Raw genomic sequence first — 69,961 nt, 5'->3', positions numbered from 1 at the left:
AGAAAGCTAAAAACTTAGGAGAGGTGCGGCGTTTTGGAGCGTCTCTATATGCAGAGATGGAGTGATGTTTCTCAGCTGTCATGGGGTGGAGATGCTAAGACCTACTAGAACAGACAAGTCTCGCAACAAGATTCGCACACGGCAATGATGCTAGGTGAAGCAAGAACCGGACAAACTCACGCATCAAGCAAACAAACCAAGCAAGTGTAGCCACTCATGCATCAGATCAACACAATACAGCAGGCACTCATGCTCCGTTTGACCGTCTCAACCTGCCAAGGAACTTCAAAAACCCCAGAAAAAGACGACGACAATGACGTCGGGCGTCCACTGTCAACCCGCGAACAGATAGCGTTCATACTGTCAGAACCACGTCTGCACGATAGCATCCACGCCTCGCTCCATAAAGAGAAGACAACAAGATGGATTTGTCTGAGGGTCGTTTTCCTGAATGGGGTTGCCTTCTCGGACAGATTCAACCCCCAGTCTTTATCACTGTCGATCGACTTTATTGAGACGATCAAGTCCATGGCACCTCCACGTCACAGATTCAACCCCTAGTCTTTAACCCCCATTAAGTGATTTTCCACCAACGTGGGATGAACTTAATTAGCAAGACGTTAAAAATATTTATGACTCAATTGACACAATTAAAAGAATTATAGTTGAATTTGCAAAAGTGCTATAGATCTAGGACTTTTTAATAATTTTCTTGAATTCAATTTAGTATGTCTACAATAATTGTTCCATTTTATCTCTCTTTCTCTAAACTCAAGTTAAAATCTTAAGGCTGCACGGGTAGCCTTCGAGTGAACGAGGAGTGATCAAGAGTGAATCGATCGTCCCATGACACATGCACATCCCAAACCCGAATTTATTATCTAAGTAACACGAACACGCGACACGACACGACACGACACGTCGACACATCATTTCTCAAAAATAAAAATTCTAACACGTTGTATATTAAATGAATATTTTTATTTTTAATTAATTTGATAAAAAAAAAAGAGCCTACAATAAATTTACACTAATAATATTAATCAATTGACAAAAGTTATTGATGAAATTAATGACTAATAAAAATTAGAATCAATTTATTTAAATAAATCTGTGATCTTCAACCATAATTTATCATCATTTAACATTTAGTACTTTTTTAAAATTACTTTTTAATCTTATTTATTTATTTTTCTAATTAAAAAAATCCCGTCCACCACCCAACCCACCCCACCCCACCCAATTTATTTCTCTTTTCTTTCCCTCCCCCACCACCTAACACCTGACAGACTGTCACAATAGTAATGATTTTTCCATTTTGTCTCTCTTTCTCTGAACTCAGGTTAATTACTCGAAAACTTCAACGTAGCCTAGCCTAGCACGAAACCACCTTATTTTATGCACGCACCAAACCTATTATGGATGATGTTTTCTCCTTGAGCTTTTGGGCCGGAACAATTATTCTTCACGAGTGTGAATCTATAACCAAGAAAAGATAAACCTTTAAAAAGGAGATGATAGCAGCTGCATGGATATGTTACTGTGGACAAATTTTATCAATTTTTTAATATGTTTTGCAATTTTTTTCTTTCTTTTTCTTTTTATTTATTTAAAAAAATTCTTTCTTTGCTGGTTGCCCAAACTCGGTGATGGCCGAACACCAACCACAAGCTACCATTAACCAAGGTTGTCCTCATCAACCTCAAGCGAGATCACCCTCCCTAGGATCTAGTGAGGGGCGACCTCATGACCTCAAGTAAGGCCAGACCTCGTTGGCCTTCAAAGAGGGTCAGTGTCAACCTTTCTATTCAAAGCAAAGAGACAAAAAGACTCTGCATTACCCACCACGGTGGTGGCGTAGTGGTTTGAGCAAGGGACCTCTCACGAAAGGGCTTGAGTTCAAACTCTGCGTCGTCGGTGTTTAAGTACCAGACCGGTCTTACCTGGAGCACGTGGGTGGTGGGGTCCTCACGTGTCTCCCTGGGTTTACGCCGACCGCGAACGGCGGGTGGCGGCTCCCGTGGTCACCAAAAAAAAAAAAAAAAAAAAGACTCTGCATTTCTCCAAAAAGGCTTGATCTCAACCTTGATTCTCCGTGGAAGAAGTCTTCTCACCTCATACCTGACCTCACTAAAGGCTAGTGATGGTTTGGCCTTGCTAGTTTCGAGTGGGGTATCAACCTCAAAAACTCTAAATTGGTATTGTTGTAATAAATTTACCACAAATTAATTATTTTGTCGCAAAAAACTTTAAATTGGTTTACCAATGATAAATTTATCCTCTATTAATTTTCGTTGAATTTTACTGTTAAATTATTAAGTTGGATGACATATAACAGTTGATGATGAGCATGTCAATTTTGGGTTTTACCCTCTATTTGTCACAAGTATACCAATTTGTGACTTTTTTTTATAGTATTAATCCAATTTAATGGAAATTAGCATAAGGTAAAAATGTCATAAATGTACTGATTTAAAGTTTTTTGTGGCAAGAACATTGGTTTGAGGTAACTTTGTTACATATGTATGAGTTTTGATTTTTTCGTGTATTAACCCAAAATAAAATATCAATTAATTTTATCATGAAAATTTGACAAATGGAGTACAAAAGATAACAATTTTAAATAAGTAGTGATCCATTTTACATGAATGACTACTTTCAACACAAATTAACATGTTTAAACACAATTATATACCAAACTCGAAAAATGACACCGATTAAATGCACATAAATTTTATTATGAAATATGTCAAAATAAAGTGTTTTTCACTAATACGACTTGATATGAATACTAAAAGGTATCATACGTAGACGTGAAATAATATATATATATATATATATATATATATATATATATATATATATATATTGCAGATGGAGTATTTTGTATAAAATAAATAACAGATATGACATAATGTTTCTGGTAATCTTCTTCATCTCCCCAAGGATTTAGTCGATGCAATAAAACCAAAGACGACTCGTCTATCGATTAGATTCCTCAAAAATAGGGACCGCAAATGAAAATACTCTTAACGATAATGAATAGACCATAATCAGATTTTGCGTGTATATGAAAAAAATGAAATTCAGATCCAACTACATAAGTCAAAATGATGAATTGTATTTCTTATTTATTTGCGAAATATAAGTAGTTGAACTTATTCTAAAAAATATTACAGTTGAACTTAGTTACTCCAGAGCTCTATCACAAGAAACTGCCAATGGAAAAGAAGAAGATCCTATCGGAAACACAAGCAAAAGAGACTATGCCAGTGGAAAAGGTACAACAAGTGACTTATTCGCGAGAAACTAGGACCACCTGTTTCCCGACATCGCGACCGGAAAACAGCCCAACTGGGGCTGCCGGACCGTTCTCGAGCCCTTGGAAGGTGTCTTCCACATATACTATCCTTACCTCTTTTATCTGAGGCAAAACCATATTCAGGAACTTTGGATAGAGATGATAATAATCGAGCACACTGAAACCTTCCATTCGAACCCGCTTCATGCTTATTTGAATCAGGTTAGGCACGCCTTCGGGCTGCTCAAGGTTGTACTGCGAGATCATTCCACATACCGCAATTCAACCTTGAAGCTTCATATTGAATAGCACTGCATCCAACGTCTTTCCCCCCGACATTTTCAAAGTAGATGTCGATGCCCTCAGGGAAGTACCTGAAAGATTTTAAGATGGAAACCGTCAACTCAATTCGGCTTCACGATCGTGTGCATATGTGTAACAGCAGTTGATTCGCTCAATCATCATTGGCGTGTTCCAGACGAACCTTTTCAATGCTGCATCCAGATTTGATTCTTCCTTGTAGTTGAAAGCTTCATCGAATCCGAGCTTGTTTTTCAGCAAGTCAACCTATATTGCAGAAGTAAAAGGGGAAATGAAGAGACTAGCTAACGAAGGAGTACTTCTGCATTTATTTTAGCAGATTGATGAGGATATACATCCGACACGGCGATCATTGCGGATGCTAAACGTGTTTAGGAAACAAAATTAGTGCCATGTTAGACCGTTCCCTAAACAGTTGCCATTTGAGGAAATACGAGATGTTGGACGAATGTAAGAAGATTACCTTTTCTTTGCTGCCGGCGCTTCCAACAACTTAGCAACCAAACAACTTCGCAAACTGGCCAGCAAGCTGACCGACTGCCCCTGATGCCGCGGATATAAAAACGGTCTCTCCTTTCTTAGGAGAGCATAACTCGAAAAACCCAGCATAGGCTCTCAGGCCCGGCATGCCTGCATAGTTCAGGTTTGCAGTAACTAGACTGAGTACAGGTTTGAAGTTTTGCTAAAGCTAAAGAGTAAGAGCAATATGGCTAGGGCTAACTATCACGAAACAACGCTACTTACCCAGAAGAGAAGCTATCAAGAAATTCTTGACTTACATACTTGTTGCATAATTCAATCGACTAACGGTGCTGCAGAACTTGCAAAAGAAACTGTTGAAAGTGTGCATCGACAGGAAGACTTTGAGGGGGAAAAAACATAGTTCATTAACATTGAAAGAGCAAATACGTTAGACGATCGAAGAGTGTACCCAAAAGACCGGTGTAGTAAGAGAGGGGAACATCGGTGTGTTCGATCTTAAAGCAAGTCTCTGGCGCGGGAAGTAGACTGTACTCCTCCCATCCGGTGAGGCCCCAAACCAAATCGCCTTTCTCGAACTTCCGATGCCCAGATTCCAGCACTCTCGCCACTCCAAATCCGGTAACAGGCTGCATAGATGTGTTGACACGTTAACACACTTTAGCGAACACAAATTTCGAAGCGATTCATCAGAATCACAAGCGCAATGCTTTATGATCCTACGTAAACTCCGCTTATTACAGAAGCGTGCTCATTACAAAAATGCAACATATAACCAGCCCTGAAATTCTATATAGCCAGCCTGAGAATCAACAATTTAAGAACAGCAGCAAGCAAAAGCATGCAAAGTCAAATCCCTCGGAAACTAATGTAAAAACGACACAAATCTTCACTAGGGACAAAGCATTAATCAATCCCAAATCAAGTTCATCAGCCAAGGAATTTCATCTTCTCGTCATTACTGTTTTCATCTTGAAACAACAAAAAAGGAAAAAAGAGTCGAGCTGGGCTCACCGAACCAGGTTGGAAGGAGGCGACATAGCTCTCAGCCGGGTCGGTGAGCTTCCGCATGCCACCCCTCATGTAAGGATCGCAGGAGAGGTAGAGATTCTTCACCAGCACTCCCTCGGAGCCTTCGGCTACAGTTCTCGTCACATCAACGGTCGACTCAGTCACCTCCATGTCCGACTCCTTAGGGAAGGCTCCCTTCGCGAGGAAGTCCCTGAATATCACCTGCTTGTTCCTCATCCTTTCCTTCTTCTCTTTACTTCTCTTTTCTTATCTCCCGATGGAATGAGCGAATGATCCAAGAAGCTAAAAACTTCAGGAGTTGGGGAAGTTCGCAGCGTCTCTATACGTAGGGATGGATTGATGTTTCTCAGGTGTGGTCGGGTGGAAATAGCAAGACTAGGACAAGGCGCCTCGTGCATGCTAGAACAGGCCGAAGTCTCGCAACAAGACTCGTGCACGACATCAATACTAGGTGAAGCAAGACGCTGACGACTCACGCATTAAGCAAATGACCAAGCGCAGCACGTCAACCCGCGAACATAAAACAAGATGTCATCAGTGACCTCTAGGCGCCTCCGTTGGGTCCCCCTCTCTATCGTCTCGACGAGTCATAGCTCGTGGAGATTGATTGGCTCCGGCCCTATAGCTCAAGGAGAGAATACAAAACAAGATGTTTTCGTGCTAGTCTAGAGTGCCATGATTTTTTTCTGAGTAATTAGCCTAGGTCTAGAGATAGAGAGATATTATGACATAAGTGTAGTATGCGACTAAATTGAATTTAGATTATTGAAAATAGAGTTTAATTCCCTAAAAAAAAAAACCAACTTTAAATTCAATCTCAATTTCGTCGTAAACTTTTTGTCTTGAGTAAAAAAAATCACAAACTTTTAGGGAAAATTACCAAAAAGTCACAAACCTATTATATTAGTATCTTTTTAGTTATAAACCTTTCGATTAAACCAATTTAATCATTAACTTTTTCACTTTACCACTTCAGTCCATTTGGGCAATTTGGGCTAGAAACTACTAGGTAAATGTCAACCATCTTACATGGTACGACTAGTGCTAATGTAAACTTTTTTAAAAAATTTAAATATTTTTATTAATTTGTCTTTTCTTTTCCTTTTTTTTTTTTTCCTTCTCTTTTCCTTATTTTATTTTTTTTTCCTTTCCTTTCTTTTTTTTCCTTCCTTTTTCATTATCTTCTTTCGCTAGTCACTAGCCTCTATGCTGGTCAGCCAAGGTCACCAGCTGCGAGTGAAGGTGAGGGCTGGACAAGGCCATGCATCGCCAAATCCGATGAGGGGACCATTCTTTTAGAATTTTAATTTATTATTATTGTCGTTGTTGTTGCTGCTGTTGTTATAATTATTTCTATTGTTTCTTCTTCCTCTTTTTACCTTCCCTTCTTTCTCTAGATCGTCGTCGAGCCTTGATGATGGTCACAACCGGATGAGGGCCGATGAGGTTGACCTTGGGAGAGGCTTGCCATCGCCAATGACCACTAGAGAAAGAAGGTCAACCTTTCCGATCCTCGCCTCTCATCAATCGCCTACTAGAGAAAGAAGGGAAGAAAAAAGAAAAGGAAAAATAATAAATAAAAAAGATAAAAATTCAAAAAGATTAAATATTATTAAAAACTATCAACGTCAATGTTAGCTACGCCCCATAAGATGCCAGGTATTTACGTTAGCGATTTTCAGCTTAAATTAGCCGGATGAATTCAATTAGCAAAATATGAAAAGGTTTAGGATTGAAATTATAAAAGTGCAAAAAATTTCTGACTTTTTTTTTATAAATTTCTCTTCCATGAGTAACATTTAAGGTATGTAATGAAATTGATGATTGATACTTTCTTCTTTAACTAATAGCTAGTAAAAGATCATAAAAGTCAGTTAAATCAAATTTAAAGAGGTTAGTAAACGTTAACTTTGTCGGCAAAATCAGTAGGAACATCTAAATGCATTCCAGACGCTAAAATGGCCAAGGGCTGGCACGCCGCCACTCATTCTGCGCTACTGAGAACCAACTAGGAATGGCCGCAGTTCAATTACTTGGATAAGCAAAGCTTGAAAAAGGTGACGAATTCAGTTCGATAGGAGTTGAACGCGAAGTCGCTGTAGAGAGAGAGAGAGAGGGTGACGGACTCGGGGGCTGGGGACGGTGGAGCCGGCCTCGGCGATTGGTGGCAGTCACTGCTACACGGCGCGAAGTGCAGCTGCGGTTGCCACAGAGTCACCGGTCTACGGCGGCACCGATGGGGCTTCCGAGGCGGCGGTCGATGGTCGGTGGCGGAGGAGCGAAGGGCTTTGGCAGGAGCGTTTGGCGATTCCAATTTCCCTCTATGCTTTCTGGGGGGAAATGTGGATTTTGAGAAAATGGAGGGGTGGAAAATCGGAAATATAAAGGGCGGTTAAATACAATGCATGAAAATTTGAGGAATTCTAAAATTTTACAGTAGAGAAATTAAAGGATAAAATACCAATTAATTTTATCATGAAAAATTGAACACAAAAATAATAATTACGAATAAGTAGTCATCCTTTTTTTATAGAATGGCAACTTTTAAGAGGAATTAACATGTTTTAACACAATTATGTAGCAAAGTTGAAAATCACACTAGTTAGACGTATATATATTTCATAATTTAATTTAACCAACATATGATGTTTTTCAATGACACGACTTGATAGAGATATTAAAACCAAACTATGATCGTATTTCTTATTTTATTTTTTTCATGAAATTTTTAACTAATAGTTGAAATTATTCTTAAAAAATATAATGGTAGAACTCAAAGAAATAATTATGGGATAGTTTTTACTATACTGTAAGAATAACAAAAAATCAAATAACAAGCAATTGTAAATTATTACGAGGCCCCACTTCTTGGAAAATTTGTACCTCTATTATTCTCACAATAGTTCAAAGACAATTATGCTAATAAAAATCTTAAACTTATAACTCCAGGGTTCTATCATAAGAGACTATGCTAGTGGAAAAGGTACAACAAGTGACTCATTCGCAAGCAACTAGGACCACCTGTTTCCCGACATTGTGGCCGGAAAACAGCCCTACCAGGGCCGCCGGACCGCTCTCGAGCCCTTCGACGGTGTCTTCAATATATACTATCCTTCCCTCTTTAGTGGGAGGCAAAACCATCTCCAGGAACTTCGGGTAGAGATGATAATAATCAATCACATTGAAACCTTCCATTCGAACTCGCTTCTTGATGAGCTGCATCAGGTTGTGCACGCTTTCGGGCTGCTCGAGGTTGTACTGCGAGATCATTCCACATACCGCGATTCGACCATGAAGCTTCATGTTGAGTAGCACCGCATCCAGCGTCTTTCCCCCGACATTTTCGAAGTAGATGTCGATCCCCTCAGGGAAGTACCTGAAAGATTTCAAGATGGAAAACCATCAGCTCGAGTCGGCTTCGCGCTCGTGCGCATACATGTAAGGTGGTTGATTCGCTCAATTGTCATTAGTGTGTTCCGAACTAACCTTTTCAGTGCTGCATCCAGATTTGATTCTTCCTTGTAGTTGAAAGCTTCGTCAAATCCGAGCTTGTTCTTCAGCAAGTCGACCTATTTTGCGGAAATGAATGAGGAAACGAAGAGATTAGTTAACAAAGAGAGTACTTCTGCATTTATTTTAGCGGATTGATGAGGATATACATCCGACATGGCGATCCTTGCAGATGCTAAATGTGATCGGAAAACCAAATTAGTGCCATGTCGGAGGGGGATGTTCCCTAAACAACTGTGATTCGAGGAAATTCAATATGTCGCACAAATGTGAGAAGATTACCTTTTCTTTGCTGCCGGCACTGCCAACAACATAGCAACCGAACAACTTCGCAAGCTGGCCAACAAGCTGACCAACCGCCCCTGATGCGGCCGATATAAAAACAGTTTCTCCTTTATTAGGAGAGCATAACTCAATAAACCCGGCATAAGCAGTCAGGCCTGGCATGCCTGCAGAGTTCAGGTTTGTAGAAACTAGACTGAGTGCCAAAATTTTGCCAAAGCTAAAAAGCAGGCGCGCTACGGCTATGTCTAACTATCACGAGACAACGTTACTTATCCAAAAGAGAAGCTATCAAGAAGTTCCTGAATTACACACTCGTTGCATAATTCAATCAACTGACAGTGCTGCAGAACTTGCGAAAGAACTGTGGAAAGTGTGCATCAACAGGAAGACTTGGAGCGAAAAATATAGTTCATTAACATTGAAGGAGCAGATACGTTAGATGATTGAAGAGTGTACCCAAAAGACCGGTGTAGTAAGAGAGAGGAACATCGGTGTGTTCGATCTTAAAGCAAGTCTCTGGCGCGGGAAGTAGACTGTACTCCTCCCATCCAGTGGGGCCCCAAACCAAATCGCCTTTCTTGAAATTCGGATGCCCAGATTCAGGACTCTCGCCACTCCAAATCCAGTAACAGGCTGCACAGATGTGTTGACACATGGTAATGCATTTGGCGAACATGAACTTCATATCAATTCATCAGAATCACAAGAACAATGCTTACAGAGGCGTGTTCAATGTTGTTTTGTTTCAATCAATTATGTACTTCTTTGTTCTATACCCTGTGCAAGCTACTTTCATCAGTCATCATCCTAACACAGTGAATGGAAGTGATGAAAGCAAGCCGTGTTGGTTTGTTAAATGTGATTTTATCGGACCACCCAATTGCAAAACGTGAAAGCTTCTCTACCTACGAGCACAAACTCGGTTCTTTGAATTCACCAAATCCTCCAACACATTTTTCAGGAACTATTGGGACACAATTAGAGCAATGGGTATGCTTTCAAAGACGCCTCGAATCGGGTCGTACCACAGAGATTACAAGAACTCAACCCATAAACAAGAATAGGATATAAAGAAAGAAACAATCCTGAATCACAGTTGTGACAAAAATGCAACGTATAACCAGTCCTGAAATACTATTTAGCCAGCCTGAGAATCAACAATCCAAGAACAGTAGCAAGCAAAAGCATGCAAAGTCAAATTCTCAGAAACCAATGTAAAACGACACAAAGTTTCACAAGGGACAAAAGAAAAAAAGAAGAGTTGAGCCGGGCTCACCGAACCAGGTTGGAAGGAGGGGATATAGCTCTCAGCCGGGTCGGTGAGCTTCCGCATACGGCCCCTCATGTAAGGATCACAGGAGAGGTAGAGATTCTTCACCAGCACTCCCTTGGAGCCCAACCGCGTATCTCGCCAGAAGCCGCGCTCGCACCCGAGCACCGACGCCACCTCCGTTCGATCTCGTCACCACCGTGCCTCCGCGAGCTTTCCCCTGCCGATCCGCTGCAGCCCAACGTCGCTGCTCCTGCCTGAACCGTGACCAGCCGCGACTGCTGCGTCTGCCAGCCCCGAGTCCTCCACCTGAGCGAGCTGCTGCACGCCCGAGCGACCTCCTTGCTGCTGGGTTTTCTCCTCTGCCCGAGACCGAGCGAAGCACCAGCTGCCCCCCCTGTTTCGCTGCTGATCCAGCTACTGCCGAGCCACCTCGCCGGACCTCCGAACACCGACGGCTGGGCATCACACGAGCCGCCAAATTTGGAAACAAAAGAAAAGGAAGAAAAGGAAAAAAAAAATCAAATTAGGTAGATTTGCTTTATTTTATTAGGCAAGCTTATTTGATCTTATTTTATTTTTTATCTTGGTTTCTTTATTTGAAATATATCTCTATGCATAATGGGAAATTCCAACATATCACCTGATTTTTTAAAGCTTTAGATGAAATAATTAATCAAATGAGAATAAAATTGATATTTTAATCTTTAAGACTATTAATTTATCGATTTTACTAGCGAAATATTATCCCTTAAAATATTATCCCTTGATTTGAACAATGTGTGATTTTATTTTATTTTTTTGGTAATTTTGAATGGACTTGATTGCTTTATTTATCTTGAAATATGTTTGAGTTAGAATATTGCATGTTTTAGGGTTATTGGCATATTTAGGTTAAGCATTCTATTTATCATGAATTTTCAAAAAAAAAAAATTCAATTAATTTAGGTTGCTAGTTTTTTTTTTTTTTTTTTTTTTTTAATTGGATTGTATGTTTAATTATTTGGCAATTGTTAATTTCGAAATTAAAAAAAAAAACAAAAAGAAAGTACATTAATTTAGGATGCTAGTTTTATTGTTATTTGAATTGCATGTTAAATTTTAATTTTGGAAAAAAGGAAAAGCCACAAAAAAAAAAATCATCAAGCATAATTCATGTAGAATTAGGGGGCATATTTTGTATGTCATGGCATATTAGGGTAAAATTACACTTAGTTTAATTTTAGATAATATTTCTCTTAATTTATTATAAGTTTAGGTATTTTCTTAAATAGATTGCATTTTAGGATTATTTGGGTTAAGATAATATTCTAGTTTAAATTAGGATTTGGTTCAACCTAATTCCTAATACAAATTGAATAGAACCTTAATCTAATTAAATAATTTTCACATTTTATTTAATTCCGAATTACATGAAAAAATACAAAAAATGTCATAGGATAAAATGCATTCTTTTTAGAAAAAGAAAAAATGTCATAGGATAAAATGCATTCTTTTAGAAAAAAAAAAAATGTCATATGCACGTCATTAGAGTTAGATTCATTGAAATGCATGTCATTTAGTATTTTTGCTAGGCTCGTTTAATTAGAAATTACATGTCATTAGAATTAGATCATTTAGTTAATATTGCATTGCATATTGCATGATTTTCATTAATTAAGTGAAAACAAAAAAAGAAATTGCGTGTTAATTAGAAACCATATCGAGGGTTGTTGATGTGAATTTTAATTTAATATTGCAGATGCTTTCGTTACTTTGAAGTAAGTTTTTTGTAATTTATTTATTATCTAGGTATTAAATTGGTGGATTGTGCACCTGCATAATCACCGGAAATAGATTTAAAATCAATTTAAGCTACCTGCAAAAACATTTTGGAAAATAAAAGAATGGTACCAAAAAGGCATTAGAGAAATCTAGTGTAACCAAGTCCCCGTACCCATAGTCTCTAGTTTGTTTACTTTAGTTGGGTTTCTCATTTACCCATTAAAAATAGATTAGTGGCTACTCCTAGATAAAATCCATTTGCATGTTGAAAACTTAAACCTAAGTCGCAAATTGGTATGGGCTTGGGAGAGCCCGAGTTAAGCCTAGGCTTAGCAATCCATTAGTCAAATTTTAGGTGGTTCTCATCCAAAAATTTGGTCGCGACAGTATGTATACAAGCCCAAACTTATTATGAATGAGGTTTTCTCCTTGAGCTATTGGGCCGGAACCAATTATTCTTCAGGAGCGTGAATCTATAACCAAGAAAAGATAAACCTTTAAAAAGGAGATGATAGCAGGTTGGAAGGAGGCGACATAGCTCTCAGCCGGGTCGGTGAGCTTCCGCATGCGACCCCTCTTGTAAGGATCGCAGGAGAGGTAGAGCTTCTTCACCAGCACTCCCTCGGAGCCTTCCGCAACAGCTCTCGTCACATCAACGGTCGACTCGGTCACCTCCATGTCCGACTCCTTAGGGAAGGCTCCCTTCGCGAGGAAGTCCCTGAATATCACCTGCTTGTTCCTCATCCTTTCCTTCTTCTCTTTACTTCTCTTTTCTTTTCTCCCGATGGAATGAGCGAATGATCCAAGAAGCTATAAACTTCAGGAGTTGCGGAAGTTCGCAGCGTCTCTATACGTAGGGATGGATTGATGTTTCTCAGGTGCGGTCGGGTGGAAATAGCAAGACTAGGACAAGGCGCCTCGTGCATGATAGAACAGGCTAAAGTCCCGCAGCATGACTCGTTTTCTCCAACGACGATACTAGGTAAAGCAAGACGCTGACGACTCAAGCATTAAGCAAACGACCAAGCGCAGCATGTCAACCCACGAACATAAAACAAGATTGATTAGCTCGTGAAGATTGATTAGCTCCATCGCGCTAGTGTAGACTGCCATGAATATTTTTTGAGTAATTAGCCTAGGTTCAGAGATAGAGAGACGAAATGGAATTATTATGACACAAGTGTAGTATGCGACTAAATTGAATTTAGATTATTGAAACTAGAGTTTAATTCCCTTAGAAAAAACCAACTTTAAATTCAATCTCATTTGGTCCTAAACTTTTTGTTTTGAGTAAAAAAAGAAAAACTACAAACTTTTAGGGAAAAGTACCAAAAAAAGTCATAAACCCATTATATTAGTATTTTCTTAGTTATAAACTTTTTAATTATACCAATTTAATCATTAACTTTTTCACTTTACCAATACAGTCCATTTGGGTTAAAAACTGCTGATGTAGATGTTAACCGTCCTCTATGGTACGCTTAATGCCTATATGGTACAGTTAATGCCGATGTGAACTTTTTAAAAAAAATTAAATATTTTATTAATTTGGCTTTTCTTTTTCCTTTTTTTTTTCTTTATTTTCTTCTCTTTTCCTTCTTTAATTTTTTTCTTTCCTTTCTCTTTTTCTTTTTTTTTTTCCTTTTTCATTATTTTCCTTCGCAAGTCACTAGCCTCTATGCTGGTAAGCCAAGGTCACCGGCTGTGGGTAAAGGTGAAGGCTGGACAAGGCCATGCATCGCCAAATCCGATGAAGGGACCCTTCTTTTAGAATTTTAATTAATTATTGTTGCAGTTGTTGTTCTTATTGTTATTGTTATTTCTATTCTTTCTTCTTCTTCTTCTTTTTTTTTACCTTCCCTTCTTTATCTAGTTGGTTGTCGAGCCTTGACAATGGTCGACAACTAGGGCTGATGAGGTTGACCTTGGGAGAGGCTCACCATTGCCAATGACCATTGGAGGCAAGCTTCACCAAAGGTTGACAAGGTCAACCTTTTCAATCCTCGCCTCTCATCAATTGCCTACTAGAGAAAGAAAGAAAGAAAAAAGAAAAGGATAAATAATAAATAAAAAAGATAAAAATTCAAAAAAAATATTAAATATTATTAAAAATTATCAATGTCAACGTTGACTACGCCACATAAGATGCCAGATATTCTTGTTAGCAATTTTCGACCTAAATTAGCCAAATGAATTCAATTAGCAAAATATGAAAGGATTTAGGATTGAAATTATAAAAGTGCAAAAAAATTCTGACTTTTTTTTGATAAATTTCTCTTTCATGAGTAACATTTTTGGTATGTAATGAAATTGATGAGTAATACTTTCTTCTTTAACTAATAGCTAGTAAAAGATCATAAAAGTCAGTTAAATCAAATTTAAAGAGGTTAGTAAACGTTAACTTATTGTTTAGACGACATGGTCCCCTCAATTAAATTGGCCACGCACGCATAAGTGAGTTCACATTACATAAAGATGAATCCGAACTAGGCCCACCTACCCATTTCTTAACCCATATTGATGTTTAATTAAATGGGTTAGTTATATAACGTACATGGATCATTAATAAGTTTAAACATAATAAAAGTGTTAAATTGGTCATAAATGGATTCATAACTTATTTAGACCCAACCCACATTTACAACTCTTTCTTCATTTTTTCTCGTCATCACTCAATCTCACGCTTGCTCACTCCACACTCTCACCCTGGTTTGGATATGAGCATAGATTGGATTAAATATAGATGTGTTTTAACAAAACGGGTATAAGTCGGGTATGGTTCAGGTCGAGTAAAGTCACTAGATCTGTATTGCCTAAAAATGCATCAAAATGGGTTAAATGTGTTTATTTATGTCGGACCATTTTTTGCCCGATCCACACCATTTGACGGGTCTACCTAACATCAATCCAGTCAAGTGGGTGAGCATAGTCTTAACTTTAATTGAATTATATAACCAAATGAATTAAAAAAAAAAATGTTTTCATTATCGAATCAAAATGTTTAACATAAATTGTTATTAGTTATGTAGAGATATTTCAATAATTCGTTTTTCTAAGCATTAAAACTGCATTAAAACTAACTAAAATTAAAAAAATGATTATCGAATAATAATATGCGTTTATCATATTTACAACAAATTAGGTATTACACCATTGACTTCAGTTGCCTAGTGATATAGATTAATAGTCAACGTACTTGAGATCCAAGAGCTTTGAATAACACTTGCAGAAGTAGTGCATGTGCTAATTTTGACGAAATGGGTTCTGGATCTCTGGCAGCATGTAGGGCTATGGTTAAAGTATTCACGGCTTAGGCTAAACATTTTGTAGTGGAAGTGAGACCTTTATGATAATGCTCATAAAACATGGCTACTTCAACTATCAATCCTTTAACTAAAAATAAAAAATAAAAACCATCGATCCACTCTCTTTCATTCTACTAGAAAGGAAGATCACATCCCGCTAAGTTACCTTTTTCTCTTTATCTTTTGTGTTGGGAAGGATTAACTTTGACAATTTATATCATGTGACAGTAATAACGTACTATCCCAAATACATATATGATTCCGGAGACAGCACATGTGCCTTCATTCTAATAAACACTTGAACCTAACAACTCAATTAGTCAGTGACGCCATGCTAGCAACACGTGAAATAATACGAGCTTTTTATGTTTAAAATGATGTTAGAATATCAGACTAAAAGCCTAAACCATTAGATAGAGGGAGACTACATTATAAAAGACAAATTGTAACCATGTATTTAGCCTACTTAAGCGTTGCGAAATTACAATTATCCCTCTCCCGGACATGTGAGACGCCCGTTCAGGTGGTGGTAGACTAAGGGTATGTTTGTAACCATTCTATTTCTAAAAATAATTTTTACTTAGAAATGGTTTTTCTTAATTTTGTTCTCGAGAACAATTTCTGAGCATTTAAAGCACTTGGTAAACTGCCCAAAATTTTTATTCCCAAAATAGAAATGCGTTTGAAAAAACCTTTAAAATTTCTAATAAAAGCCATTTTCTTCTAATCTTTTAATAATTTTATTAAATTTTTCTCTCTTTTTTTCTTTTCTTTTTCCCTTGTCATCTTGTCCTTTCTCCCGTCGTCGGCCATGGCCGGCAATAGGCCAAACGAGGGCTAGTGAGCTCCCCAAAGCATCATCGGCCCCCAGCAAAGTCGAGCAATGGCCAAGTCCAAATCTGGCGAGTCGAGCTCGCTCAGCCACCGACAAGGTTCGCCAGGCCACTGCCAAGTCAACAACGTCCAGCCAAGGTGAGGTCGACCTAGGGGTGGCCGGGCAAAGCTTGCCTCGCCACCGACAAGGCTTGAGCCAACGACAGAAAAGGAAAAAAAATTAGGCTTGATTATAGGAATGGTCATTGGGAACAAAAAGTAACTTTTTGGTATTTCTTGATTCTCGTTCCAAATTTATTTTCAAAAATTAAAAAAAAATGAATTTTTTCTTTTGAGAACAAAAAATTTCCTAAATAGATTTCTATTTTTTTTTTCTAAAGAATGAAAGAATAAAATCAATTGTTCTAAGGAGTGTTACCAAACATGGCCTAAATATTTTTATAAGCCATATCATAACCGTGTATGTAAGTGATGCAAGATTACACTTACCGAGAAAAAGACCCAAATCGGCGGTGCAATACCTTCTATCAAACACTCGGTCGGTCGTTGAAAAAGTGGAGATAAACGCGTCCTATTTGCGACTTAATTCATTATCCAAGTCAATGGCTGTCAATAAATAATCACGTAATTAAAAAATTAAACGGGGAGGAGATCGAACTCGAACTGGAACTCGAAGTTGGCCACTCGCTTTCCGACGACGGGCAAGTAGGTCGGTCCAAATTAGATTAGAATTAATTAAGGGGAAAAAAGGGTATTTAAATTAAGGGCATGAACAAGCACGACTCTCAATCCTCCCCACATTTCTTAGCTGTCCCTCCTTTTCATATGCCCTTTTGACCCGTAGAGATGCGTGTCTAAATCGAATTCAAGATTTGACTAACTTCAATTTAATACCATTATTCTCAAGTCCATGCTATAGATGTGGACAATTATTTAAATAAAAACAAAAAAATAAAATAATTCGGCCAACTAAGGTGAAAGAGACGTCCCACGTTCCTCGATCCGCCGTTGCCGTTACCAGTATAAATGCTATTATTTCCCCAGTGTAATTAAAAACATTAATTAAGAGATTCTTAAATGGTTCTTTCTGCTAAGAAAAATAGATTGGTCCTATTCGCTTTATGCAACAAAAGATCGAAAGCATTGAATGTGGGGATCCCGAATTGAAATTGCATTATACTTGAAACAATGTCGAGGAGGTTATATATCACCACTAACTCTATAGGATAATTCACATGCCTCAAAGTGGTCGAGGATTGTAATAGGAAAAAATTACATGTGACAGATCTGAAAGCATTAAATGTGATGAAACCCTTATTGGAATCGCATCATACTTGAAGTAATGTCGAGGAGATTAAACTTGGAGGAGGCTATACCCCTCAATTCTATAGGGTGATTCGTGTTATTTTTTATAGATCCTATATTGAAATTGTATTAAGCTCGAAGTAAATATCGAGGAGGCTGTATCCCCTAACTTTATCGAGCGATTCCAATCACATCGAGTGTGAATCAATCGAATCGGAAAATTCGAATGCCGTTCCCACATGGGTAGAGGGAAAAAAATGGTTGCGTACAAAAGGAGCGGCTTTGATATGTCAAATGGCGTGTTTGACACCATAGAAAGATAGAGGGGGCCAGTTCAACATTCCCTGTATATACCGGACTTTCTTTTCTTTTTTTTTTTTTAAGAAAAAGAATAAAGCCAAAAGAAGAATAATAATAACGGGAAAAAAAAAGGAAAAAGAAAAAGACAACCAAGAACCGGGGATTCGAAGTCAACGCTCCCTTCTGTCTCTCTCTGTTCACTGCACAGAACGCATAAACTGACCCGGAGAAAAAAATCAAGAAAATCAAGAAAAGACAATCAAGAAAATCAAGAAAATCGGAGAGACCGGGGGAGTTGCCAAATCTCACTCGCTCCCACCGACCGGCCTCCCCTCCATATCATCACCCCCTGCGCAGGCATCGAATCCTCGCAGTCGCACCACGAACCCGCCGGAGAAGACGACGAGGCAGTGGCGACGGCGGCGGCTCTCCGGTGACGCGTTGACCGCCGACTGAAGGAGGACTCCGGATCGTCCGTCGAGATGCACGCCAGGAACCACTGGGGCGGGTCCTTCGAGATCAACGGCGGCGACTCCTCCGCCGCCGAGGACGACCAGCGGAGCCGGGAGTGGGACCGGGCGGCGCTGCAGCCGCCGCAACAACACCACGAGCTCGACGAGACGCAGCAGAGCTGGCTCCTCGGCAACCACAACCAGCGGCCCCAGAAGAACAAGTACGTCGACCTGGGCTGCGTCGTCTGCAGCCGCAAGGCGCTCAAGTGGACCGGCTGGGCCTTCGTCGCCGCCTTCTTCCTCATCGCCCTCCCCGTCATCATCGTCAAGACCGTGCCCCGGCACAAGCCCCGCCCGCCCCCGCCCGACAACTACACCGTCGCCCTCCACAAGGCCCTCCTCTTCTTCAATGCCCAAAAGTGTATGTGTCCGTGTTTACCTCGTCAAGTCGAATCGACTACGTTACAAGGGTTTGACCGATCGATAATGTCGCGAAGTGTTTTTGAATTCCTTTCTTTCTTTCTTTTTTTCCGGTGCAGCCGGGAAATTGCCGAAGAACAACCCCATCCCTTGGAGGGGCAACTCGGGGCTGCAGGACGGGAACGCCACGACCGACGTGAAGGGAGGGCTGGTCGGAGGGTACTACGACGCCGGCGACAACACCAAGTTCCATTTCCCGATGGCCTTCGCCATGTCGATGCTGAGCTGGAGCGTGATCGAGTACAGCCACAAGTACGAGGCCGTCGGCGAGTACAACCACGCCCGCGACCTCATCAAGTGGGGCACCGACTACCTCCTCCTCACCTTCAACTCCTCCGCCACCAAGATCGACAAGATCTACAGTCAGGTAATGTCCGATATGTGCCGCCGGAAAAAAACTCCGATCGTCTTGTTCGCTCCTGCTGATCTCTGATGCTCGAGATGATAGACGGCGCGGTCAGATGGTCTGATCTTGATTGGATTTGATTAGATTCACGGACCTTGGAGTGCTGCGATTCAGCTTTAGGAATGCTCGTTCTTATGGAACTCCATTTGATGCTGTTGTTCTTCTTCCAGGTGGGCGGATCTCAGAACGGTTCGAAGACCCCGGACGACCACTACTGCTGGACTAGGCCGGAAGACATGGACTATCCGCGGCCGGTGCAGACCGCTAACTCTGGGCCGGACCTCGCTGGGGAAATGGCCGCAGCCCTAGCCTCCGCCTCGATCGTGTTCCGGGACGACGCCGCCTACTCCAAGAAGCTGGTCAAGGGCGCCGCAACAGTCTTCGCCTTCGCCCGGGACTCCGGGAGGCGCACTCCTTATTCCCGCGGCAACCCTTACATCGACCCCTACTACAACTCGACCGGCTACTTCGACGAGTACATGTGGGGCGCGGCGTGGCTGTACTACGCGACCGGGAACAAGTCCTACATCTCCCTGGCGACGAACCCGGGCATCCCCAAGAACTCCAAGGCGTTCTACATGGTCCCGGACCTGAGCGTGCTCAGCTGGGACAACAAGCTGCCGGCGGCGATGCTGCTGCTGACGCGGCTGCGCGTGTTCCTGAACCCGGGCTACCCGTACGAGGACATGCTGAGCATGTACCAGAACGTCACCGGCCTCACCATGTGCTCGTACCTTCACCAGTTCAATGTGTTCAATTGGACTAAAGGTAAGCGTGACTAATTCGCTTCTGATCCGATCTGATCGTCGACTTTTCCGACCGAGAACCGAGTCCGATTTTAGTCGGGTCATCATCGCCTTTCGATTTGCAGGAGGAATGATAGAGCTGAACCACGGCAATCCGCAGCCGCTGCAGTACATGGCCAACGCCGCGTTCCTGGCGTCCCTCTACGTCGACTACATGAACGCCACCGGCGTCCCGGGATGGAACTGCGGCCCGAACTTCATTACGTCCGACACTCTCCGGAGTTTCGCTACCTCTCAGGTGACTGCTCATTCTTATTGAAATCGACTCCGAATCGAGTTCTGATCATACTTCTGATCACTAATGTGTATGCTCTGGTTGGGACAATTGAACTCAGATCGACTACATCCTAGGCAAGAACCCGATGAAGATGAGCTATGTGGTCGGGTTCGGCGCCAAGTACCCGAAGCACGTGCACCACCGCGGCGCGTCGATCCCGAACGACCACAAGAAGTATTCGTGCACCGGGGGGTGGAAGTGGCGCGACACCCGCAACAACAACCCCAACACGATCAATGGGGCGATGGTCGCGGGGCCGGACCGGTTCGACCAGTTCAAGGACGTGCGCGCGAACTACAGCTACAACGAGCCCACCTTGGCCGGGAACGCGGGGCTTGTGGCGGCCCTCGTGTCGCTGACAGAGAGCGGCGGCCGCACCATCGACAAGAACAGCATCTTCTCTGCCGTCCCGCCGCTGTACCCCGTCACTCCCCCGCCGCCGCCACCATGGAAGCCCTGAAGGCAGCGCCGTGGCGAGAACAACCTCTAATTGCTGGAGTGGATGTGTCCGATACAACTTGTCATAGCCCTTGTTTATAAGTCGTAACATTTTAATATTTCAACGGGCGAAATCAGTGGAGCTTCGGAGTTATATATGAAATATTTAATTATTTTTCTTGCGAGTTCGATTGAGAAATATGACTTTCTCCACATGTTTGCTGATTTTCTTTTATAGAAAAAAAGAAAAGATGAACTGATAATATTTTAGTTCTTTTTTATATATATGAAATATTTAATTCGTTCTATGTGGCACAATCGATAGACATTTTTATATAAAATTTTTATGTTTTTCATTTTTCATTTTCTTTGTTTTTTTTTTCAATTTTTGAAATTAGGGCTGGGACTCTCACTAGTCACATTGTATTTTTTTTTTAAAGAAAATCTTTTAACTTAATAAAAAGTTGTGGTAATTCTATTTATTGACGGATTGAACATTTATTACAAAACATGAAAGGAGTACAGTATAAAATAAAAGTTCATGACTAATAGCAATATAATCCTAAAATGGTAATACCATCCAAAACTTAAAAAAGATAAATAGAAAAGTCACCCATCATTTAAATCTATAAGTTTATGTGAGAATCCGCCCCACTCTTATGAGAGTATGAACTAAAATGTATCACAGTAAACATAGTTGAACCTGTCGAACGCGTGCACGAATGAAGTTAGAGATTGGTGATTAATCAAGCTTTTCACACATATAAATGTGAAGATTTTATAAAGAAAAAGAGGAATTCAAGAGTTTATTTAAGAAATGTCATACAGAACCCTGTACCTAAGGTACAGGACATAGGCTAGTATAACCATAAACCTTGAAATCCACTCCACGCTATTGATTCCACAACTTCCACATATTTTAGAAATTTTCCGGTACACTCCTAATTATAATATAAGTGTTGTGGTGTACCTAATTATAATATAAGTGTCGTATCATGTCAGACCATTGATACTCACGGAATTTAGCAACAGCCAATATTTTCTCACGATTTGCATCAATTTTCCAGTAATAAAAGAAAAATACATTCCATCATCGTGCTCTCAAACACGACATCGAATTTTTACGAAATGATCAAAATCGAAGTCGAAATTAACAAATTAGTAACACAAATTATTTTCTTAGGGAATTAAACTAAAAAAGAATAAATATAATGAAAATCTTAAAACCCGTTACTAAAGTGCATTCAAATTTTAAAATTTTAAAAATAGCAATCGCATCCTAAAATTTATCATAAAAGTACGATTGAATACTAAAAATTTCATACTACCGCCTTGGTGGTCGCAATAGTTTGGGCTTTCTTCCCTACATTAAGGGGAGGAATTCGAATCCCCTCACGGTCACTTGAGGTCTTAAAAGGGTCCTCCCACTTACGTGTTCCCCTAAGTTTCTTGGGTCACAAAAAAAAATACTAAAAATTTCACAAAATCTAATTAAGCGTTAAAACTTATTATGAAAGTGTAATCAAATCATAGAATTTTCATAAAACCCAATGAAATGAATTGATTGGATGAATTTAATAAGTTTTAAGATTTAATTGCATTTATTTTAAAAAAATTTAGGACTCAATTGCACTTTTATATAAGTTTTAGGATTTTCAATTCATGTACCCCAGCTAAAAAAATATAAACAATTTATCATCTTATGTTATAGACTTAAAATTTACTTTTATGAAATGAGCCGAACGCAGATGATGTGCGCACTTGGAATCCTCGGATAACGAGATAACGGCGTCTCCCCTCACCGATCGGAATGGCGCCGATGGCCGCCGTCAGCAACGTCGCCAGGTGCGGCGGCCTCCTCCTCCTCTCCACCTGCCGCCGCCGCCAGCTTCGGCCGCCGCCGCTGGCCCTCCCCACGGCGGCGCCGGCGGCCGTCAAGGGCGGCGCTCTCTTCGCGTCGAGAGGCGGCGGGGGAGCCGCGCTGCGGTTCTGCCGGGCTTCTTCGAGCGCGAGCGCGAATGACGTGGAGGCCGCCGCCGCCGCGAGCTCCTCGGATCCAGCGGCGGCGGAGGCGAAGGGAGCGGAGCCGGAGCCGGAGTCGGACGAGGAGAGGATGAGGAAGATAGGGGAGGCGGCGGGCGCGCTGGACATAAGGGTGGGGCAGGTGCTCAAGGCGTGGAGGCACGAGGAGGCGGACACGCTGTACGTGGAAGAGGTGGACGTCGGCGAGGCCGAACCGAGAATCATCTGCAGCGGCCTCGTCAAGTACGTCCCTCTCCAGGAGCTTCAGGTACTACTCCTCTTCCTTGTCTCTGTGTATTGCGGCGGCCTGGCGCTGTTCTTGAAGGTTGAGGATGAAGTAGATGGTCCGCGCGTATGTTTTGTACTCTCGATTTCAGTGGATTGCCTGGGAGGTTTTGGATGGTTGCTCGATCGATCTGTAGTGTGGAAGGCAAGAATGAACCTGGTCTGACATGACAGATTCACTTTTCGTGGTCTTGGATTGACGGCATCTCCTTTGTTGTGCTTGCGATTTCTTCGCATTTAGGTCTGTCAATTCACCTGCTGACTAATGAGATTCAGTTTAGGTTACTTTTTTTCAGTTTTTGGAGTTCTGCGCTTTTAATAGGTAGGAGTCATATGCTGCTCAGGCTTCAAAGTCGAAGAATTTATAGTTAGCAGCTTGAGCAAGTTTTTGAAGAACAGAATGACTGATCTGTTTAGTTCATGTCTGCAAGTACATTCTGCTTAACCTTATTGAGAAGTCTGAAAAGCTGATTCAGTAAGTGTAATGTGTGAACTACCATGCGCGGCAATGAAATGAGCATGACTGCTCTGTTAGTTGGAGCTACTTTGATTATAAAGAGCTACTTGGTGTGGTTATGAATGAGAGGCTTGGAAGCATAGCCTTAGAAAAGGAGTCTTATCTATTTTTGCACTGATGCCTTAAAGAAGGAGTTGGCTGACTTCATTATATCAAAGAATCTCTGAAGGATGAAATTTAGGGCTCTTTAGTTGGAAGCTGGAGACAAAAGCACTTCTTTCATAGGTTATTCACCTTTATAAGATCAAGTCATCTGAATAAATACAAGAATGGAAGTGGTGTTGCAATTTAAGGGAGTCCTGCAAAGGTAATCTGCGACTTCCACTGGGGGTTACATCAAGAAATATAGATGAGGGTGGAGCTGGAGGTAAGTTGGGGGTTTGTCCTGTGACACCTTAAGATTACAAGGGACAAATTAGACATCCTTCTGATGATATGGATCTCTTATACGCTGTTAGAAATTGCAATATAGATAAAGGCTCAGTCAGATAGTGATCCTCTGTCATTATTTACGTATCTCGAGACTAATGGTGTCATTTTATTGAGTCAAAGTAATATAGTCTACCATCTTAGCTTGTTCACTTATTACTCGCAAGTTTCTCGTTTGTTTAATTTATCTTTACCCTGACCTCTGTAGAATCCTCTATCTCATGGAGGTCTTCTTGATGGAACTGTGGTCTTGCCATAGGAAATATGAAATGGCCAATTGTATTGCCTGGTCTGAGGAAGCTTTGAGTAGTTCTTCAGTTTAGTATCTGCAGTAAATGGCCTATCATGGTGCCTTCTCCCTTTCTTAGGGAATTGTATTGTTGATGATCTGACCAAGTAGGCTCTATGATTTTGAAGTGACTTTTCTCAAATAAAACATAATTTCAATCCCCACTTTTAATGAGCTTGTAGTCAGAAGTGGATCTCCTACTTTGAGGTTTAGCAAAACAGAATTGATCTCCTACAGGAAAGGAATTTCAGGATTTTGGATCGACTGGTGTACACTTCCATTGTAATAGATATGAAACTAGAAACTTCATAACTAGTTTGATATTATTATGACCTTTCACAGCAAAACGAAACCTTAGGGGGTTGCTCAAGTGGCAAACGTATTCATCCTTCTCACTCAAAACTTGGTTTGCTTGCAATTCTCTTGGGGTCACCCAGGGGTATAAACCTCTCTGGTAATTACCCGTTGAGTGCATGATGGAGGACTGTCACACGCAATGGGTATTAGTTAGGTGCTCAAAGAGCCCTGGGCACCTATTGATATAAAAAGAAAATTAACAGCTGATATAACAACAGCCTTTATTTATTCTTATTTTTAAAAAAAAATTCAAGCAAATAAAAGCAGCGCATTACTTTCAAAGAAGGTAAAAAATTCGAGGACTGAAATTGTAGCGAACTAAAAGTGACTTCCCTCAATATTAATGAGTTATAGGTCCACTATCAACTGAACATAGCCCTAAAGGTTCTTTTCATCAAATGGCAAGGAATGTTGCTAGATTTAGAAAGTGCAGTTTGCCTTTTGTGCGTAGAGCACGTCCAAACAGATCCAGTTTTTTGCACACGGCATTTCAGGTCCTCTTCTCTTCAACACTTTTAAGTATTAGACAGGTTTGATGCTCAGTACCCTGCAAACCTAGACTACAAAACATAGTTATCATTTTGGAAGTTTCAATTACTGACCAGATTTGGGACAATAAAATAGGCTATGACTTGGAATGCTATCGTTTCTTTTATTCGTTGTCAGGATGAGTCATGTTAGTGATGTTTGTTTAAAATTTGCAGGGCAGAAATGTAGTTGTACTAGCAAATCTGAAGCCAAGGAATATGCGTGGAGTTAAATCAAACGGAATGCTTCTGGCTGCTTCTGATGCATCTCATGAAAATATCGAGCTTCTTTTGCCTCCTGAGGGCTCGATCCCTGGTGAGAGAATATGGTTTGGCTCAGAAGAAGAGAGAGAAAATCAACCTCCTCCTGTGACACCTAATCAGGTACTTTTCTACTTACTATCTCTGGGAGTAATGCATGATGCATTACAATCGTCAAGTAGTCTCTCTTTTTTGTTTCAACACTGTTATAATATAATTCTCTAGAAAGATATATCTTCTGATGCATTGGCTGTTGAATGTGTGGTCAATCGTTCCCCACAAAAGTTTCAGCCTCTGCGTGTGTCCACCTTTGAGCATTGTCATGGTGATTACAGGCCAACTAAAGGAACTGGAATGAGCTTAGGATTGATGTATCACCAGAGCACTACTTTTTCTGGTCATGTTTGGTGTTGATTTAAGTACTATAAGCAACATTTAATTGAACGGCATTATTTTTTGTGCACAACAATTTGGTTCTTGAGATAGTTGATTCAGTTAAAGTGGTTTTCATCTTGATCAATCTGTAACATTGGCCCTTCAGGAATGGGATCTTTACTCTATGAAGCATATTCTCAAACCTTTGCCCATTGCACGCTACCTATAACGTGTCCAGTGATTTCTTTCTCCCTTTTTGGAATATGAGTAAGTGGTCTTTACATAAATAGAAAACGAAGTCAGAGGACTAGCCCCACTACTAGCTCATTTGTTAGAACCCAAAAATAAAATATCAATGCCAAAGTTCCTGCAAGTACTGTCAGGGTGTCATAAATAAATTCTCATAGCGAAACTGGGAAGGGAAAGCTTGTGATATCATTGACCTCAATATATATGGGAATCTTGCCTTAGGATAGCTCAACTAAATTAAATCTCATTTTCAAACCCGCTGGAGTTGGTTGAGTGGGTTCTTTTAAATTCCTTTTGGACTTGGATGGCTTTCCTTGGAGATTTTGATATATAGTTTTCTTGCCTGTTAATAAGTACTAAGCCATTAGCTGATTTTTATTACAGTTGTCTGCTGTGAAGACCTTTTCGTTTTTATCTTGTTTAATTGGTCATTCTTCCTTCTCTTGCCGAGTGCTTTAGTTGCTTTTGTTTGTAATGCTTCCAGAGCGTTCATTGATCATCTGCATATGACTTTGCTAGTATCTTCCCCTTTTTACATCAATATCGGGACATCAGTTGATCTTGCTTCCATGTCCGGAAACATCCTGTCCAGTAATAATTACATTATCTAAATACTAGCAATCAGAGAAGCTTGAAAAGCTCAAAAAGCAAAAAGCTTTCAATTAGAAAAGGCTGCGTTGAAGATGTAGTAGGATTTTCCCACTGCATGCTTCTTTTATCTGTGAAGTATGATATTTCTGCACTCACAACGACACAAATATTCCAAGGTCACAGGCCTTTCAGCCTGTCAGAAGGGTAACAAAAAGTAAAAATATGTGTACTTGGTGGACTAAAGATTATAATGAGCGAGAAACAAAAAATATAATATATACATCTTGTCTTTTTTCTTGATTGTTCTGCACAAAAATTTTGCAGGTTCAAAAGAAAAAGATTTGGGAGTCAGTCCAGCCCCATCTTAAGACCGATGCTTCCTGTAATGCTGTGCTCAGAGATCGCTTTATGCGGACATCTCTAGGTGTGGTAGTATGCAAATCTCTAAAGAATGCCAATGTATCTTGATCGTGTGTGGCAATGTGCTTCTCATTCTTGAATAATGGGCGGTAGCATCCTCTCAGCTAATATCATTACACTGTAAAGTGCTAGAGGGCTAAAGGTGATATTTTTCTTCAGTTCTTTCATGAACACATGTTACAGGCAGAGACCTGCCATTTTTCGATGAGAATGATTTTGAATGGAGATGCAAACATAATGCTGGTGAGGATGAGGAAGCAAGATGCGTCGAGCAATCAGATTTTGACTAATCAATTTTGGTTTGGAGGATAAGGCGCTTTTTGTGGCATTCTCTTGTGCTGATATGCGTCTGTACTGGCTTTTCAACGAATTTTTATAGCACAAAATTTCCTAAAGCTGCGAGGGAAGACCCTAACATACCAGTGCTTCTGTGTTACGTCAGGAAACTGTTGCCCAGGGGTCATAAGCAGCACTGTCATGATACAAACCATCTTAACTTCTTTAGCGCGATAAAACATCTTGCAATTTACAAAATTTACAAGTTCAATGTTTGCCAGACTAGAACCACGTAAAATCCAAGGAAATTTCGCCGTATATCATTTCACGGCATATCATCATTATCATCATAATACTCTGCGTCGTTCATGCTGAGAATGCTGATGGACTATGTCGACCTGAACTGCATTGCAAGTATGAAAGGCTGAGAAAGATTATAAATCAACATTTCTAAGAATTGAAAGACAAAATCATCTGCTGGATTATCTAGATTACAACTTCGGGTGGTAAATTGCAATACCAGATCCCCAACAGGTTATTCCCACAACAATCACCTTAGGGAAATTTAAAATACAGGCATGTCCACTGCAACTCAACCGCAGCAAGCAACACACTTCATATATCTTCGAACACAGCGAACAAATCGCTCTTCATGTAATCGTTATCTACCAAGCTTACTAAGAAGTAACTTCTCTGTATCTGCAAAGATATGAACACATTTGTTGTCATCACAACAGTTCCAAAAGGGAGGGAGAGAAAAAAACGAGAGAATGTACAGGCAGGTAAATGACGCGGTCTATATACAAAAGGCGTGTATGATAAGTGTGCGCAAACCTCTTGAAGCAATTTTTGGGTCGGGTCGCCTTCGGGGTACAGACAAGCCCAACCCCTCGACCAGATTTCGAATGCCTCATCCTTCCAGACCAAAAAGCTGGCTGGATCAACCACTGTCGGTTGGATGATCTCCTTCGCTGGGAAGACTCCCCAAGTCACTGCATTCACATCGGAGTCCCCGACGTTGGATATCCATTTGTCACCTCCTTTATTAACAGCCATGTAGGTCAGGTTTGGGAATCCCTTGCATTTCTCCACAAGGATGTTTAATTTTTCTGGAGAGCAGAATAACTCCAGATAGGCCTTCTGGTACACGTAACCCCCAGGGCCACCCCATCCTGAATTAAAACCGCGCCAAAACATCAGTTGCGAGGCATTAGAATGGCAAGAGAAAGATACGAGAATGTAGTGATCCGCATCGCTAGTGCATCTAGTTTTCTTCGGAAAATCATCTTCTTCTATCTGACCATAACAATTACAATTGACAGGAGCATTAAGCAAACCGAACTCAAGCAATGTGAAGTAGTCCTTGACTACTTAATAACAGATGCAGAAACAGCACAAAAATCTATGGAAAATCAAAACTTAAGTTTCTCTGTAACACTCCAAGGTTCAAGATGTTTTAAGCTTCTTAAATTTGCTAAACAAAGAGAGCCAGTTCTCAAAAGCAAGAAAAACCAGGCATTTTTTTCACTAGATTTTTCTTTTTTTTTTGGCACTATATGTCATGATCTTCAACCTCACTAAGTCCATGTCCTTAATAAGATCTACCGTGTCCTGGAAATTTCTCTAATATTTTTAGCTTGTCACTTACTAGCCCTTTCTTCCCCCTTTGCATGTAAGCCCTCTCACAGACCCAGATTCTACCAATGCATCTCAAATTCCTCAACTCGATATCTTCTCATTCAAGACAAATTTTACTCTGTGCCTCTCAGTATGTACCTCTGACGTGTCCTCGTAATAAAATTACTTTAAAAGAACTGCATATTACCATCATCACCCAGCCTTTGTTGGCATAAAACTTCGATAAGTTTAAGACCATCCACCAACATACAACATATGCATTTTTTCTATATTCAATAACAAAGTCCTTAAACCAAATGCTGTATTCCTCTGTTTTTCTCTTAAACCATATGCTGTATTCCTCTGTTTTTCTACTCAAAATTTCCAGGACACTGAAGAAGCCCACTGTTGAGTACCTACCAGTACAAGATCCTAACCCTGCTTGCCTTTTCCAACAAATTCTATATCTCATATACTAGGCATAGTTACTACAAAAGTAATTGCTCATAATTTCAGATCGAACTTCGCAAATGCCCTAATGAGATAAAATATACCACAGAAGGACAACTCAACAAATAATGGCTTGAAGCACAATGATCGTCGAAGACAAACTCACAGCTTAATGCATGTAACAGCTTAAAAACCAAACCAATTCAAAAAATTGCTGTGCGCAACTAATCTGAATCTTTACGGCTCATAATCCATTATCTAGATAAGTAAAATCATGGTTTCTACCAGCTCAACTTATCTAGAAACAATGATAAACAGGGAACTTAAAGAAACACCATGGCATGTCTTCTTACCAACAGAAGGAGAATCAGATCTTTCCCCATTAACAGCTGGTTGGCTGTTAATTGTTAGGAAACCTTTCAAATTAATTTTTCCCAGTTGTTCATTGATGATTCTTGTCTCTGGCTGAAGGCCATCCAACTCGGACCAAGGACTACTTCTGAACTTCCCAAGGCAGAATTTCTTAAATTTCTGGTGCACAATAATACAAAATACACAAATTCAGACCCAATATGTTCTCATAATTCAGAAACAAAAAGGAACAACAAAAAATACAGCAACTTCACCTCATGAACATCTTCGATACTATTCAAGGGAACAACCCATTCTTCATGAAGTTTCTTATCACGGGCACGTGGACGCATGAACTGGTACCCAAAAAGGACAATTTACAGAATGGTTAGTGCCACTTATAGATCATAGTGAGTAATCTCTATATTAGCAACTCCATAAGAACTCAAAAACTGCAGAACTCAATTAAATTTACTGAAGATGCAGCAACATCACAAATATCACATTAAATGCTCATGTAGCGACAGAAAAGTATAACAAGAATTTTCTACTACTTCAACAATCGTCAAAAATCAACCACATGCATAATTGATGGCACGCTATACCTGGTAGTCAGTCAGTGTCCCATACGCTGCACTCCGGGAATCACCCCATCGTCCACGAGGGTATTGGTCCCACCCCATGGTCCTTGAAATATAACTCTTTGGACGATTTGCCCTGCCATAGTCCAATCATCCCATCATACAAATAATAATCCCTACTTTACATATAACTTAACAGTAAATTTCTCATCCATCTAATGTACCAGAATATGGGCCGAACATCTTCCTTAACACGGAAGACGTTTGTAGGACGTCTCCAAGGAAGAGACCTTGAAACTTTAGACTCCTCAATCAAGCCAAGATTCTGATGACATACTCAGTATACGTTAATAAAAGCCTGAAGAGATCAAAGCTACTCCAACAATGTAAATATTGTTAAAGGCTCAAGGATATTGGAACAACCATTAATATAGCCAATGCTGACTTCTCCATGTTGAGTGTGTAAAGATGTAGCGTCTTGATTCCATTAGCCAAAATTTTCTTGCACATTTCAGTTCCAAGGTGAATCCCGTAGTTTCTAACAGCTTCTTCATTGTCCTTGATTGGCTCCAGGGCAGCAGTTATTTCAGCTGGTATCTGCAACATACACCATTCAAACAGTTAATGATAATCGAACTGGAAAAATCAGCAAATACTTAATTCTGCATTGCATCAAGATTATCATCATCTTTTGATTTTATTCATCATTATTTCCTTTTAGCTAAGTTCGAGCCACGAAATAAGAGTTGCCTCTCTCCCTTTCATCCGATCTTTAAAAAAGAAATCCACACCACTATAGTATTACCAAGCATGATAAGGTTGCCTCTTTTCCTTGCATCTAAAAGATGGTCCAAACCATAATAATTTCATAAAATATGCTGCCACATTAATCTTCCATTCAATTAAGTGGCAGCCAATTTCATCAGATTTAAAATTTCACGTTCTCATCTACACTTATCCTTACATCATTTTCCTGCTCCACAAAAAGACAAATATTACAAGAGAAGGATATGAGTCCGCACACTCAAGTATTTTCTCAGCCACTTTAGAAAACCCAATACAGAATTGGTCTTAAAAGTTCAATCTTGAATCAGGAGAGAAAAAGAAAAAAAATTGGTGAACAATTCTAGTTGCATACTAAATTAACTCAAGAAAAACTCATATTATTCGACTAAATAGGACATGGACAGGGAGAATGTGTCAAGATTCTATCCAAGTGAATTACTGTACTTCCCATGCAGAATACCGGCTTTCCCCAAACCATATCAGCATCAGCAATATCCACAAACACCAGTAGAGCAAATGGAGCACATACAGAAGAAAGTCACACACCTTTGTTTTGCAGAAACCAGTCATGCGAATGAAACCCTTATAATTGTTTATTGGCATGATGCCAGGAACAATAGGACAATGGATTCCAACTTGGCGACAGTCATTCACGAACTTGAGGTAAATATCAGTGTCATAAAACAGTTGAGTAATGATGAGATCTGCTCCAGCATCCACCTACACAAAATCATCGGTGACATGAAGACATGCCCACGGAAGTCACAAACTCATATGACCACTAGATCAATCCAAATTGGCGCGATGCCACCATACCTTACTCTTCAAATAGGCAAGCTCATTCTGGTAAGCCTGCAATGTAGCCAGGCCATCCTGTCCGATGACATCGGGATGGCCCTCTGATTCCACAAAATAGTACGACATTAGATCCTCACACCATGCTTACAAACCAATCAATAGCATAAGATTTTCACGAAACGTGTGAAGAGAGCAGAGCAAATTAAACAACCTGGATAGCCAGCAACAGTAATGCCAAAGTAATTGCCATATTTGGCTCTGATGTGTTTCACCTGCATTTTAATCCTAACAAGTAAGCAGATCCGAACGAAATCAGACGACGACACGACATGGGACGATCTAACATAATCAGAATCTAGATACCACATTGCCGAAACCAATCAAGCGCAAGTGCATCAATCACAAACTCCTGAATTGCACAAGAAAAAGAACGGAGGAACGAACCAAGTCGAGAGCGCAGGCGAACCCGCCCTGGACCTGGACGAACTTGTCCTGGCCGTGCGGGGGGTCGCCGCGGAGGGCCAGGACGTTCTGGATCCCGTTGGACTTGATGGCGGTGAGGGCGTGGTCGATCTTCTCGACGGGCATGTTGGTGCAGGTGAGGTGCATCATGGTCTCGACGCAGACCATGTTCTGCATCCGGTTCGCGATGTCGAGGGTCAGGTCGGCGGTGGAGCCTCCGGCGCCCCAGGTGATGTCGCAGAAGGTCGGGTTGTGGACCACCATCCGGTCCATCCGCTCGAACAGGTTGTCCACGCCGTCCTCCGTCTTGGGCGGGAAGAACTCGAACGAGAACACCACCTTCCCCTCGCCGCCGTTGCCGCCGCCGTTGCACACGCCGGCGGACTCTCTGATCTTCTCGATCACCTTCATTGCGCTTCTCCTTCTTCTGGGTCGTGCTCAAACGAGCGAGATCCGGTTGGTTCTTGGGGGTGAAGATAAAAACAGAGCACCGACAGGGCTGAGAGAGATATTCGGTGGGGAATGTGACCAAGAGGCTGAGGTTCGCCCACTACTCTGCCTCACGCATCAATGGCTGTGAGAGAGAGAGAGAGAGAGAGAGGACGAATGGAGATCTGGGATTCAGTGTCTATATATACAAGGAAAGAGAGCAGGGGACTCCTAATGGGGGAAAGAGTTGGTGAGAGGGCCCACATCACCATTCACCCAAACCCAAGCACATCCATCACCCAACCACCACCCTCCCCTCACTCACCACTCCTCAAAGCTTGACCTTTTTTACAGGCAACTCCACCACCAAAGTTCCATTGCATCACAGTGGCTGGTCCATTCCCATCTCTAACTGGTGAAAAGACTGGATTTTTAATCTTTTTGCATTGCACCCACTAGAAGATTGGCTGTTTTTACAGACACCTCCTCAAAGCTTGACTCTTTTTACAGGTACCCCAACACCAAGGTCCATTGCATTACCGTGGCAGGTTCATTCCCATCTCGAACTGGTGAAAAGATCGGATTTTTTTGTCTTTTCGCATTGCACCCAATAGAAGATTGGCTTTTTTACAGACACCTCCTCAAACCTGGACTCTTTTTCACAGGCAACTCCTACGCCAAGTTCCATTGCATTACAGTGGCCGCTACATTCCCATCTCAAACTGGTGAAAAGATTGGACTTTTAATCTTTTTGAGATGCACCCAATAGAAGATTGGCCTTTTACAGTCACTCCAACGCCAAGTTCCCATTACATTGCAGTGGCTGCTGGTTCATTCCCAGCTCAACTGGTAAAGCTTGGATTTTAGTCCTTTTTAGATGCGCCCAATAGAAGATTCATTACTCTCCTCAAAGCTTGACCTTTTTTTCCAGCCACTCCAACACCAAGTCCCATTACATTACGGTGGCTGCTTCATTCCTATCTCAACTGGTGGAAAGACTGGATTTTTAATCCTTTTTAGATGCACCCAATAGAAGATTCATTCCCATCTCAACTGGTGAAAGATTGGATTTTTAATCTTTTTGAGATGCACCCAATTGAAGATTCATTAAACTTTCAACAACCAAAAGCCAGACCAGAACACCCTTTTGAGATTTGGGTTCTAGGATGGTCCCACTTCTTGCCATGAGATTTCACAGCTTCCAATTTTCCATCTTTAGATTAGATCTATAGACCTGAGATGGTCTCTGAGTATGTCACCAACCCAACTCTTATCCTTCCTTGCATCTCTACTTTTGTGTCTCACAGAGAAGACAATACTCCAAAAGCTAACTTAACTCTTAATCAAATTAAGATGGTCGTGGATGGACCCATTGAAGCTCCTGTTCGGTCCAAGGACTAGACTACGCTAAACATACTCGGCCGAATCTCCACGCAAAAAGTTTCACTAATTACAGAATCTACAGATGCAACATTACGGGCTTTTTTACGAGCATTTTGACACCGACTAAGTATAACGCTCGCAAGAACGATCCTGAGGAAAAGCACAAACCCATTAATTTGCTAAAGTCAAGGTTGAGTTTAAGTCTAGATGCAGGGAGGACAAACATAGATAGCAAATCCACGGCTCTCTCCACCCACCACCAAAACCTTGGAATGAGAATGCTTGGATCGGGAGTTGTTGGAGAGGGCCCCACTACACCAACCCCGGGTTTATTCGCCGAATGATGTTTTCACTCCATAAAAAGAATAATTATAACGAGAGAGAGAGGGATTCAACTAATAAGGGTTGAAGAAATCAGATTGCAACTGGTCAACAGTTCAATATGAGGCTTTGTGTCCAATCATATTGGAAAACTTGTTGGATCTACAGACGTGGTGATTTTCGGAGTCATCAACAAAATCAGACACGAAGTTCATGAAATTGAGTTTCAACAAAGACAATGCCATGCATTTGTACGTCATGTGTCCTAAATGGAACATGTTTGCCTATTTGAATTTGTTAGTCCTGTTAACTCATACCAACCACGAGTCTAGACCACAGCTTCCATTTTTCCTTCTAACCATGGTCTTAAATGGAACATGTTTCCTATAATCTAGACTGTACTTATGAGAGAATTCTCAAGCAACTAATCATGCCTTATATGTTTCTATCAATCCATTTGATCAAGTTTTAAGTTTATAAGTCTACTAATAAGATATAGGGCGTACCTTTTTAGATCTTGACATCAAATCTCCTGTCTGATTTTTCCTTAGTGTTTGGATCTCTTCTTCCATGGCTTTCTCCATTCCACGTCAGGTGAGGCTTCCTCGTATGTAAATAGCTCAATCACTTCGAAATCTTCTGTCAACATCGCATTTGCATATTTGGGATTTAGTTTTCTTTGCCTTGTTGATTTCCTATGTTCAGTTACCCGCCCTTCGGGTTCATGTACCTAACTTGGTCGAAACTCTTCTATCATTCTTGAACATACATCAATTTGCAATGGCCTTTGATTTTTCTGATGACTATGCTCCGACTTTCTCTTCCAGCTACAGGTTCATTTTCTTCGTCAATCTGGGGGTCCTTATCAAGCTCATCATTCTCTTCCATTCTTCAATTCTTTCATGAACCTCTTTTTCGATTTGTTTTGAATTTGATAGTTCATGGTCGCAACACTTCCACCCTTTCCTTTGATCACCGTATCCCACAAATGTGGAGAGAACTACCTTCTTGTTGAACTTGCTATGTAGATGGGCCTAGCATGGGTGCATAGTATACACAACCAAATACTCTAAAATGACTTACCATGGACTTGTGGATTCCTATAACATTCTCCTATGGTGACAAAAAGCCAAGCCGGGATAATCTTTTGACCAAGTGCGCTGCTAGCTTCATACATTCAGTCCAAATTTTTGGGAACATTCTTTGCATGTAGCATGCTCCTGCATGACTCCACCAAATGCCAATTCTTTCTTTCGGCAACTCTTATTTGTTGTCGCATATTAAAGCAAATGAATTGTCAACCATTGCAACTTGGCATGTCCGTCCTCAAACAACGCTGCTAAGTACCTCCTTTAGGGTCTTTGTGCTCTTGATGTGCTGTAATAACTCATTCAATAGTCACAACAAGAACATATAGTGCCTTACCTACTTTGATGTTCCTTTTTCTTGTGTGGTGTTGCCACCGCCAACAATATACCACAAGTCTTGAGCCAACAAGTAAAACTGCACATGGTACTCCAATTATTATTATTGGAGTTGTTAAGCTTCTCGATACTGCTATCAGTCACCTCACTTGGATATATCACAATCTCTAACTGCACATGGGCAAAACTTCAATGCACTCCGGTCCCTGAAGCCTGCTCACGTACAATGATCCCTAACCACTATCTTCGTGTACCACGCTCCTGATTGCTAGGTTCATGTCCCCTGGCTGCCTTGCTCCAACACCAATTGTTGGATTATGAAAATGTAAATCTCTAATGTGTATGTGTGTGTGAGACAAGAATTTGGCAAGTGATCAAGTGAAGGAGCAATAGAGTTAATGAAGAGAAATCTTGTTAAATGGTGTAATTGTATTACAATAATGGAATTGTTGGTCTCAAGTGTACATCTCTAAGACAGAGCACTCTTGTTTATATGTAGGCTCTTACCACCAACATAGTACAGAAGGAGTGCTCTACGAGAGCTCAACATGGACTCTTCTACAATTACAAGCTTTAACCTCAAATGGTTTTCCAAACTCACATCTCAACTGACACTGAACGACTTAGACACCACAAGCATCAACTACCTATTGTAGATATTTAGTCCAATATAAATTTAGAAATGAAGAGAGAGAGAGAAATAAATTTATTTCAAAGTATATCAATGATACAATGACCTGAATCGGAACGAGAACCTCTCCGGTCCCAGTTGCTCCTCTATCACCCCCATTTGAGAGGGCATTGGTCCCATGCCGTGGTCCTTGAAATGTCAGCCCTTTGGATGACTCGCCCTATTAGTGAGATGCTGATAATTTACTGCATCGACGAAACGCCAATATACTGATGCTAAAACTTCTTTTTGGCCTCCGTAGTATTTGAATTCGGGTGTTGATCTTCCTCAACAGGAAGGACTTTCGCAGGATGTCTCCGGGGAAGAGACCTTGAAACTTTGGCTTCTCCAATCAAGCCAAGATTCTGATTAAGATATGCAGTGCAAGTTAGGATAAAAGCCAGAACAAACTGGACTGCCTGTCAAAATTTCTAAACAGTCATAGGGTATTCGGAACAACCATTAGTACTGCCACGGCCGAGGCTTCCTTGTTGAAGGTATAAATGTGAAGAGTCTTGATTCCACTAGCCAAAATTTTCTTGCACATTTCTGTTCCAAGGTGAATTCCATAGTTCCTAACAGCTTCGTCATTATCCTTTATTGGTTCCAGAGCAGCGGAAACTTCAGCCGGTATCTGCAATACCGAAACATTTAGTGATCACAAAACTAGCAGAATCAACATAATTAACTGATTCTACACTGCATCGTGAACGCCTGAAACCATGCAAAACACGAGCAATATCTGAAAGTACTGGAAGAGGATATATATCATGATAACATAGAGAAGAAGGTGACTCTAACCTTTGTTCTGCATATACTAGTCATGCGCGCAAAGCCTTTATAGGTGCCGATCGGCATGATGCCAGGAACAATGGGACAAGTTATTCCGACTTGGCGACAGTCGTTCACAAACTTGAGGAAAATATCTGTGTCAAAAAACAGTTGAGTAATAATGAGGTCCGCTCCAGCATCCACCTACAAAAAGATTCAGGGGAGACATGAAAAAACCATAAGCACCAATTGGCACCGATTGGGACACACACAACAGCAATATTCACCGAAGAAACCAGACCTTTCGCTTCAAGTAGGCGAGCTCATTCTGGTAATCCTCATCCGAGGCCACGCCATTGCTTCCTATGACATCAGGATGGCCCTCTGAACATATTAAACAACAGTGTATTATGATATAGTGGCCTCGACTAATGAAACAAAGGGAAATATGCAGGCTTTTAATGTAACAATTGAGTAAAGCAGATCAAAGAACCTGGGTAGCCAGCAACAGTAATGCCAAAGTAATCCCCATATTTGTCTTTGATGTGTTTCACCTGCAATTATAAACCCAGATCCAGAAAAAAAAAAAAAAAAAAAAAAAAAAAAAACCAGATCCAGAAAAAAAAAAAAAATTATAAAGACCGAAACAGAGCCACATACAAAGCATGGTACGCAAAGCATTAATTGTTACATATGATTTGTTGGTTCTGCAGTTCAAAAAGACGCGCCTCTTTCATCAGAAAAGACGGTTCATTTTTGCACAAAGATATTTTGGACCTAACTTCTGAATGATTAGGATATCTAACATTTTTCGAAAAGGGAAAAAAAGGATATCTAGCATTTCTCTTTCCTAGGTTTTAAATGCTTAGTGGGTGAATATTTAGGGCCGTATATGGGTAAATGAAGCTGTCAATCATTGAGATTTGAGGTCAGAAATCTCAACAAATCAAACTTTTGAGCACCTTCGGTAGGAAATGCTATCGTTTTCGCAATGACAAGAGTCAAACGGGTTCGATAACCCCGAAGTCGACACGTGAACCATGCATTGTCGGCCCTTGCTTACCAAGTCAAGGCCGCTGCCGTAGCCGTCGGGGACCGGGACGAACTTGAGCTGGCCGGTCGGCGGGTCGCCGCGGAGCGCGAGCACGTTCCGGATGCCGTCGGACTTGATCCTGTCGAGCGCGCGGTCGATCCTCTGGACGGGCATGTTGGTGCAGGTGAGGTGCATCATGGTCTCCACGCCGACCGCGTTCTGCATCTTTCCCACCATGTCCAGGGTGACGTCGTCGGTGGCCAAGCTGCCGGTCCGCCACGTGAGGTCGCAGAACGCCGGCCCGTGGACCACCAGGCGGCCTATGAGGTCCAGCAGGGCGTTGACGTCGGCCTTCTTCCTCGGCGTGAAGAACTCGAACGAGAACACGGGCTCCCCATCGTCCCCGCGGCCGTCGAGAGCCTCTCTGATCTTCTCTATCGCCTTCATCTTGATGGACGCGAAGATATGAACAATGTGGTTTTCTCAGGGACGACCAAGCCCTACCGACGGCGGCGGCGGAGAGAGAGAGAGAGAGAGATGGAGGAGACGAATGTGCAAGATGCAAAGCTATTATGCACCGTTTAATAATGCACGCACATGGTGTGGAGTTCACGAATTCAGACAGCGTGGCCAGAACGTCAAGAAAAGAACAGTGAGGAATAAAGAAAAAGGCACGCACTAGGAAGCAACTTGGTATTTAGCTATTTAAAGAACAAAATGATCTGGCTCCGGCCACCGTCGCTCGAGCCACGGCCCTCGCCTGGTGCCGGTAGTCAGATCTGGCGTGGCCGGCTACGCCGCCCGAGGACGAAGTTAAAAGAGAGAAACTGTATTAAGCGTCCCGAAAAATGCTAAAGCTCGAGAGAATCTGCCGACGGGTCTCGGAATAAGAGCCTTTCAGAGGACTACGATTAAAGGAATGAACACCTCGGCGAGTAAATCGGAAGATCAACGTGCGCATTTATCATGCGCGAGGTACGACCGGACGATGGTCCCCACCAGCTGCAGGTCGCTGGCTGGAAAGTTGGTAATGAGTCATGACAAAGGGCACAAGATCTCCACGAATGTCGTGGCACCACGAGATCCACGGTCTCCCCCACGTTTGAGAAAGAACATGGTACATCTAAAACCACGCGAGCACGGCTCGCATCTTCCGTTCGATCAAGTGAATCTCACCTCATCCAAAGGTGCATAGATGCGAGCTCACGCAGAACCGACGCGGTCATGATTGCGTCCCCCGATTCCGCCGGAGAAGATTTGAAAATTCTCGTGGGGGTTGTTGGCAAGAGGGCGGCACACCAACCCACCTTCCCTTTGAGAGAGAAAGAGAGAGGGGGTGGGTGGAAGAAGAGGTGGTCAAACAAGTAACGAGGCTTCAGGTTCAACTGGGTTGAAAAAGTTCAGCCTGTACAGAGCCAAAAAATTGCAGATGCATCACAGAAAGGAAAACGGCTTTCTAATCCAATTATTGCTATCTCACCTAATGTCACAGACCGGGGTGCTCCCCGGATCGTCAATCAAATTAGAGACCTAAAGTTTGCTGGAATCGAACTTTAACAATGGTAACCAAAGTAATTTTACTTGTTACACAACTGGTACAACAACATTCTTGAGAGAGAGAGAGAATGGGATTTTCATCTCGGACGCATATGCATTGGGTGAGGTCGGCACGATATTCTCATGCATCCTGCCAGAACTGCTTATGCACACTCTTCATTGCAGGTAGCATGGGGAGTTGGTTTTGAGCATCGTCGATCTCGAATAGTCCACGACCTGAAATTCAGCTCGGAAAGGTTAGCCCATCAGCAGCAGCAAAGCGGGGGCTGGAAGAACAGCATGCTCCAATCAGCAAGGGGCACATGCGGGAAGACAAGTTACTTTCTTTTGAAAACGTGCCACATAAGTATCACAAGGAAACACAAAAAACAAACGTAGAGCATTATTACTCGTACAATCAACCGATAATTCGAAAGAGGAGCATTGTAAGAACAAAATAGAGGAACTTCCTGCTTAAATTTAAGCCAGATACAGTCACCGAGGAAGCATTTTGAGGCAAGTTCAACTACCCCTTTAGATGGAAGAATAAATTGCTCTAGCCATGAAATAAAGGGTATACTATATGTCCAATAGAGGACAGTTCATTAATAGTCCGGGAACCCTATTGACAAATAGTAATCTAGACGTGAATCAGTATTTGCTCCTTCTACCAAAGACAACAAATTCATTTCCAGCTTCTAATTTAGAGAAGTTCACATGATCAAGAATATTAACCCTGTGGATCAGTATTTGGCCCATTAATAACATACAAGTTCTAGTGCTCTTTTTTGGGGAACACAGATCGTCTAACCACACTATTGTAGTGTTGACAATGCTACCATACAGTAGGGGGCAGGCGGCAGAGCAACAAGCCCAAGCAACACAGTCTATAATCAATTAAATGACATCTCACCAAGACATTCTGCATCCAAAAACTAGCATTGGCAGCAAAGCATAATCTCATCGCAGATTACGAACCAATTTCAGACAAACATCTGAGTAGCTAGATTGTGTCCTTTTGTAGATTAAAATGACAGGCTTCTTTATTTTGTCATCTCAAACACTTTTTTTTAACTTCAGTGCCACAAAGATCTTTATCAATCGTGGAGAATCTGCTTCCCATACATTATCAGTTCCTTATTCTAGAGATTGCTTAACATGGGAAGCATGCACTTGAAAAAATTAAGGCTAAAACATACTAATCACATGCCAAAAAAATTGTTTACTCAGAAATACAGATAGCATAATAGTAACAGGCTAAGTAGAATACTTACCGATACATATGGTTACAAAGTCACAAATTCCCAATCTTCTTTTGACATATCAAGAAATTCGACAGCACCATCTTCAAACATTATCTGCAGCAACCAAGTGGTTTCACATTAAAATCATGCAGTAGATTCCATTATATACTAAGACTTGATTATGCAGTAGATTTCATTATACTAAAAGGGACTTGATCTTACAGAATGTTTCCTGGAAAAGTTATCAAAGCGTCTGATAATCCCAAAAGTCCTGGAGATCAAATCAGACAAAATTTACATAAGGAAATACAGTAGAAAACAAATAAACGTGACCAGGCTGTCATATAATTCACTTTGAAATTCACCATTTTGTCATTGCAGACAAGGGAAAGAAAAAGAGAATAAATCAATGAAAAAAGAATGGTTCAAGTAAACTGGATCAAGAAAGACTAACCAACCTCTCATTCATTGGACGAGTAATTCTGATGACTTCCCCTACGCAGTTGTGAGGAGATCGTTGACAGCGAATGTACCTTGAATTTCCTAATAGAAAAAAAAATCAACTTGAGAAAATGGATGATGGCGATTTAAAAGCTTTAGCAAAACTATATAGAGAAAAGTTTGCAAAACCTGCATGCAGACCTCCATTCTGGCAAACCTTCCAAAATCAATAACAAGAAGTCAGACTACTGTCTGATCTAGTGAAAAAAATGTGATGTGCACAATATAATTTTAAAAAAGAAGATGAAAACAAGTATTTGGAGGGAAGTACAAGAGATATACCTCCAGAAAGAGAATAAAATAAGGATGCCAAAGCTATTTTATAGATAAAAATATGTCCATAGACAGGAACTCAAATAATGTGTAAAGTTCTACAAGAATAAATGTTCCTTTTCCTTGAACTTTGAACTCCCCACGTATTATTTCACAAAATCTCAAACTTAAGCCCTTGTAAAACCAGGAGAATGTGTAAAGTGCTACAAGAATTTATCACCAACGAGTGGCATGTACATACATCATTTCTGGGTAAGACTCCCTCCAATTTGGGAGAAACTGCAACCTGGCATGCCACTAACTTCAACGCTGCTTCTGAACACATCTTAGGCTTGCTAGGCTTGACACCAAGCTTTCTCCTACAACCTACAGCGCCACAGTGACAATCTTGATCTGCACCAAACTGGACAAACCTGCTAGACATATTAGAATGCTACAAGAATCTAAGAAATTTAAGACCGTTCTTACAAAATAGCACAGAAAAACAGGATGCTCCTGATATAACACCAAAGCATAATGAAAGTCTTCATACTGATAATCGTAGGTAAGATGCTCGCCCTTTTTGATGTCGCGAGTCGCAAAAATACCAATTCTCGTTTCACCATCGATTATCCTGTTAAGAAAAAGTTTAACATGCTGTATTTTCCTATGAGCAAAGTGGAATACAAGCAAGGAAAAAGAATGAGTGGAAAACCATTTCTGCATCTCAGTATTGGGACAACAACTATGGTTGATATATCTCGACTTGTTTCCCTTGTATGTCGCATCAATTACCATGTCTCGATTTATTTCACACAGGTAGAAATTTGTTTCACCCCGATGTTTCATATTCCAAAGCCTTTCTTCACAAGTTTTGTCATCAATGACTGCATCAAAGAAGATCAACATGCTGCTTAATCTTTTAAGCAATTGGTTTATTTAAAGAGGTCAGTTCAAAAGGCATACCCAAGAAGACAATGTAAGTTGGTAAAATAAACAGACAGTAACCAAAAGTTACTACACATCTGGAAGAGCTCCAGAGCTCTCAAAACGTTGCTTCTGAAGATAAAACATAAAAATCTTCCACAGCAGCTTTTACTTACAAAAGTTATTGTACTTTAAAAATAATTTTTCAAGTGAAAAAAAATCAACATTCTTCTTATACTGATACTTCAGATTAACAATTAGTATCTATAGATTGCCCATTTTTACTTTTGTTTCCTCAAAACTCAAAAAGTTGGAATATCTAATAACATCATTTCTGTATTCTGGGAAGCAGGCAATTTTGGCACAATATAATTACCCAAAAAGAACAAAAGGTATGAATAGAGTCTTTAAAATTTTTACTTTCCAAAGAACATACAATCTTCAGCAGCAACTTTAAGGCCTTACCTTCTCCAACATATTCAATGACAAACTCCCCCTGCTTGATATCTTCATCTGCTACTATTCCAGAACCGCATTTTTCGGTCTACACCCATGGATAACTTAAATTTAGCATATCACGTGGCTTATAACGAAAGCATTATAAATTCAGGTTAGAATATGAACACATGACCAAGCAGTTCCTGTAGGTTGACAGACATGAAAGAACAATGCCTACTTTAAGAAAAATTGACAAGTCTTGAGTATAGTAGAGCTGTTAAAACAACCAAGATGGAAAAAATTAAAAAGAAAAACATTTTTGCCGTCATGCAGAAGAGCAGATATAACAACAAATTGAATATCCAGCAGTAAAACAAGAAAATCGCCGGGCAGAAACAATTGTATTATATCACATTCCACATTAAGCAAACTCATAAATATACCTATCTGCTGAGCTATGTTTAAATAAAATACACAATATAGTCCATGCCAACACTCTGAATCCCAGACATGGGGCCCACTTTTATCCTCAGGCTATGCCAATACACTGCAAGAATTAGGTCATGGAAAATAGCGGAGTTGACTATATCCGGTTGCCTTCTCAATGAGTTCAATAGATTAATAGCATTAGTAAATTTCCTGTTGGCAACTATAAGATCATCTTCCATGCTCTTATAATCACCTCGTATAAAAGGAATACCTGCACAAGTTTCATTTTCTTCATCGGCCGATTTTGAAAAGGTTTATTAATGCACGAGCTTCCACATTTGCATCCTGAGGAGCAGCTAGAGAGCAGCATCCTGTATATAGAAAGCATTCACCTTTAATTCATGAAATCACATTGGGTTAAAAATTTCTGGTTCGCAGATGATCATTAGCCATATACTGTCCAAAGACACTTATTGTTCTTAAAGGTAGCTGACTATAAATGGTTGATACACATAATTGTTAGCAAACAATCCATGTGAGGTCGGTTAAGGTCGTCATCCTTAGATATAGGATAGGAAGGAAAATTGCACATCTTCATACTGAAGGGGGCATTACCGAAAATAGAAAAAGAGGCTCGATCTCAAGTCCAGGCACAACTTCGCCCAATTGTAAGAAACAATATTCTGCATGAGCATAACCAATTCAAAATCACAGATTCTCATCTAACTCTTGCAGTAAGCTAGAGGAAGAACTACTCAAGCCAATTCTCTACATTATTTTGAGTCATTTCATGGCTATAGACACCGAATAACGTGCTAGATAACCCAAAGATGAAACTTGTATTGACTAGAGCATCATTTTTGTTGTCTGCCTAAGAGAACCACGAAACTGCAACATGTCATCGCCAGAAAATTAGTAGCTTCATAAATCAAACTTGACAGTCAATTTAAGTATCAGTAGCTCATTAATTTGTCGACATGCACTGGCAACAAATAATTATGAGACTTGAAAGACCATATTCTTACATGGATTTTACTAATTAGAAGCATCACAGCTAGAGTAAAGACTTTGACTGCACCCAAGTCAGAGAGAAGGATGAATTCTTACCCACAATGGCAATCTTTATTGCACACAACGGAAGAACCAGGAGATGGGCTGCAAGAGCAAAATATGCCATCATCGTCAAGACGCCTCTTCATCTTCTTTGTGAGATATATGTCTTCCATTAGTCAAGTCAACACAGCACAATGTCCAGGAGACTCCAAAGGAAAGTTCACACATATAATCCAGCATAATAAAGTCCATAGGGAGCAACTGAATATAATAATTAAGATGGAAAGGAGGGAAATTGAGGAAGTAATGAGTTGCGGCCATCAAATTTGGTAAACAAGGGTGAGGGAAGGAGGTGAATTGAATCACAACCAAGCAAACTAAAATGTTTTTCATATGATAGAATATAATTTGGGCAGGAAGTAGAGAAAAATTCCAAGATGACAAAAGAGAGCTATTTGCTGCTCCTATCCTCCCATGCAGCATGACTCCCAACAGACACCCAAAAAATTGAATTCCTTAATTAGTCTTAATAAAGATGCAGTAGTCTTTTCTTTTAAAAACTAAAGTGACCCAGGAGGTAATAAAAATTAACATGAAAGGTTTAAAAAATGAACTCCAAAATTTAAACAACCTTTTGTATGCTTCCTACAAGTAAGATGTTATAAGATTTAACTTTGAGTTAGACTATGGAATCATTTAATTCACCACAGGATCAGTAGTAAAAGAGCTTTGATTTGAGTGAAGTCAACAACAAAAGAGAAGACCATATCTGTCCTTCATCAGCTGTTAGACTCACCTGTTGTTCTGCTTATTTTGTAAAGAATCTAGTCTGCTTTCAGAAACATCACAAACGGGTAGATAGCAGCCAATGTTGTGAGTCACTCTAATCTCACGTTGCTCGTTTTGAAAAAAATTGCTACCCACCTCATACCCCTTTGAATGCAATTTAATTACTCAAATTAATATCATCGACAGTACATAGCATCACTTAGACATGAAATGTGAAGGGAGAACATAGCAAGAACTGCATTTCACTAGTGGATACTGCGCCTTATAAAACTGTATGGTGCGGGCTTCTCCTTAGTGAACCATTCTGGAAGTTCAAAGTCCTTAGGAGTCCCCATCTGCTTCATCAACTTGCCAAACACTTGCCCGATCTGGCTACATTCTGAATTCTAATGCAAGAGAAAACAGTACTATCAAATACATTTCAATCGTAACATCACATCCAAGCTTAAAGAGAAATGGACCGCAGACCAACAGACCTTCCTTTCATTTTGGGGAGAAAAACATCATCAAAAGATGGTATGTGGTCACTGTTCTTTTTATAGACATCGGGAAAAACAATTTCAAGCATCAAGATCTTAAAAGTGTGACATCCATTAAGGATAAAATAGATGCATCATCTTTTATAGAGGATATGCCCTGTCAAGGAATAATTTTTCACTGCCGTCACAAGGACATTGACAATAACCAATCCTTATGCCGCTAAGTGCGGTCAGCTATGTAAAAAATCTTACGTGATTGCACTCCATTTCGTATCAAACCATCAATAAATTCCAGATATTCAAAATCTCTCCTTCACAACATTGCAAAAATTTATGCATGCCTAGAACCTAGATGCGCCGATAAGGACGGGTACAAAAAATGCAAAAGCTTCTGAAAAACCTTCTTAGTGACGGGCATTGACTCAAATAGCCTCAGCACCAGACTTCCCAACGACAATACTCTGCACAAATAGGAGCAAAAGCAAATGCTAAGTCCGAAAGATACGTCACAAGGAAAGTTCGTGCAATGCAACGGCTCAGCGGAATACTTAAAAGATCAAAAATTGGAAAAGTCAAAGAATTCATACAATCATAAAGAACCCAAACGGCCAAACCAATCACCATTGAACATTCAAACTGCACAACAAAACAAACTGGAAAAAAAAAAAAAAAGACCATGACATTCAAACGCCCAACAGGATCCCGGCCAAAAAGCCCTAAATGAGAACAATTCACATACATCCACAAGCAGAAGGCGAGAACAGAGACATCCCGGCGGATCTCAAGAACCGACGTTGACTTGCAAACAAGTAAGAAGAAACAACCAACCGAAGATGCAGCAACTTGAATTTACTCACCCGAATCCCCGGAGCCGTTCTCCGCGCTTCCGCCGGAGTGGACGACAAACCAACCCCGCAATTCACTGACAGCGGGCAACCCGATCGGAGACTAGAAGAAACGGGGGAAAGCAGAAGGGCGGGCGGACCGCGCCGGTGTCCGACCGGGGCCGCTCCCCGTCGGACGAGGAGCCTTCGCCGCCGTCAACCGTCACTTCGGGGGGGCGCGCGCGGCGAAGAAAAGCCCTCGTTTCCGCCGGTCCAAAACCGCCGCGAGGCTCGAAGGAGTCGAGCACGCCGGGAAACGGGGGCGGACGGAGGCGGGACGGCGGCTCCGTCGTCCGGGGGAGGCGGGGGGCGGAGGCGGTGGTGGTGGCCGGAGCTCGGCGGCGGCGGAGGTGGCGGAGCAGCGGCGGTTGGCGGCAGCGTCGTCGGTGGAGGGGGCGAGCGGGAAAGGAAGGGAGGAAGAAGAGGGGGATAAAAATCGAAAATTGTCCTGTCTCCCTTTTTTGTACTTTTTTCAAATCTACCGCGTCGCTGAATTAACTTCTCACGCGCGCACCCCGCGCGTGCGCAAACTTATTTAAGTTATACTGCCCAAAAAAAAAGGTAATATCATAAATTACTGCCCAAAAAAAGAGTAATATATTGGGATTTATTAGATAAGATTAAGAACTTCCTATATCTGCATTATTAATTAGTCAAATTGGAAGTGCAAAAAAGGGGTACCGCTTTCGATTTTGTATTAAGCATTATTATATCCAACGCATGCGTAGTCAGGTCAAATCTAGTGCCCACCTGCGCAGTCGGACCGTATCATGCACGCGCGTGTCGAGAACTAGTATGTAATCGCTGGAAAATTTGGGTCAAATGTATATGTCTAGAAATAATAGGGTCTTTAATTTCTCGATCTCAGTAAGGTATGACATCAGTACTTGTGTAAAGGGAGACAAAAATGGTAGTCATGCTTAGAATGAAAGTGGGTGGTTACTTAATAAATTGGTATTATATAGTGCAAAGTTAAAAGCGACACAAATAATGCTTCTTATCTAACATGATTCAAATCGAAAATGTGGAAACGAGTCTCGCTTTCGATTTCGTATCATGCATGATCGTATCTAACACGCATGCACTATCGTATCATGCATGTGCATGTTGACAGTTAATATGTAACTATTAGAAATTAAAGGTTAAACATATATGGATAAAATAATAACATCTCTAATTTCTCGATATCGGCGACGTACAAAATCATTACTTGAGTAAAGCGAGATGAAAATGGTAGTCATACTTAGTAAAAAAGGGTGCGCATGACAAACCATTCTGCCTAAACTATTTATGGAACAAAAATAGATTTTTCTATTTCTATTTCTAAAAGAGTTTAAGAAAATAACCGTTTGATAACGACACAAAATTTCTACTCTAAAAATAGAAATTCGTTTGATAACGACACAAAATTTCTTCCTTTCGGACGGCGGTGACGACCGACGACCTTTAATATAAAAAATAAAAATAAAAATGATTTAGTAACAAAAAAATAATGAATAAAATAAAATAAAATAAATCATAAAAAAATAAAATAAAAATATCATTTTATTTTAAAATAAAATTATAAAAATAAACTTATTCTATTTTATTTTATTTTATTTTACGAATAAATTTATTTTAAAATGAATGAAAATAAAAAATAAAAATAATTTTATTTGGCAAAACACTTAAGGCAAATAAAAATGATTTATTTTTATTTATCATAAATAAATTATTTTCAATAAATTTAATAAATTTATTTTTAATAAACTAAAAATGATAAATAAAAATAATTTATTTATTTTAATAAATTTATTTTTATTTTTAAATGAATAAAATGAATATGTTTATTTTTATTTATAATAAAATGAGGATAGGCGGAGGAAGAGGAGGAGGCAAAGACGTAGAGGAGATGAGGGAGGACTCATCAAAATTAGGGTTTAGTGAGAGAAATTAGAAAACTCTTCTAGAAATCAGAAGTAAAAAATTTTAGCTTCTAATTTCTCTTCCAAACCTATTTCGGAATAGAAATCTATTCCAAATAGAAAAACGAAGAAGTTTATCAAACGGATTTCTCTTCCGTAAAAGCAGTGCCCTAACGGAAAAACTATTTCCGAATATAAATTTTAGGTTGTCATGCACTCCCAAAGTAGGTGGTTACTCAATAAATTGGTATTATATAGTGCAAAGTTAAAAGCGACACAAATAATGCTTCTTGCTTGATATGATTCAAATCGAAAATGTCGATATGAGCTTCGCTTTCAATTTCGTATTGTGCACGATTGTATCTAACGCACGCGCACAATCATGTCATGCATGCACACGTCTAGAGCTAATATGTAACCATTAGAAATAAAGGTTAAACATATATGTATAGAATAATAGCGTCTTTAATTTCTCGACATCGGCGACGTATAATATCGATACCTGTGAAGCAAGATGAAAATGATAATCGTGCTTAGAAAGAAAGTAGCCGGTTACTCAATAAATTGATATTTAATATTGGAAAGTTAAAAGTATGATAAATAATAGGGGTGAGCATGGTCCGGGTTGGTCCAGGCCACTCCCTAACCCTAGGACCAACCCGTACAGTGCCAGTCCTCAATTTTTAGAACCGAAGTCCGACCCTATTGAGCCTGGGACTAAAGACCGAACTGACCCAATGGGTTCGGTCCGATTCCAGGGTCAACTCGGGACCGATCAATAATTTTTTTCGTCTTGTTTTTTATATTCCCTAAAAAAGCAAACCTATAAATTCAAATTACACATCCATTGACAATACGTCATTGTGCAACTAAACTATAAATACCAATACATATTCAACAAATATAAGATAACACAATAATGGAAATTTCGTACCTGCTAAACCGCTCATCAAGATATGGGACAAGATGGAAAGTTCTTGTAATCATTTATCTTTAATATTCAAAACACCATATGCAAAATTGAAGAACAAAGAAGACATAATGGAAGTGAACGCACTTTGGAGAAGGAAGCCGTGATGAGATTTACGGCGTAAACCTCGGGCTGTTTTGGACGTTGCGAGTTCATGACTATGAGGACTCCTTGGTCCTCACGGTAAAGAACATACTGGACTATGGAGGAGGACGCCGTGAAGACCTTGACGGCGTAAACTTCATGCCTTTTGGATGTCGTATGTCCATGAGTGTGAGCCTGAGGAGTCAACAGCTTTAACATCATTTTACTTAGGTTTTTTTTTTAGAATAGATATTTACTTAGGTTTGAATATATAAAAATTTAAAATAATATAATATAATATACGAGTTGGTCCGGGTTAGATCAATCCAAAACTCTTAGGACCGATGACCAACCCGCACGGTGTTGGTCATGGAATTTCAGGACTAAGGACCGACCTAGTCCCCTTGGGAACCATACCAAGACCGGTAGGGTTGGGCCGGTCCAGGGTCTGCCGGTCCAGGGTCGGTCCAGGGTCGACCCTAAACCGCTGCTCACCCCTAATAAATAATGGTTCTTGCTTAATATGATTCAAATAAAAAATGTGGAAATGAGCCTCGCTTTTGATTTCATATCATCCATGATCGTATCTAACACATGCTCACAATCGTAGTCATGCATATGCGTGACAAGAGCTAATATATAACCGTTAATAATTAAAGGTTAAACATATATGTATAGAATAATCGCGTATTTAATTTCTCAATATCGGTGATATATAATATCGATACTTATATAAAGCGAGACGAAAACGGTGATCATGCTTAAAAAGAAAGCAACCGATTACTCAATAAATTGGTATTGAATACTATAAAGTTAAAAGTAAGACAAATAATGCTTCTTGATTAATATGATTCAAATTGAAAATCTGGAAGCAAGCCTCGCTTTCGGTTTCATATCATGCATGATCGTATCTAACACGTGCACACAATCGTACCACATGCGCGTGTCAAGAGCTAATATGTAGTTGTTAGAAATTAAAGATTAAATATATATATATATATATATATAAATATAAAATATGTATAGAATAATAGTGTCTTTAATTTCTCGATATCGGTGACTTACAATATCGGTACTTGTTTAAAGAGAGACGGAAATAGTAGTTATGTTTAAAAAGAAAGCGGGTGGTTACTCAATAAATTGATATTAAATAGTGAAAAGTTAAAACTAAGACAAATAATGCTTCTTGCTTAATAAATTCAAATCGAAAATGTGGAAATGGTCTCACTTTCGATTTCATACCATGCATGATCTTATTTGATATGCGCGCACAATTGTGTCTTGCACACCCGTGTAGAGAGCTAGTATGTAGCTGCTAAAAGTTTTAGGTTAAACACGCGCGCGAGCGCGCGCGCGCCCACACACACACACATATATATATATATGTACATGATAATATTGTCTTTAATTTCTTAATATGGTTCAGATGTCCCGTACGATATCGGTACTTGTGCAAAGTGAGACAAAAATAATAGTTATGGCTAGAAAGAAAATACTAAATAAATTGACATTATATAGTGCAAAGATAAAAGTGAGATTGCGATAATTAATACTTCTTGGTTAATATGATTCAAATCGAAAATGTGGAAATGATCTCACTTTCAATTTCGTACCGCACACGATCGTATCTAACACACACACACAACGATGTTGTGCAAGCGCGTGTAGAGAGCTATTATGTAGTTACAAAAAAGTATGGGTTAAATATTTATATAAATAATAATATTGTCTTTTTTTTTTTGGTATAAGAAAAGCTAAAGACAAATAAAAAACTTAACATCGTAAATCTACCATCCTTTTCTTGTCACGTAATAAAACATAAAGTAACTCTGTACAAGATAATGAAAAGAAATTAGTATTCAAGCGTTTGTGGATCTCAAGATTAGCAAGCCAATTACCACAACAATTTCTTTTTTAAAAGTTATATTACACTTTAAACTCAGAAAGAGGGAGAGAAATTAGCAATCTTCTTATATCTTTAAGAAAAGTGGGGCCAACATTATTAATCTAAGCTTTGGACTAAGAAAATCCATGACAGTTCTAGAGTCAATCTTAATGATGATCCTATGAAATCCAATTTGTTTTGCAAAGTTGAGTTCTAATCACAAAACCCAAAGTTATGCTTCTCAGCAAATTGTCTTTAGATGCTCCATCAATATTCATTTTAATCCACCCAAAAGGTGGAAGATCCCATATGACCAAAATCGGAGAAGCGCATGGTTCACTTAATATCGAGTTATTCATAGACGAAACTTTGATAGTTTCCTTTGTGTGTAATCAAATTATTTGTGTTAGGTTTGAAGGGAAAACAAAATAATCCTAGAAAAGAAACTTGTTTCTCCGGTACTAAAAAAGCCACACCCCTACTTTAATTTATCTATATGGTTGAGGATGCCCAGTGTGATATCGGCATTTGTGCGAGACAAAAATAGTAGTTATGCTTAGAAAGAAGGGAAAAAGCCAAAAAACCCCGAACTTTCTTCAAAGTGACACATTTACCCCATCAAGGGCATTTTTGTCTTTTTATTCTGTTTTTTCCTTTTCTTTTTTCTTCTTCTTCCCTCTGCCGGCCATGGCGGAGGGAAGCCGGCGTCCGGCGACCTCGCCGGCGTCGGGCGAGGGCAGGGACACCCTCGCCCGACGCAGCGAGAGGGCGGCCCTCGTCGGCGACGGGCAGGACGGCCCTCGCCGGATCCGGCGAGGGCGGTGACACCCTCGCCCGACGCAGCGAGGGCACCCCCCGCCCGACGCAGGCGGGCGGCCCTCGCCCGAGGCCGGCGAGGGCCGCCGCCTAGCCGAGGCCGGCCCTCGCCGAGGCGGCGAGGGCCACCCTAGCCCAACGCCGGCGAGGGTGACCCTTGCCCGACGCCGGCGAGGGCAGCCCGACGCCGGCGAGGGCAGCCCGACGCCGGCGAGGGCAGCCCTCGCCGGATGCCGGCTTCCCTTCGCCGGCCAGCCGGTGGAGGGGAGAGAGAAAAAAAAAATTTTAAAAATTTTTAAAAATGAAAAGACCAAAATGCCCTCTAATTTTGGGGTAAATGTGTCACGTAACGAAAGTTCGGGGTTTTTCACATCACAAAAAAGAGTTTGGGGTAAATGTGTCACGGTTGGCAAAGTTCGGGGTTTTTCACGTCACAAAAAAAAGTTTGGGGTAAATGTGTCACTTTGGGCAAAGTTCGGGGTTTTTCGTGGCTTTTTCCCTAGAAAGAATGTAGGTGGTTACTCAATAAATCAACATTATACAAAGTTAAAAGTGAGAGAATTAAAACTTCTTAGTTAATGCAATTCAAATTGAAAATGTGGAAACGACTCTCACTTTCGATTTCGTATTGTGCACAATTGTATCAAACATGTGCACACAAACATATCATGTATGCACGTGTGCACGTGTAGAGAGCTAGCATTTAACTTCGAAAAATTATAGGTTAAGTACATATATACATAATAATATTGCCTTAATTTCTCGATATGGTTGAGGATGTCTGGTACTATATCGGTACTTGTGCAAAGTGAGACAAATATGGTAGTTATGCTTAGAAAGAAATGGTTACTTAATAAATTGACATTATATAGTGCAAAGTTAAAAGTGAGACAAAAAAACACTTCTTACTTAATAAGATTCAAATTGAAAATGTGGAAACAGTCTCACTTTCAATTTCGTATCATGCATGATCGTATCTAACACGAGCACACGACCGTATCATGTTCACACGTGTAGAGAGCCAATATATAACTACTAAAAATTGTAAGGCAAACATATATATAATATTTTATTTGATTTCTCAATATAACTGAGGATGCCCAGTACGATATCCGTGCTTGTGCTAAGTGAGAAAAAATGGTAATTATGCTTTGCAAGAAAGTGGATGGTTACTCAATAAATTGACCTAATATAATGCAAACTTAAAAGTGAGACAAATAAGATTTCTTGTTTGATATGATTAATTTATTTTTTCTTTTTGGGCAGTTGATAATGTTTTAATTTGAAAAGTCATGGGTAGTTTTCTATTTATGAAGGTTTTAGAGGCTTACCTTTGAAAGGTTTTTGACAAGAAAAATAAATTAAAGTGGAGAACAAAACGGAGCCATTTTTCTTTTAATAATTAGTAATTTATGCAATGGTGATGTCAAAAAGCCATAAATGAGATGAACCTCCCTTTGGGCTTGAACATGTATATAGATATAAATAGATAATGGTAAAAAGTGAGATAAAATGGTGGCTATGCATGGAAATAAAATGTGTGGTTACTCAATAAATGGGTATTACATATTTGAAGGGTATTTGTGAAAAATAAAAAGCGAGAAATAACTATTAACCTTCGTTATTTTTTTTTTCAATATAAAGGAGAAAAATCTTATTTGAGTTTTAAAAGAGAATTCTATTTCTAATATAAACATACTGCTTGAATATGACAATATTCTTGAAGAACTGGGCTTAATTAGCCCCCACTGAAGAATTGGGTAGTTAAAATAATTATCCTCGATTAACTTTTAAATTAAAATTTGTATCATTGAATTTCAAAGCTCAATTTTGCGTCCCCTATTCTCGAAATCATACTATATATATTTCAGAAGACACACACTTTCATCCCATTACAAAACAATCTTAATGCTAACAAAATATGAAAAATGTTCTCATTTCCATCCCCATAAATCCTTAGATTCTCAAAAATCACGCACACAAAACGCTGTTACATTAGGCGCAACTAAGCCTCGTGTCTTAGGCCCAAACCTCATGCTTGCAAAAATACGTTTTTTAAAATCGTTTTACTTATTAAATTTCGTATTTCACAGTGTACTTTTATGTCTTAACAATATATTTACCACCTTATAATTGAGATAATCTCTACCACTTAGTAAAGATATTTGAAACGATTCAATCCCACGGAAAATAGTGACAATTAGTAAGAATGGGTCATGATATTGTGTACAATGCGTCATCCTCCTCTTCTTTCCCCCTTCCCCCTTAAGTGAACACATGAATATGGGTTTTGCCCATGAGAGCGAAAGGAAAGTGAGAGCGGGGTCGAGGATAGATGGGTGATGAGAAAGCGGATGAGTGATTCGGGAACCGATCATGATAACGACTCGTTCCATCATATGTTTTCGACAAGGAAAATTTCTTGCGTCAACGCGATCATGCAGTTATCAATGTGCAATGTGCGATGAAAGACACGACCGTATGTAGCCGACCAACTTCAAAAATGGAAGGATCGATTGACTCGATGCTTACACAGGCCTAACTGAGGTGGGTTTTGCCTGGCGTGTCCCTATCCGCAGCGAGCCATGAAGAGGGACTTCGTAGAAGTCTCGTCTTTGTCTGACTTCTTCTCCATTTAGTAAATTTTAGCCAAGTTGGAAAAGCCACTTCGCAAGACTGATGCGACAAATGATGAAAGGGATGTTCAAAAATAGGTTAAATTGTGATACCCAAAAATGATTCATTGCTATATTTTTAAGGAAAACAAAATTTGTGCGACTCTTTATGTGTATTGCTAGGTTCAACGTTAGTGTGAAAATAGTCTTATACCTTTAAAGTCAAACGAGTAAAATTCGTGTTTAAAATTGATTTTTTAGTTAAAAGTTTTTCTTCACATATTTAATTATCCAACGATAATCGTTATTGATTTATTTGGTCGTCTACAGTGGTTCTCATGAAAATCCTGGAATAGTTACGCACGTCGCTGTCCTGATTCTTACCCCTGAAGTTGCTACTGTCCCTAGTTCGGTTTCCGCCCCCCCCTCCGAAAGAAAAGACACTGGTTTGTTGACTTAAAAATCTTTGGAGATTTTTCCAGCTTTTTACAATTGGGTTAATACCCTAAAAAAACCCCAGTACATCTGTGACAAATTTGCCATAAACTATTTTTTTGACAACCAAAAACCCCAAACCGGTACATATGTGACAAATCTACCCTCCGTTAGCTTCCGTCCGATTTTTCTGTTAATTTTGCTGACGCGGTTGCTAATGTGGCAAGCCATGTGGAAATTCATAAGTTTAATATCATTAAAAATCCCAAACTGGTATATTTATGACAAATTTACCTCAAACTGGTATATTTATGACAAATTTACTCCAAGCTGGTATATTTACGACAAATTTATCATAAATTAATTTTTTCGATCATAAAAAACCTAAATTGGTACACATGCGGCACATTTACCCTCTTTCAATTTTCCCAAATTTGATCGAGTTGTGATGTCCAATTAATTTTATTTTCTGGATTACTCTAACATTGCCTCCATATCATTAATACTTGATTTTTTTTTCTTTTTATTGGAATCATTATTAGAAAACTATTCAAAGACTACCAAATGTTCACTTCATTCTTGTGCCGAGAAGATGCCCATTAACTAAAAGATGGACAGATCGCTTGCGCACATATACAAAATAATCACACTCAAAGTACACCTGAAATTAGTAACAAACATAAGTGATTTTGGTTCCGGCATTTCAACGAGCATGTGATGTATAAGTCACTCGTACCATTCACATGCAAGTTCCATGTTAAAATTTTGACACACTTAAGGTAGGAAAGACTACGTAACGCTAATAAGGACATGGACTAACACGAATGACCAGCAAAACAAGAGTAATATGTAAGCATACAAACAGATTGTGGACAAGTAGTAAACCATGTGGGGCTAAGACATATAAACATAAAGCCAAGTTTGTCACAAACCAAAAACGAGTGAAGCAACCACAATATGTGCACTTATTTTTTTATATGTACACAAGCGATCTGTCCATCTTTTAGTTAATAGGCATCCTCTCGGCACAAAAATGAAGTGCACATTTGGTAGTCTTTCAATATTTTCTAATAATGATTCCAATAAAAGGAAAAAAAAAAAATTAAGTATTAATGATATGGAGGCAATGTTAGAGTAATTCGGAAAATAAAATTGATTGGACATCACAACTCAGTCAAATTTTGGAAAATTGAAAGAGGGTAAATGTGCCGCAAGTGTACCAATTTAGGTTTTTTATGATTGAAAAAAAATAATTTAGAGTAAATTTGTCGTAAATACATTAGCTTGGGATAAATTTGTCATAAATATACCAGTTTGGGGTTTTTAATGGTATTAAACTTATGAATTTTCACTTGGTTTGCCACGTCAGCAAGCACGTCAGCAAAATTAGCGGAAAAATCGAACGGAAGCTAATGGAGGGTAGATCTGTTACATATGTACCAGTTTGGTTTTTTATTTATTTATTGTATTAAACCCTTTACAATTTTCATTTTATGACTTTTTCTCTGAAAGTTGAAAGTAAAAAAAAAAAAAAAATACTTTGGAATTTTGAAAAGTTATGACAAACTTTTACATGATTTTGCATATCAATTTATAAAATTTTATAAGATTACATTGGTTTTGTTCTATATAAAAATCAAAGCATAAGTGCCACGTAAATTATTTCGAGTGCTTTTTAACTTTTAACTTTTGGCTTTTCTCATATTTTATGGTGAAAACACTTTCATTTTTTTTTAAAGTAAAATACTTGATGACTCAAAAATAGTCTTATATTGACATGTGCATATTTACACATCATGTTTTGAAATTTCGGATGGTATTTTAAATTTTAACGGGAATTAAAAGATTGTTTTTGACTTTACGAAGTCCCGATAAACAATTGGTGAAAATTGTCTAACTTCTACTTCTACTTGAATTTTATCCAAAGCTTCAAAATAATTTTTTATTTATTTATTAAAGTATCAAAAAGTTATGAAAAATCTTAAAGATTCTCAATGCAGACATTTCATTCTTTTGAAAGATTTTATGTATTTTGGATGAAATTCAAATTGTCATTCCATATATATTTAACTCCGTGTTTAGGTGCGAAAAGTATGATGATAAATAAAACAAGCAAGATGCGTGGAGATTTGATTACTTGATTTTATGCTAAGGGCATGCAACAATAGAGGTCAACACACCTAGGTCAACTAAATCTTTACTCAAAATATAATCCATGCATTCAATTATAATTCAACCCAGTATTTTAGTTGCTTCATTTCTAGCAATTATATAATACGGAATTACAATTCATGATCACTTTCGCTCATTTTCGAATTTGAAAATCACAGGACAAGTACATCATCATGAAAGTCTAGCAGCAGTGTGAACCGATCACAAATCCAACCAAATCCGTTCTCATATCGAGTCAAATTTTTAGAAATGGAAAAAAAAAAAAAAATGCAGAGATTTTCTCAAGAAAAACTTGACCCACCAAATAATTTGAGGCATACTTTTAGGGAAAGAGTTGGTATTTCGGTCTTTAAAAAAATGCAATTTTCGACCCGACTTATGTGTGAATTCCAAAAGATAAATTTGCGTATGATATGATGGTCATGCTCAGTATATTGTCCACAATATTGCAAATATATCTTGAGTTTGGGCTTGTGAAGGAAACTAAATCCAAGAATATTTTCTCGTTTGCCCGTTTGGTTCGGCTTTCGGGAAATGCCTTTGGCCAAATACAAATACTTTTGGGGTAAAGGGAGTTTCAGGAATGCTTGAATGTTTGGCATATTATAATTTAAAGGGCATTGGAAAGTGACTTTGGTGTAGATACCGTTTAGTAAACCCAACATTTGCAAATGGCTTTTATTATATTTTAAAGAGATAAAAATAAAATCCGATGAAACTCCATCGCCGATCAATGGTGAGTCAATCATCGGCGACCAGATTTGGCCGCCGGCGAGGTTGGCTGAGGTTGCATGAACCAAGATCTTGCCATCGGGGAGGTTGCCTGAGGTCACATGACCTTAGGCGGCGCCGCCTAAGCCTCGCCGAAGGCTAGATTTGGGTCTACATGACCCAAGCGAGGTTGTCTGGGTCACATGACCCAAGCGTCGCCGCCTGAGGTCGCACGACCCAGGCTGGCATCGCCTGGGTTCCCTCGACCTCAGGCAGTGTCGCCTGGGTTCCCTTAACCTCAGGCGGCATCGCCTGGGTCGTGCAAGCCTAGATCTGGTCATTGACGAGGCCCAAGCGGCGGTGCTTGAGCGCGACCACAGGTAGCTTGACTAGTGGCCAAATCTAGGTTCCTTGGACCTTGAGCAGCCTCACCAGTGGTCAGATCTGGCCGTTGGTGGTTGGGATATGGGGAAGATGAATGCTCGGTAAAAAAAGAAGAAGAAGAAGTCAACGGATGAACAATAGAAGTTGACTCGCATTTCCAAAATACTGACATTTGGCCAATGGACTTCCAAAAATGCTTGCCAAATACTTAATATTTTCCCCAAGGGGCTTTAGGAGCTCAAAGTCCATTGGGAAAGCTGAACCAAACAAGGCCTAACTAAGTTTCCTAATTTGGCTAGTTGTCCTATTGTAATGACCAAGCGTTATGTATATATGAGGGATGGAATTTTACGCGGTGGACAAGTTGGAGCAAACAAGATAGTGTTGGGATTTTTTCTCTAGTGATCAGATGCAATAATGGTATATATCTAAAGTTTGAGCTTGTGAAGGAAACTAAACCAAGCATATTTTCTTGTTTGAGTAGGTTTTTAATGACTAGCTTTCCTAAGTAGATATTTATAATATGGTATTTTACGCGGTGGACATATTTGAGCGAACAAGAGAATGTTGAGACTTTTTCTTTGTGATCATACACAATAATGGGAATATATCTCGAGTTTGAGCGCGTGAAAGAAACGAAATCCAAGTATATTTCCTTATTTAAGTTGGTTTTCTAAGTTGACTAGCTTTCCTATGTATAAATATGAGATGGAATTCTACCCGGTGGACACAGAGCAAACAAGAGATATATCTATGAAAATGGAATTTTACGCGGTGGACATTTAAGCAAACAGGAGAGTGCTGGAATTTTTTCTCTGATCATCCCCAATAGTGGGAATATATCTCGAGTTTAGGAAACTAAATCGAAGTATATCTGCTTGTTTGAGTAAGTAATTAAAGTTGGCTACCTTTCCTATGTATATATACGGGATGGAATTACACTTGGTGGACACAGAACACAAAAGAAATAGTTAGGATTTTTCTTTCTATGATTTTCTGAATGAGTCCACAGTAAAAAGTTGTGTGATAACAACACTTGTGGATTTTTTTTTTTTTTTTTGGGAGGTAGCTAGGGATGAGAAACACTTGTGTGATCGATCAATTGTGGACTCCATGCTCTCCAGATTCATAGCGAATTTTTTGGCGACTGGCATTCCCTGCATAGTACTGATCTTCTGATCGAACCCCACTCCTGTCTTGATAGTTCGTCATTCATTTCTTCGGTAATTTCTTCTTCTTCTTCTGTTAGACTTGAACTGTAGTCTCGCGTGGAATGTCAATAGAAAGATGATAGAATCGTGCAAGATTAGGTCTAAAACACATAGGAACTTCCAAACTGGAGAAATCTTAAGAGGTCAAACACCGACTGCAATCTTGTTAGACCAAGTCAATCACATGTTCCGATCCGAACTTGTCCGAGTACCAAGATTGGTTTTGTCTTGTCAAACCAGACGAGAATATGTAGTTTCTACATGGTATTCTTTAAAGGGGTCTACGTCCTAACAAAACGTTCAGAGGCATTTACCATTTCAAGCATGCAATCCTACCTTCACCACTGGTGACCGTAGTCAAACGCTAGTTTATTGATCAATCTGAGAGCAACCATCCCATTTTCTTAGTCCAGCGTATACTCTTTCAGCCTCCCATGCCACATCGTGTTTAGTCACATACGTATACATATAGACACGCACATATCACATTCATATCAAATTTCTCAACAGAGAGAGAGAGAGATGGCAGGAGGAGCGGAGGGACCGACGTTGGAGTTCACGCCGACGTGGGTGCTCGCCGTTGTTTGCACCGTGATAGTCGTCATTTCTCTGGCTGTCGAGCGGTTTCTTCATTATGCCGGCAAGGTGCCTTTCTTCTCGTTCTTTTCCATCGAATTGATATATTTGTGCATCGACCATGGCATGTCTGATAACTCCGCATGTCTCTACTGATGAGAATATGTGACCTTCCTCTCTCTCTGATTTGGCAAATGCAGTATCTCAAGAAGAGGAACCAGAAACCGCTCTTTGACGCCTTACAGAAAATCAAAGAGGGTTGTCCTTAACCACACAGCAGATTTTGTTTCATTTACCATATGTTATGGTTCATTTTACGTGTCCTTATAAACGGAGAAATCATAATTATGTTTCTAAAGCTGTTGAATTTTATGTGCGGATGATCATTCATGGCAGAGCTAATGCTGTTGGGTTTCATATCGCTCCTGCTCACTGTGTTCCAAGAAAGAATAGGCAAGATTTGCATTTCGGAAGAGCTCGCGGATAAGTGGCTACCTTGCAAGAAGGAAGCTGCCGACAAGCACAGCGGCACCACTGCTCATTTCCTGACTAATTTCTTCCCTCCTGGAGGACGCCGCCTTCTCGCCGGTGATTCAGCAGCTTCCTCTGACTACTGCATTGGCAAGGTAACTAAGCTTTCAATATCCTAAATATTCATCTCTCTCTCCCTCTCTCTCCTTGTTGATATATCCCCAGTTTAAACTTTTGGGTTGTACTTATAACAAGGTATCAAAGTCAGATTCCATCCCTTTCGCATGTGTTTTGGCATTTTTTATAATGAACATTTCCGTTTATATATCCCTTTTCATTATTTTTGTCCAAGTCAAAGAGCTCATTCGACGTGAAAAAGCTTGTGCCATTAAAAATTATACAGAAACAGCGGTTAGATGTTTTCTCGGTTCTGATGCTGTGACTCCATTCGAGTGAGATTTACATCTGTTTGGAAGGAGATAACAAAATGTACCTCGAGGCTTAAGCCATGGAGCAAAGTCAGAGATTGAGTGACGGAATAACGCTGTAATTATTGTTTCAGGGGAAGGTGCCATTGTTGTCTCTCACGGCGCTTCATCATCTGCACATTTTCATCTTCGTGCTGGCCGTTGTGCATGTGGTTTTCTGCGCGTTAACGATCCTATGTGGAGGAGTACAGGTAACTTCAAGTCATGCCAGGAGACTTTCTGTGATCTGTCATTGTTGGTCTCTTATCTCTCAAATGTGTCTTCAATCATTTGTCTAAGTGCTTGATCTCATCTCCTGCGCTTTTAGTTACGCCTATGGAAGCGATGGGAGGATGCCATTCAGAAGAAGGAGTTTGACCCCAAACAGGGTAATGTCATTCAATTCAAAAGTGGAAAGTTTTGCTGTGGTATATTCATCTGCACTATATTCCGAGTTTCTAGTCTCAAACACTTCAAAATTGATGCACAGCTATGCAAACAAAGTTCACAAATGTTCAGGATCACACCTTCATCAGAGGACGTTTTCTTGGCATTGGCAAGAACTTATCTGTACTCAGATGGGTGGTAAGTCTTGAAGGGCTCCTCTTCATCTGCCTTGTTCATGTAACTTACTTTTCACTAGAAGTCTTGGCTAACAACTGGAGACATCCAGCATTGTGTATTGATATTTCGATGTGGCATTTGGCTGTCTTCTATTATGTCCAAGTTCATATTCAGGCAATTTTCATGGGCCTCGGCTCATTCTTGACCCATTTTCCTGTTTGTGCAGCATTCCTTTATCAAGCAGTTTTATGGTTCTGTGACCAGGTCAGATTATACCACGCTTCGTTTGGGTTTTATCATGGTACGATATTCCTCTAAACATAAATTTTTAGTCCATAAGCTCCTGTGATTACTATATATGATGAGGTGATCCTAGTAGAATTCAATACTGGCATTTATTACATTCATTTATATAGGCTCACTGTAGAGGCAATCCGAAATTCAATTTCCACAAGTACATGATACGCGCTCTGGAGGCTGATTTCAAGAAAGTTGTCGGTATAAGGTAAAAGGAAATTGCCTTTTGCTATTTACCTTTTACTTCAAGAAAGAATTTGGGCATGCATTTTCGCCAAAAGAAAACTTTGTAAACGCTTTGGCTAGAAAATAAAAACAGGAGAATATTTTAGCTCGTTCTTCCTCAGGCTATTTACTAAATGATCGTCTCGTCGCAGTTGGTATCTTTGGCTATTCGTTGTGATCTTCTTGCTGCTCAATGTTGCCGGTAAGTTGTCTAAGCACTCTGTCTTAGTTAGAGCATATAGTTGAGCAGAAGCTGTACTAGTGACATTATTTCCAATTAATAAACTGTCTCGGAATAATTTGTGCAGGTTGGCACGCGTACTTCTGGATATCTTTCATCCCGTTGACTGTAAGGAAACGGAAATCCCTAACTCATACGCAGAAGGTTCTCTTATCTAAATGGCTTATTGCTTCTGTGCAGCTTTTGCTGGCGGTTGGAACCAAACTGGAGCATGTGATAACTCAGTTGGCCCAGGACGTTGCCCAGAGGCATATAGCGATTGCAGGGGACTTGGTCGTTCAGCCTTCCGATGATCATTTCTGGTTCCATCGGCCTCGGCTCGTCCTCGTCCTGATTCACATCATTCTGTTCCAAAACTCCTTTGAACTGGCTTTCTTGTTCTTCATATGGGTAAGGATAAGTGGGGCTAATTGTCAGTTAAAATTGGAAATTCCCAACGCACAAACAGGACTTCGACTAATGCTCTGCCGTTCTGCAGATCCAATATAGATTCAAGTCCTGCATAATGGGCGAGGTCCGTTTTATCATCCCGAGACTTGTCATTGGGTGAGGCTGAAACTAATCTCTTCGATCCATGCATCTTACAACGACAAGTCTTTGACTCCTGACAGCGAAATTTCGCTCATGTTCTGCAGAGTGTTTGTCCAGCTCCTTTGTAGTTACAGCACACTACCTCTATACGCAATTGTAACACAGGTTAGAGTTCCGTCATACGATTGTTATATCATTATACATGTGATTTTGGTAAACAATGAGACTGATGTGCTTTTCATCTGTTTGTGTTGCTGTAATTAAGATGGGGACTTCGTTCAAGAAGGCGATATTTGATGAACACATACAACAGGGGCTCGTTGGCTGGGCCTGGCAGGCGAAAAAGAACAATAATTTAAGAAAAACAGCCACTGATGGGTCTACTGTTCGAACGGGTTCAAAACAGGGATCGGTTGGAGTTGAGCTGACCAAAAATGGCAGAGATCGTACTGCAATGGGAGATGTAGAAGCGCAGGAAATCGAGCAATCTCCATCTCCAACCTCCACAACCTCCTCTGAGACGCGGACACTGACGAAGACATAAATTAGTTCTTAATTAACATACCGTTCACAAACAATCGATTAAGAAGAGCAAGACTGTTCTGTACAGTACATTATCAGACTGTTCTGTACAGTACATTATCATCTGTATGAGTACAGTTATTATTTTCCTGTGTCAATTCATCATCAGTCAGCATAGTCAGATTCTATTGCCGGTCGACCACAAAACCTGAAACCATCAGTTGCTGCACATTGGGAAAACAACCTGCCCATTACAAATTTGCAGTGTGAATATCTTACTAACTCATTATTTCAAGTAGAACACAACTGATATCATCCCCGAATGTCATCAGCAACTCCAGCGTGCTGTGGTAATCTGGATTTGAGAAGCACACCAGAATGACATTTGGAGGAATGTGCCAAAAAGATGCTCCCGGCATTGAAGATAAGTACTGCACACCAAATACGATCATGACTAACTTTCAAGGGATCGAACGATGAAATTAACTAGTAAACAGGAGTGTCACAAACCGGAACATTCCAAGGTGAAAAGAAACTTGGAAAAAGCTGAAACCCTCGTCTGGTATTGCCAGCGGACACAGCATACAAGCGTAGTCATATCTTGTCGCAGAGAGACCAAGTGGATAATCTTGTGGATTTTTGTGGGCTAAGTCATGATGAAATTGATATTTTATCTTGACTTTTGCCTCTTCTTCTTGAGCTTGCCGTGTACGCCTCAGCCCTCTCCATCTTCGTGCATTCCATTTCCCCCGACCCTTCTTCGGTTTTACCTTTTTTCTCTCTTTCATTGGCTTCTTTTGTTTCTTTCATTTTTCCTTCGATTTCCTCCTGCCAGTCAATTGAAACCCTACGCCCATGACCGTCTCTTCTTCAACCTCTGCCGCTTGCCAGCACGCCTCATCACCACCAACTCTTGTTCCCTCCAATCAACTAACTTCAAGCTGTTCCTAGGTGTTGACCGAAGCTTGCTGTTCCACCATCGATCCCATCTTCTCTCTCTCGGCTGTCACTTCATGCCACCTTCACGTGGCGTTGCTTACCGAGTCAACAACTCCAAAGAATTTCGCCATCTTTGACCCGCCAGCTGCCATCCCCTCGTGCAGCTCCATTCCACCGAAGGCTCACGCCACCACCACCGAAGCAGCTGCCAACCACACCAGCCTGCTTCCTCTTTCTCTGCTTCGTTTCTCTGCTGCCAGCATCCCCCGAAGCTGCTTCTCTCCCTCTCTGCTCAGTTCAATCCAACAAAGCCCACGATCGACCAACCGCAGGCCAACATCTTCGTGTTTTCCTCGCGCCAGCAATCCACGTGTAGTTCAGCCCAACTTCGGCCCAATAATTCAGCAATAAAGCCCGTGAATTTCAGCAATCCAGTCCACAATTTTCTATGCAGTCCAGCCCAAGTTTCAAGCCCATCTTCAATTACATTTCAGCAGCCCAGTCTTGGAGCCCAAGCTTGCGAAGCCGAGCCCAAACCGCAACCCCAAGCCCAGATCAAGCCCAGCCCAATTTAGCAACATATCTCAGTTTGGGGTTTATCGGCCGCCCTCGCGTCCCCATCGTTTTGATCCAAACAGATTGTTAATCAGGTGAGTTTAACTCACTAATCCTCGCTTAGTGGGTTAATGATGCTTATGGGTTGATTATATATAATTAAGTATGACTAGGTGGATAAATTAGATTGAGTAATTAAATTAGAGATTTACTGATGCATGTTGGAGGGTTAGTTGTAGCAATTAGCAAGAAAATAAGTTCTAATATTTATTGAATGAACCTTGGGATTTTTCGGGTCCGTTTTGGCGTCCAATTAGGCATTGTGGGCCTAAATTGGATTTATTGCATTTATTTAATAAATTTTGTAATTATTTAATTAATTAATTATTTTTCAAAATTAGGCTGGGATTGCCGACAATCAAAATTTTATGGTTGATTATTGTAGTGCGGTCTATTTATTTATCTGAGCGTTAATTTGTGCTGAATTGAATTAATGGTGATTTTAGGATTATTTTTCTAAATTAATTAATTTTGGTAATTAATGGAAAATAGCCGGGCAGTCGGTTGATAGCGCCAAAAATATTTTGGTGGACTACAAAAAATGGTGGGATTTGTGGAAATGAAATTATAGTATTTTAGCTAAGGCCAACGTGTACCCACACACGGCTATTTTATCGAGAATGATAAAAATATTGAATTGGATTGTGATGGTATACTATATCGGCCTACGGATGATATGTCAACTTAACGAGAAAGCAGTATACCGGTATATTATATCAACCTATAGGCAATATGTTAGCTTAGCAGAGATTAATATACTTTATCGCAATGTTAGTATACTATATCAACCCACGGGCGAAATGTTAGCTTAGTAGAGAGCAGTATACTATTTATCAGCTTAGATTAAGCATCATCGGTATACTATATTAGCCGATGGACAATATGGTAGCTTAGTAGAGAGCAGTATATCCGACCATCTTAGAAGCGAGCTATACTATTTATTTATTAGCTTAGCAGAGAGCAGTCCTAATATGAGTGGACTTAATAGATAGTATGAGATGAGCCGACCAAGAAAGGGTCGTGGTGATATGTAATCGACTAGATCAATGATTTGATTTGATGTTATGAATTGATTGATTAATGTGATTTGAGGCATTTGTAAATGATACTAATTTGTAGGATGGAATTGAGGCTAAGATAAGTTCTCTGACTTGTGTTGTGCTTAAGCAGCCCTTAGAGCGCATTTGCTTCCTAATCGGATCTTAGGGGGTTGAACTTGTTGAGACATTGTCTCACTGGTTATTGTATAACCATTTTCAGGTCCTTAGATGGTGTTGATGAAGGAACGGAAGTCCCGGAGTCTGAAAAGGTGGATAGACTAGAATCGGTGAACAGGTTTGACTAGTAGGTCATAGGACGGTTCCTTCTGGAATGAGTCGACCTTTTTGTAAATAGTCTGGTCTTGTAAATGAACCTGGTTGTTTATAAAATGTTTGTTTTGGTTTGAAAAATTGGCCCTACTTTCCTATCCCATTGTTTTATTGTCTGGGGATTGTTTATATGCTTCCACATGCGCATTAAAAAGAATGAGTCGGCGACGCGTCCTAGGATGTCGTAGTTTAATCAACCAAGGAGAGATGGACACGTGCTCGGAGGATTCGGGCGTGACACTTAGCATGGACTTTCTCAAGAACATACCAATTGCAACTTTGGGTGGATTTAATTTAATCATCTAACCATGCAAATCAATTCAAGTTGGAGTTGTCACTAATCTATTATGGGTCAATTAGAAACTCAAGTAATTTGTAAACTAGATATTTATGCATACGAGGGCTTGGTTATGTAGGGTAAATATAACATCATTTCGGTACATTTTCTCTTTATTCAAAAATATTTTGCAAGCAATTTGAGTTAATTTTAAGTTTAACCACTAACATGTAAGAGATGACCATGTGGGCCTACAAACAAGAAATTAATACTCAATAATTTAAGCAATAATTAAATTACTTGTGGAGATGGAAAAACCTTGATGTGCTAAGCAAAGCTTCCAATGAATGTTTTGCAAAATATTAATTGAAGACCAAGCAACCACTTGAATTTGATTTATGTATGACTTAGACATGATTTCTAGATATGATTAAGAGATGCCAATTTACTACTTTTGCATTTTTCCACATAGACATGATATCTAGATATGATCAAGGGATGCCAATTTACTCTTTTTGCATTTTCTTGTTTAACATGAACATAATTAAACTTAAATGCTGTGACTACGTGAATTCTAATTTAGCATGTATTGATGAACTAACATAAAATCCCGAATGACAAGTATGCTACATTGGAAAATCTGCACAAATTATTTGGAAAGACTTACATGGAATTTGGCATAGGGTTTTTTGATTTCATTAATGAAGTTGAAAAATTTATGGTTGAATTGGCGTTCGTATGATAGGTTTAGAATTAATTTGGGAAGTTTTTCCCTTCTCTGTTGATGGCAATGGGACTTGCACAATGTACAACATACAACAACCAAGAAAAACAATGCATGTATGGAGACTGGCCAAGATGTTCCGCTTGCAAATAATGGAGAAAATAATGGACTTGACTTGCACGAATATAAATGAAATAAAAAGCATTACAATGACCAACTTAGTGGATACAAGCTGGCCTCCCTTTCTCTAAAGCCACTTTTCCCCCTTATAAGGTTGCCCTACATAAAATAAAATGTGTCGGAGAATACTTTTGCCATTAAAAAACAGATAAGGTTGCCCTACATAAAATAAAATGTTATACTTTCGCATTACAAGAGTCATTTCATGTTGGGAATGCAATGACGATATTCTTGCTTTTTATGTTCCACCAACTCCTACATAATTGAATTCTCAAATCATTCAATATGCTTAATTGGACAAAAATGTTATATGATTTTATGCCAAGAAATTTTGTTTGAATAGATGAATCAATAAATTTTTATTCACTTTTTCTGTAATATCTATCTTTAAACTTCACTCTTTGGACGCGACCTAGGTGGCATGCAACCCAAGTGACTATTGCTTGCTTGTAGCCTTAGGCGGTCCTCGCTTGGGTCTCGCAAGGATCACGTGACCATGAGACCCAAGCAACAATCACCTGGGTTGTGCACCACCTGGGTCACCCAAGGTCGTGCAACCTCCAGTAACCTTCGCTAGGGTTGTGCAACCCTCACCGTAGGTCCCCTGACATTGGGTGACCTTGATCGATGACCATTTGAACTAGATTTAGCTTGCTAGTGGTTGTAACCCTTTGTCGGAACTGACAAGGGTGTAGTACTTTTTTAATAAAAAGAGAAATGAGAGACAAAATTGGAATTTTGAAGAATTGATAAGGGTAATTTTGGAAAAAAAATGAGTTTTAGTATTTGGTCAAATACTGAAAGCCAAATGCTAATTTCTACTAGTATTGGGCTTTCAGCCTTTCTAATTCCAGCTTTTACTTGAAAGCTTCTTTAAAATTATTGCCAAATGGTTCAACATTTCCCTAAGAGACTTTGAAAGCTAAAAGTCCATGAAGAATATTGAACCAAATGCATCATAAGTAACTTTATTTTAGCTATGAGGATGATGACCTTGGTTTCTGTTCTTGCGCTACTTTCACTTTAGAAAGTTGAAAGGGATGAGCACCTAGCTAAGAGTAGCAGACGAAACTTCTTTCATTATTCCAAGTAAAGCATAGAAATGAAGAATTTCTAACTTACTTTTTGCCTTTGGAAAGTAAATCTATACTTGTGAATTAACGTCATGCTGGACTTAGTGAGAAGATCCTTTAAAACACGTGTTCCCCACGAAATCATCTTTTTGGTTGGAAAATATATCCCAAACAACTTTAATAATGTGATAGGACAACACATGATTATCTTCTCATCAATAAGGTGAATAGTAAGTATTATTGAACATGGGGTCTACATTGTGTTCTTCCATCCATTCAAGTGCAAGTCAAGTCTCCTCCATTATTTAAGCTTGAATAATCTCAGCAAATAGATTGCTTTCTTCGTGTGGGTTTGTATGTTTTGTGGGTAAAGGTAGATTCCATTTCCATGGTGGAGATTTTTCATATCTATGATAACATTCTTGTCAATTCCTATTAATTGTCAAATGTAAGATTTTGTTAATTTGAAACAAAGTCGAAAAGTTCATAGTTATTTGTGTGGACTCAAAAAAATGATCAACTTCTTTTATTATCATCAATAAGTGACAAGTTCAGTCGATCTTGTCAATGAAGAAGGCCCCCTCAAATCTGAATGGATCCATCGTACCTTGGTCATCTGAACTGTCGTGCTGAACTGCACTCTATGCTCCTTGCCATGAAGGTTCTTTCTGAATCATCGTGGCAAGGGTGCAACCATTTTCAAGCAGGGGTGAGATATAATGCTGCAACCATTTGCTTATTTAGGAATTTGCCCATACACATAGTAAAGCCGCATTCATGATATTTTGGGCAAAACTCTTAACAATTGGTTACGGTGGAAACTTGGTTTCTCTAATTGGGTATTGTGATGACTCTAAAAATGATGGCGTTAATCTATAAACTTATGTTAAATGGAGACCTATAACAACACTAATCAGGCACTTCATTGTA

The 69,961-nt window shown here is 39.9% G+C and overlaps 6 protein-coding genes, 1 long non-coding RNA gene and 3 pseudogenes across 10 annotated transcripts; 3 read left to right on the top strand and 7 right to left on the bottom strand.

Moving 5' to 3' along the window:
- The window catches only part of LOC120293212, a 3,583-nt pseudogene extending 3,252 nt beyond the window's left edge, over positions 1–331 (bottom strand).
- Positions 332–3,198: 2,867 nt separating this feature from the next.
- On the bottom strand, positions 3,199–5,725 carry LOC104452271 (annotated as a pseudogene).
- Positions 5,726–8,003: 2,278 nt separating this feature from the next.
- On the bottom strand, positions 8,004–10,410 carry LOC120293218 (annotated as a pseudogene).
- A 7,550-nt stretch (positions 10,411–17,960) lies between these two features.
- Positions 17,961–20,827, top strand: LOC104452289 (endoglucanase 12). Its single transcript, XM_010066780.3, has 5 exons — positions 17,961–18,580; positions 18,699–19,006; positions 19,216–19,813; positions 19,917–20,089; positions 20,187–20,827. The coding sequence occupies exons 1-5, from the start codon at positions 18,190–18,192 to the stop codon at positions 20,586–20,588; spliced, it is 1,872 nt and encodes a 623-aa protein (XP_010065082.2). The 5' UTR covers positions 17,961–18,189; the 3' UTR covers positions 20,589–20,827.
- Positions 20,828–22,300: 1,473 nt separating this feature from the next.
- Positions 22,301–27,135, top strand: LOC104453160 (aminoacyl tRNA synthase complex-interacting multifunctional protein 1). The gene is made up of 3 exons (XM_010067713.3): positions 22,301–22,856; positions 25,170–25,376; positions 26,793–27,135. The coding sequence occupies exons 1-3, from the start codon at positions 22,377–22,379 to the stop codon at positions 26,934–26,936; spliced, it is 831 nt and encodes a 276-aa protein (XP_010066015.2). The 5' UTR covers positions 22,301–22,376; the 3' UTR covers positions 26,937–27,135.
- A 231-nt stretch (positions 27,136–27,366) lies between these two features.
- Positions 27,367–32,824, bottom strand: LOC104453703 (methylenetetrahydrofolate reductase 2). Of its 3 annotated transcripts, none has more exons than XR_727174.3 (12): positions 32,192–32,824; positions 31,959–32,019; positions 31,766–31,848; positions 31,496–31,669; positions 30,587–30,760; positions 30,388–30,488; positions 30,188–30,299; positions 29,858–29,938; positions 29,585–29,762; positions 27,999–28,336; positions 27,719–27,863; positions 27,367–27,567 (listed from the first exon to the last, which is right to left on the bottom strand). XR_727174.3 is itself a non-coding variant. In XM_010068350.3 (11 exons), exons 1-11 carry the CDS (start codon positions 32,618–32,620, stop codon positions 27,780–27,782), a joined length of 1,815 nt encoding a protein of 604 aa, XP_010066652.2. In that variant the 5' UTR covers positions 32,621–32,824; the 3' UTR covers positions 27,587–27,779. The 3 variants fall into 3 exon arrangements, 1 of the variants encoding a protein (XP_010066652.2); XR_727171.3 differs by having other exon boundaries at positions 27,367–27,562; XM_010068350.3 differs by lacking the exon at positions 27,367–27,567 and having other exon boundaries at positions 27,587–27,863.
- Positions 32,825–36,177: 3,353 nt separating this feature from the next.
- On the bottom strand, positions 36,178–39,166 carry LOC104453604 (methylenetetrahydrofolate reductase 2). The gene is made up of 6 exons (XM_010068245.3): positions 38,271–39,166; positions 37,701–37,761; positions 37,509–37,591; positions 37,238–37,411; positions 36,897–37,070; positions 36,178–36,801 (listed from the first exon to the last, which is right to left on the bottom strand). Exons 1-6 carry the CDS (start codon positions 38,685–38,687, stop codon positions 36,673–36,675), a joined length of 1,038 nt encoding a protein of 345 aa, XP_010066547.2. The 5' UTR covers positions 38,688–39,166; the 3' UTR covers positions 36,178–36,672.
- Positions 39,167–39,630: 464 nt separating this feature from the next.
- Positions 39,631–47,114, bottom strand: LOC104453351 (histone-lysine N-methyltransferase ASHH3). Of its 2 annotated transcripts, none has more exons than XM_039301615.1 (14): positions 46,746–47,114; positions 46,289–46,349; positions 45,666–45,795; positions 44,675–44,786; positions 43,839–43,938; positions 43,166–43,244; positions 42,489–42,660; positions 42,327–42,407; positions 42,036–42,207; positions 41,663–41,678; positions 41,479–41,563; positions 41,243–41,291; positions 41,051–41,134; positions 39,631–40,013 (listed from the first exon to the last, which is right to left on the bottom strand). In XM_039301615.1, the coding sequence occupies exons 2-13, from the start codon at positions 46,304–46,306 to the stop codon at positions 41,063–41,065; spliced, it is 1,086 nt and encodes a 361-aa protein (XP_039157549.1). In that variant the 5' UTR covers positions 46,307–46,349; positions 46,746–47,114; the 3' UTR covers positions 39,631–40,013; positions 41,051–41,062. The 2 variants fall into 2 exon arrangements, with proteins under 2 accessions (XP_039157549.1, XP_010066217.1); XM_010067915.3 differs by having other exon boundaries at positions 41,651–41,678; positions 46,746–47,110.
- A 13,140-nt stretch (positions 47,115–60,254) lies between these two features.
- LOC120288739 (MLO-like protein 1) lies at positions 60,255–63,995 on the top strand. Its single transcript, XM_039302883.1, has 14 exons — positions 60,255–60,604; positions 60,736–60,793; positions 60,932–61,161; positions 61,569–61,685; positions 61,802–61,862; positions 61,964–62,058; positions 62,264–62,338; positions 62,454–62,542; positions 62,712–62,761; positions 62,868–62,908; positions 62,981–63,190; positions 63,279–63,346; positions 63,436–63,496; positions 63,597–63,995. Exons 1-14 carry the CDS (start codon positions 60,482–60,484, stop codon positions 63,873–63,875), a joined length of 1,557 nt encoding a protein of 518 aa, XP_039158817.1. The 5' UTR covers positions 60,255–60,481; the 3' UTR covers positions 63,876–63,995.
- A 109-nt stretch (positions 63,996–64,104) lies between these two features.
- Positions 64,105–64,495, bottom strand: LOC120288746. The gene is made up of 2 exons (XR_005546783.1): positions 64,364–64,495; positions 64,105–64,284 (listed from the first exon to the last, which is right to left on the bottom strand). It is a non-coding gene; the product is annotated as an uncharacterized LOC120288746 (long non-coding RNA).
- Between the last annotated feature and the right edge of the window lie 5,466 nt (positions 64,496–69,961).

The sequence above is a fragment of the Eucalyptus grandis genome, chromosome 1, assembly GCF_016545825.1.
Source record: "Eucalyptus grandis isolate ANBG69807.140 chromosome 1, ASM1654582v1, whole genome shotgun sequence".
Classification (NCBI taxonomy): Eukaryota; Viridiplantae; Streptophyta; class Magnoliopsida; order Myrtales; family Myrtaceae; genus Eucalyptus; species Eucalyptus grandis.
The sequence above is the reverse complement of the archived record's forward strand: the minus strand, read 5'-3'. Positions and strand labels throughout refer to the sequence as shown.

Bases quoted from the DNA above. Each gene is read 5' to 3' on its own strand.
- LOC120288739 (XM_039302883.1), top strand. From the start codon at position 60,482: ATGGCAGGAGGAGCGGAGGGACCGACGTTGGAGTTCACGCCGACGTGG. The intron at 61,686-61,801 runs GTAACTTCAAGT...CTGCGCTTTTAG, and splicing joins TCCTATGTGGAGGAGTACAG to TTACGCCTATGGAAGCGATG. The intron at 62,909-62,980 runs GTAAGGAAACGG...GCTTCTGTGCAG, and splicing joins TATCTTTCATCCCGTTGACT to CTTTTGCTGGCGGTTGGAAC.
- LOC104453160 (XM_010067713.3), top strand. From the start codon at position 22,377: ATGGCGCCGATGGCCGCCGTCAGCAACGTCGCCAGGTGCGGCGGCCTC. The intron at 22,857-25,169 runs GTACTACTCCTC...TAAAATTTGCAG, and splicing joins TCCCTCTCCAGGAGCTTCAG to GGCAGAAATGTAGTTGTACT. The intron at 25,377-26,792 runs GTACTTTTCTAC...AAAATTTTGCAG, and splicing joins CTCCTGTGACACCTAATCAG to GTTCAAAAGAAAAAGATTTG.
- LOC104453604 (XM_010068245.3), bottom strand. From the start codon at position 38,687: ATGAAGGCGATAGAGAAGATCAGAGAGGCTCTCGACGGCCGCGGGGAC. The intron at 37,412-37,508 runs GTCTGGTTTCTT...ATCTTTTTGTAG, and splicing joins TCGCCTACTTGAAGCGAAAG to GTGGATGCTGGAGCGGACCT. The intron at 36,802-36,896 runs GTTGTTCCGAAT...TATCTTAATCAG, and splicing joins CGGCCGTGGCAGTACTAATG to AATCTTGGCTTGATTGGAGA.
- LOC104453351 (XM_010067915.3), bottom strand. The intron at 43,939-44,674 runs GTAAGAATTCAT...TTCTATATACAG, and splicing joins AATAAAGATTGCCATTGTGG to GATGCTGCTCTCTAGCTGCT. The intron at 43,245-43,838 runs GTATTCCTTTTA...CCATGGGTGTAG, and splicing joins AGAAAATGAAACTTGTGCAG to ACCGAAAAATGCGGTTCTGG.
- LOC104453703 (XM_010068350.3), bottom strand. From the start codon at position 32,620: ATGAAGGTGATCGAGAAGATCAGAGAGTCCGCCGGCGTGTGCAACGGC. The intron at 31,670-31,765 runs GTATGGTGGCAT...GATTTTGTGTAG, and splicing joins TTGCCTATTTGAAGAGTAAG to GTGGATGCTGGAGCAGATCT. The intron at 28,337-29,584 runs GTAAGAAGACAT...GTTTTAATTCAG, and splicing joins ATCTGATTCTCCTTCTGTTG to GATGGGGTGGCCCTGGGGGT.
- LOC104452289 (XM_010066780.3), top strand. From the start codon at position 18,190: ATGCACGCCAGGAACCACTGGGGCGGGTCCTTCGAGATCAACGGCGGC. The intron at 18,581-18,698 runs GTATGTGTCCGT...TTTCCGGTGCAG, and splicing joins CTTCTTCAATGCCCAAAAGT to CCGGGAAATTGCCGAAGAAC. The intron at 19,007-19,215 runs GTAATGTCCGAT...TTCTTCTTCCAG, and splicing joins TCGACAAGATCTACAGTCAG to GTGGGCGGATCTCAGAACGG.